The sequence below is a fragment of the Arachis stenosperma genome, chromosome 7 (genome assembly GCF_014773155.1).
Source record: "Arachis stenosperma cultivar V10309 chromosome 7, arast.V10309.gnm1.PFL2, whole genome shotgun sequence".
NCBI classification, from domain to species: Eukaryota; Viridiplantae; Streptophyta; class Magnoliopsida; order Fabales; family Fabaceae; genus Arachis; species Arachis stenosperma.
This window is the reverse complement of record NC_080383.1, coordinates 33,720,363-33,792,451: the sequence shown is the minus strand read 5'-3', so window position 1 is coordinate 33,792,451 and position 72,089 is coordinate 33,720,363. Positions and strand designations below refer to the sequence as shown.

General features: G+C 35.0%; 1 protein-coding gene and 2 non-coding genes across 3 annotated transcripts; 1 reads left to right on the top strand and 2 right to left on the bottom strand.

Annotated features, from left to right (window-relative positions):
- The first annotated feature begins 21,391 nt into the window (after nt 1-21,391).
- Nucleotides 21,392-21,499, top strand: LOC130942683 (small nucleolar RNA R71). The gene has a single exon (XR_009071246.1). It is a non-coding gene; the product is annotated as a small nucleolar RNA R71 (small nucleolar RNA).
- A 4,347-nt stretch (nt 21,500-25,846) lies between these two features.
- On the bottom strand, nt 25,847-54,445 carry LOC130939679 (protein FAR1-RELATED SEQUENCE 5-like). Its single transcript, XM_057867770.1, has 6 exons — nt 54,356-54,445; nt 53,841-53,985; nt 51,572-51,633; nt 51,227-51,248; nt 50,929-51,017; nt 25,847-26,836 (listed from the first exon to the last, which is right to left on the bottom strand). The coding sequence occupies exons 1-6, from the start codon at nt 54,443-54,445 to the stop codon at nt 25,847-25,849; spliced, it is 1,398 nt and encodes a 465-aa protein (XP_057723753.1).
- Nucleotides 36,944-37,051, bottom strand: LOC130942548 (small nucleolar RNA R71). The gene has a single exon (XR_009071116.1). It is a non-coding gene; the product is annotated as a small nucleolar RNA R71 (small nucleolar RNA).
- Nucleotides 54,446-72,089: the final 17,644 nt, after the last annotated feature.

Here is a 72,089-nt window from a genome sequence, read left to right as displayed (position 1 = left end):
TATGCACTGATGCAACTAGTTCACAATGTACAGAGCTTCAAGATGTACTTCAGGTCAACTTTGGGCATGGGGTTGTCAACGGGAAGAGACCAAACTTGCTGCATACATCTTCTCCCAGAAGGAAGAAGATCCTGCAGTGCACCTTGGGTAACAAATTTTTTGATTAGCATTGGCCTCATCGTGTTCAGAAACCATAAGAATGTTTTAATCCCAACTATCCTAATAGTGTCAACAGAGCATAAGAATATTTCTTTGGTGCTATCAAGCTAACATTAAGACAAACACACCGAATAGTGATAATATCATGTAAAATCTGTTAACAAAGTCAAAAGAATATGTCATTAAATTTTTAAAATGAGTTATTATTTTGACCCACAAAAAAAGCATCAGAAATACTGACTATGCTTATTTTTTGTGATTCAACTTGAAACTTTCTAATTCCTTGGTGTGTGATATGAAGTGCAGAGTTGAATTAAAATTCAAACACACTCTTGACACAAATAACTGTCCCTTTTTACAACATTCATTCCTGTTATAAATTAGTCAAGCATGGTTGTTGTACTCCTTTTCAATTCCAACTGTTTAGCATTGTAGGAAAGAGTACATAAGTCGATCAATTGAGTGTAACAATTTATGCTGCTGCAGGGAGGTGCTATACGAGTTGGCTGGTTTTGAGGTGGTACGTGAGATCTTCATCTCTCTGGCTACTCCATACACACCACACCCAGACGTGAGTAGCCGTAACATGGCACCATTAGTTGTTACCTTTATTTATTTATATCTGCATAGTGGTCATTCAAACCGCAACTAGCATGAAAAGCCTTGATGTTGCTTTCGCAGGTTATTAACACCACTGCTATGATTGCATCTTTAATATCTGGCAAAAGCATGGCTCCTGTGACTTGGTACTTTCCATCCGACTTTGCACGAGATGTACTTTGTGATGCGCCTATATCGAAACTAAAGAAAAGTTACGAGGGACGATGGATGCAAGAGACAAATGCACTTGAGCATGTAAAGTTTCCAAAAACTATTGTTATTGTCAACCATGGCTAAATGCTAATTATGTCCTTACAAATTCTTAAGTCACTAGCACCTTCACCCCTTCTGGTGCAGGTATTTGTGCCGATCTTGGAGGCAGCGGATTCATGGTACATAATGCTGCTAAACATCAAGAAAGCAAAAAAGCATGTGTTGGATGTGTCTAGGACCCCGGAGAGCATTGTCAGAAGAGAGGCAAATATGAACAAGATAGTGAGTATTCTACATTCTAACTATTGGTTAGCATTTGGCTTTAGTTGAAAACCATGCACAAAAACAATAAAGGCTGGTATTTTTTTACAGTGCGTTGTCCTCGGAAAGATGTTCGTCCACAATAGGAACATTATAAATTTCCTGTATGCCTCTCCAGACCCAAGCAATTGGGGTGATTATCTCTACCCCGAAGGACTTCCTAACAACCTGGATAGGTTTCTTTTTAATTTAGCCACTTATGTTGTCATGTTAGGATGTCCGGTATTAAAAAAGAAATAAATGCTGAAGTGGAACTGACGAGTTTTATGATGTGAAATAATTAACTGAATCTAAGCACATATATGAAGAACTAAATTTCAGAGTGCTGTTTACCTGTAAACCTGTTGTCATCGCTTTCTGATTTCAATTTAATTGACTATAAGGTTTTTGCATCCGTCTCTATTTTAACTGCAAAATAACTTATCTTTATAATTGAGGGGTTTCTTTTTATGCACCATCCTGTGTTGTCATGCTATAATGTATGGGTCTTTCAAAAATGCCTGTAAGTTAACATAGCTCTTTAGCCCTTGTCGCATGTTGTTAAGTCATTTTGTATGCTTGTGGCAGTCCAGAATCTGGAATCTGGTGCTTATCCTGGTTGCAGCACAAGGGAGGCTTCTCTCCAAATATCTTCAACCACATGGTAACTAAAACTTAGTGATTATCTTGCTTTTATTGGTGAAACCTTCAATCTGATTTAAGTACGTGAGAGACAACTTCTTTTGTCTACTTTTTCAGGAAAATTCTGATCATGTGCGCATGAAGACAGCATTGCATATTGTTCAGTCGGAAACTAACCAGCTTCGCGGTTATGTTAGCACCAAGGCTGACATGGTTTAGTGCGGAATCACAAGTACCAATGACTAGCAAGATGACACTATCTATTTCCTATATTAGATATATATGTTTCTTATATGTAGTGGTGTAGTAAACTGAATCATACTATGAAGTATTTTTTGAGGGTGGGTTATCCCTTTTGAGACTTAGGTCTTGATGTCAAATCCACCGTATGTAATTAAAAGTAAGGTGGAGTACTACTAGGTATGCATGTGCTTAAGCTGTATATGGATATATTCCTAGACTTGTGCCGTTAGATGGAAATATTCTTTTTGATTGTAACTAAAATAGGGCCACACATGCCTAGGCAGGGTGGCCTAATTTTAGTTGTCAGTATTATCGGGTTCTTGACATTCACATGACGGTGTCAAACTGTGATACCTTTTTTATATTATGAAGGCACACTTATGTGATATATAATGTTGTATATCAACTACATATTCTAAATTGCATGTCAATTGCATATGAAGGTACAAATACATGAATTTTTGTTTTTAAACATATTTCATATTAAAATAAATATTCTAAATTTAAGCATAAATATAAATTATTTATTCATAATAAATGAAATTTATATAAAAATATGGAATAACTTGTCATATATTTTTTAAAGTACATGCTGAATAATATAATTAAAAAAGTTTATGTATCTATTGTTGTACTCAATCTTCATTAAAACAAATAAAAAGAAACAAAATCACAAAGTTACCTTCTCTTCTTTGGTTTTTGCCTTGGATACATTCTCCACAAACTCAATAAAAAAGACAATCGTAAATAAAGTAAAAAGTAAAACCACAGCCATATTCTACTTTCCTATGTGCCTTTTACAGAATTTCAATTAATTTAAAGTTTTAACTCATTCTTCCCAGAAGAGAAAGAAAAGATAAGAAAAAAGAAAAAAAAGAGTACATGAAGTTTAAGAGTGACTCATGTATTGTTTCCCTACACATATGGACATGAGGAGAAAATGCAGAGCAGGTTGAGTTTTTTATAAAAGGAGCCCAGCGGTTCTTGCGTAAAAGTGAGTTTTATAATCTGAGTATTTGAGTTTCAATCTTTAATTTTCACTTAGTGTTTCAATCTTTATTTTCACTTTGTGAGGGTTACAGTCTCTAAATTTTGGAATTTTCTCAATTTTGGGTGCTTTCGTGCTTAACGGAACATGATTATGACGAAGGACTGTGTATCTGATATCATGGTACATATTTGGCTTCTATAGTTTGAATGGGAATTAGTAGTAGTGCAAGTGTGAAACACAGAAACAGGATAAGACAATCGCACAAACCATGGACAATAAAAGGAAGAACACACTACAGAAAGTAAATGTTCATAGTTTTTAAGTAGAAACATCGACAAAAGTATGTCACAAACCAGAACATCACACAGAATCATAACAAAATGAAATAAGCCCTACGAAAGCTTCCACATGAACTAAGCTATACATCACCATTTGAATCATCATAACACCATGATGAGCGGATAATTTATACGCTTTTTGGCATTGTTTTTAGGTAGTTTTTAGTAAGTTCAAGCTACTTTTAGGGATGTTTTCATTAGTTTTTATGTTAAATTCACATTTCTGGACTTTACTATGAGTTTGTGTATTTTTCTGTGATTTCAGGTAAATTCTGACTGAAATTGAGGGATTTGAGCAAAACTCTGAAAAAGGCTGACAAAAGGACTGCTGATGCTGTTGGAATCTGACCTCCCTGCACTCGAAATGGATTTTCTGGAGCTACAGAACTCCAATTGGCGCTCTCTCAACGGCGTTGGAAAGTAGACATCCAGGGCTTTCCAGCAATATATAATAGTTCATACTTTATTCGGCAATTGACGACGTAACTTGGCGTTGAACGCCAAGTTCATGCTGCTGTCTGGAGTTAAACGCCAGAAAAACGTCATGATCCGGAGTTGAACGCCCAAAACACGTCATAACTCGGAGTTCAACTCCAAGAGAAGCCTCAGCTCATGGATTGATCAAGCTCAGCCCAAGCATACACCAAGTGGGCCCCGGAAGTGGATTTATGCATCAATTACTTACTCATGTAAACCCTAGTAGCTAGTCTAGTATATATAGGACCTCTTACTATTGTATTAGAAATCTTTGGTCTCAGTTTTGTTTTATTCTTCATCCTAAGAGGCTATTGATCACGTTTTAGGGGGCTGGCCATTCAGCCATGCCTGAACCTTTTACTTATGTATTTTCAACGGTGGAGTTTCTGCACACCATAGATTAAGGGTGTGGAGCTCTGCTGTACCTCAAGTTTCAATACAATTACTATTACTTTCTATTCAATTCTCTTTTATTCTTATTCCAAGATATACGTTACACTTAACTTTGATGAATGTGATGATCCCGTGACACTCATCATCATTCTCACCTATGAACGCGCGTGATTGACAACCACTTCCGTTCTACTTTAGGCCGGGCGCATATCTCTTAGATTCCCCAACAGAATCTTCGTGGTATAAGTTAGATAGATGGCGGCATTCATGAGGATCCGGAAAGTCTAAACCTTGTCTATGGTATTCCGAGTAGGATTCTGGGATTGAATGACTGTGACGAGCTTCAAACTCCTGAAGGCTGGGCGTGATGACAAACGCAAAAGAATCAAGGGATTCTATTCCAACCTGATTGAGAACCGACAGATGATTAGCCGTGCCGTGACAGAGCATAGGTCCTTTTTCACTGAGAGGATGGGATGTAGCCATTGACAACGGTGATGCCCTACATACAGCTTGCCATGGAAAGGAGTAAGAAGGATTGGATGAATGCAATAAGAAAGTAAAGATCTAAGAGGAGTACAGCATCTCCATATGCCTATCTGAAATTCCCACTATTGATTTGCATAAGTATTTCTATCCCTTTTTATTTTATTTATCTTTATTTATCCAATCTAATCACATTTGACTTTATGAGTCCACTTAACTGGGATTTACAAGATGACCATAGCTTGCTTCATACCAACAATCTCCGTGGGATCGACCCTTACTCACGTAAGGTATTACTTGGACGACCCAGTGCACTTGCTGGTTAGTTGTGCGGAGTTGTGAATTGAATTTTAGACACCGTGATATTGAGCACCAAGTTTTTGGAGCCATTACCGGGGATTGTTTCGAGTTAGAAAAGAATGAATCACGATTTCGTGCACCAAGTTTTTGGCGCCGTTGTCGGGGATTGTTCGAGTATGGACAACTGACAGTTCATCTTGTTGCTCAGATTAGGTAATTTTCTTTTCAAAAATCTTTTTCAAAATTTTTCTTTTATTTTTCATTTTTCTAAACTTTATTTTCGAAAAAAATTAATAAAAATTCAAAAAAATTCATAAAATCATAAAAATAAAAAAATTATTTTGTGTTTCTTGTTTGAGTCTTGAGTCAATTTTTAAGTTTGGTGTCAATTGCATGCTTTAAAAATTTTTCTTGCATTTTTTTCGAAAATTCCATGCATTCATAGTGTTATTCATGATCTTCAAGTTGTTCTTGATAAGTCCTCTTGTTTGATCTTGATGTTTTCTTGTTTTGTGTTGTTTGTTGTTTTTCATATGCATTTTTCGTTTGTTAGAGTCCATGCATTAAAGATTTCTAAGTTTGGTGTCTTGCATGTTTTCTTTGCATCAAAAATTTTTTCAAAATTGTGTTCTTGATGTTCATCATGATCTTCAAAGTGTTCTTGGTGTTCATCTTGACATTCATAGTGTTCTTGCATGCATCTTGTATTTTGATCCAAAATTTTCATGTTTTGGGTCATTTTTGTGTTTTTCTCTCTCATCATTAAAAATTCAAAAATAAAAAAATATCTTTTCCTTGTTTCCCTCCAAATTTTCGAAATTCTGGGTTGACATGGTCAAATTTTTTTTTAAAAATTAGTTGTTTCTTACAAGTCAAGTCAAAATTTCAATTTTAAAAATCTTATATTTTTAAAATCTTTTTCAAAAATCATATCTTTTTCATTTTCTCTATTTTTCGAAAATTTCAAAAATATTTTTCAAATTATTTTCAAAATCTTTTTCTTATCTTTACATCTAATTTTTGAAATTACACTAACAATTAATGTGATTGATTCAAAAATTTGAAGTTTGTTACTTTCTTGTTAAGAAAGGTTCAATCTTTAAATTCTAGAATCTTATCTTGTAGTTTCTTGTTAGTTAAGTCATTTTAAAAAAAAAATTAAATCTTTTTCAAAATATCTTTTTCTTCAAATTTTTATCTTATCTTTCTCAAAATTTTATCTTTTTCAAAATTTGATTTCAAAATATCTTATCTAACTTCTTATCTTTTTAAATTTTGATTTCAAATCTTTTTCAATCAACTAACTAACTTTTTGTTTGTTTCTTATCTTTTTCAAAACCACCTAACTACTTCTCCCTCTTCTATTTTCGAAAATATCTCTCTCTTTTCAAAAATTCTTTTTAACTAATTAATTGTTTCAAATTTTAATTTCAATTACATTTATCTCTAATTTTCGAAAATCACTAACCCCTTTTTTAAATTTATTTTCGAAATTCTCCTTCTCTCTTCTTCTTCTATTTAATTATTCATTTACTAACACTTCTCTTCACCTCTCTTCATCCATAAATCCGAATATCCTTCTTCATTCTTCTACCCCTTCTTTTTCTACTAACATAAAGGAATCTCTATACTGTGACATAGAGGATTCCTCTTTCTTTTCTTGTTTTCTTCTCTTTCATATGAGCAGGAACAAGGATAAAGGCACTCCTGTTGAAATTGATCCAGAACCTGAAAGGACTCTGAAGAGAAAATTAAGAGAAGCTAAATTACAACAATCTAGAAACAACCTTTCAGAAATTTTCGAACAAGAAAAGGAGATGGCAGCCGAAAATAATAATAATGCAAGGAGAATGCTTGGTGACTTCACAAAGCCAACGTCCAAGTTTGATGGAAGAAGCATCTCCATTCCTGCCATTGGAGCCAATAACTTTGAGCTGAAACCTCATCTAGTTGCTTTAATGCAACAAAACTGCAAGTTCTATGGACTTCCATCTGAAGACCCTTATCAGTTTTTAACTGAGTTCTTGCAGATCTGTGAGACTGTAAAGACGAATGGAGTTGATCCAGAAGTCTACAGACTCATGCTTTTCCCTTTTGCTGTAAGAGACAGAGCTAGAATATGGTTGGATTCACAACCTAAGGATAGCCTGGACTCATGGGATAAGCTGGTCACTGCTTTCTTGGATAAATTCTTTCCTCCTCAAAAGCTGAGCAAGCTGAGAGTGGATGTTCAAACCTTCAAACAAAAAGATGGTGAATCCCTCTATGAAGCTTGGGAAAGATACAAGCAGCTGACCAAAAGATGTCCATCTGACATGTTTTCAGAATGGACCATATTAGATATATTCTATTATGGTCTCTCTGAATTTTCGAAAATATCATTGGACCATTCTGCAGGTGGATCTATTCACCTGAAGAAAACGCCTGAAGAGGCTCAAGAGCTCATTGACATGGTTGCAAATAACCAGTTCATGTACACTTCTGAGAGGAATTCCGTGAACAATGGGATACCTCAGAAGAAAGGAGTTCTTGAAATTGATACTCTGAATGCCATATTGGCTCAGAACAAAGTGTTGACTCAACAGGTCAACATGACCTCTCAAAATCTGAATGGATTGCAACATGCATCCAATAGTACTAGAGAGGCAGTTTCTGAAGAAGCTTATGATCCTGAGAACCCTGCCATGGCAGAGGTTAATTACATGGGTGAACCTTATGGAAACACCTATAACTCATCATGGAGAAATCATCCAAATTTCTCATGGAAGGATCAACAAAAGCCTCAACAAGGCTTTAACAATGGTGGACGTAATAGGCTGGGCAATAGCAAGCCATATCCATCATCTTCTCAGCAACAGACAGAGAATTCTGAACAAAACACTTCTAATTTAACCAATGTAGTCTCTGATCTGTCAAAGGCCACTTTCAGTTTCATGAGTGAAACAAGATCCTCCATTAGAAATCTGGAGGCACAAGTGGGCCAGCTGAGTAAGAAAGTCATTGAAACTCCTCCCAGTATTCTCCCAAGCAATACAGAAGAGAATCCAAAAGGAGAGTGCAAAGCCATTGACATAGTCAATATGGCCGAATGCACAAGGGAGGAGGAGGACGAAAATCCTAGTGAGGAAGACCTCCTGGGACGTCCCTCAAGCAAGAAAGAGTTTCCTATTAAGGATCCAAAGGAATCTGAGGCTCAAACAGAGACCATAGAGATTCCATTAAATCTCCTTCTGCCATTCATGAGCTCTGAAGACTATTCATCCTCTGAAGAGGATGAAGATGTAACTGGAGAGCAAGTTGCTCAATATTTAGGAGCTATCATGAAGCTGAATGCCAAATTGTTTGGTAATGAGACTTGGAAAAGTGAACCTCCCTTGCTCATTAATGAACTGGACACTTGGATTCAGAAAATTCTACCTCAAAAGAAACAAGATCCTGGCAAATTCTTAATACCTTGTACCATAGGCACCATGATCTTTGAAAAAGCTCTATGTGATCTGGGGTCAGGGATAAATCTAATGCCACTCTCTGTAATGGAGAAGCTGGGGATCATTGAGGTACAACCTGCCTTGTTCTCATTACAACTGGCAGACAAGTCATTGAGACAAGCCTATGGAATAGTAGAGGACGTGCTAGTAAAGGTTGAAGGCCTTTACATCCCTGCTGATTTCATAATCTTAGACACTAGGAAGGAAGAGGATGACTGCATCATCCTTGGAAGACCTTTCCTAGCCACAGCAGGAGCTGTGATAGATGTCAACAGAGGTGAGTTAGTCCTTCAATTGAATGGGGACTACCTTGTGTTTAAGGCACATGGCCATCCCTCAGTGACAGAAGAGAGTAAGCATGAAGAGCTTCTTTCAGTTCAGAGTCAAGAAGAGCCCACACTGTCAAACTCTAAGTTTGGTGTTGTGAGGCCACAACCAAACTCTAAGTTTGGTGTTAAGATCCCATATCCAAACTCTAAGTTTGGTGTGGACAACTATACAACATTGACCTGATCACCTTGTGGCTCCATGAGAGCCACTGTCAAGCTATTGACATTAAAGAAGCGCTTGTTGGGAGGCAACCCAATTTTATTTATCTAATTTTATTTTATTCTATTGTTATTTTGTGTTTTATTAGGTACATGATCATGAGGAGGCACGAAAAAATCATAAAAATTAAAAACAGAATCAAAAACAGCAGAAGAAAAAAATTCGCACCCTGGAGGACGCACAAGCTGGCGTTCAACGCCAGTAAGGTGCATCTGGCCGGCGTTCAACGCCAGAACAGAGCATCATTCTGGCGCTGAACGCCAGAAACAAGCAACATTCTGGCGCTGAACGCCAGGAATGTGCCCAGAGAGGAAAACTGGCGCTGAACGCCAGTAACAAGCATGAAACTGGCGTTCAACGCCAGAAACATGCTTTACATGGGCGTTGAATGCCCAGAATGTGCACCAATGGGCGTTTAAACGCCAGAATGATGCACGAAGGCATTTTACATGCCTAATTGGTGCAGGGATGGAATTCCTTGACACCTCAGGATCTGTGGACCCCACAGGATCTCCTCAGGATCTGTGGACCCCACAGGATCCCCACCTAACATATTCCCACCTTACCTTTTAATCCTAATCACACTCTCCTAATCCAAAATCACTCTTCCCCATGTCACACTTCCCAACACCTTTCACCAATCACCTCAATTCCTCTTCCCAATTACCCCATTCACCACTCACATCCACCCACTCTTCCCCATAAACCCCACCTACCTTCAAAAATTCAAACCAATTTCCCTCCCATTCCCACCCAAATGGCCGAACATACCTCCCCCCCTTTCCCTATAAATACCCTTCCATTCTACTTCATTTTCACACAACACAACCCCTCCTTCCTCACCTAAGCCGAACCTACCTCTCTCCCTCTCTACCATATTTTCTTCTTCTTCTTCTTCTCTTCTTTCTTTTATTGCTCGAGGGCGAGCAATATTTTAAGTTTGGTGTGGTAAAAGCATAAGCTTTTTTTTTGTTTTTCCATTACCAATGGCACCTAAGGCCGGAGTATCCTCTAGAAAAGGAAAAGGGAAGGCAAAAGCTTCCACCTCCGAGTCATGGGAGATAGAAAGATTCATCTCCAAGAGCCATCAAGACCACTTCTATGATGTTGTGGCAAAGAAGAAGGTGATCCCTGAGGTCCCTTTCAAGCTCAAGAAAAATGAGTATCCGGAGATCCGACATGAAGTCCGAAGAAGAGGTTGGGAAGTCTTAACCAACCCCATGCAACAAGTCGGAATCTTAATGGTTCAAGAGTTCTATGCCAATGCATGGATCACTAGGAACCATGATCAAGGTATGAACCCGAGTCCAAAGAATTATCTCACAATGGTTCGGGAGAAATACTTAGATTTCAGTCCGGAAAATGTAAGGTTGGCGTTTCACTTGCCCATGATGCAAGGAGATGAACGCCCCTACACTAGAAGGGTCAATTTGATCAAAGGTTGGACCAAGTTCTTATGGACATTTGTGTGGAAGGAGCTCAATGGAAGAGAGACTCCAAAGGCAAGCCAGTCCAACTAAGAAGACTGGACCTCAAGCCTATAGCTAGAGGATGGTTGGAGTTCATTCAACGCTCCATCATTCCTACTAGCAACCGATCTGAAGTTACTGTGGATCGGGCCATCATGATTCATGGCATCATGATTGGAGAGGAAGTAGAAGTTCATGAGGTCATCTCTAATGAAATCTACAAAATAGCCGACAAGCCCTCACCTATGGCACGGCTAGCTTTTCCTCACCTTATTTGCCATCTATGTTACTCAGCTGGAGTTATCATAGAAGGAGACATCTCCATTGAAGAGGATAAGCCCATCACAAAGAAGAGGATGGAGCAAGCAAGAGAAGCCTCTCACGGTCCTCAAGAGATGCATGAGGAAGCTCATCATCAAGAAATCCCTGAGATGCCTCAAGGGATGCACTTTCCTCCAAACAACTATTGGGAGCAACTCAACACTTCCTTAGAAGGTTTGAGCCACAATGTGGAACAATTAAGGGTGGAACATCATGAGCACTCCATCATTCTCCAAGAAATAAGAGAAGATCAAAGAGCAATGAGGGAGGAGCAACAAAGGCAAGGAAGGGACATAGAAGAGCTAAAGAACATCATTGGTCCTTCAAGAAGAAGACGCCACTAGAGGTGGATTCATTCCTTGTTCTTTATTTCTTTCTGTTTTTCAGTTTTTAATATTGTGTTTATTTATGTTTTGTGTCTTTATTTCATGATCATTAGTATGTAACCATGCCTTAAAGCTATGAATAAAATCCATTAATCCTTCACTTCTCTTAAATGAAAAATGTTTTAAATCAAAAGAACAAGAAGTACATAAATTTCGAAAATAGCTCTTGAATTTAGTTTAATTATATTGATGTGGTGACAATACTTTTTGTTTTCTGAATGAATGCTTGAACAGTGCATATGTCTTTTGATCTTGTTGTTTATGAATGTTAAAATTGTTGGCTCTTGAAAGAATGATGAACAAAGAGAAATGTTATTGATGATCTGAAAAATCATGAAATTGATTCTTGAAGCAAGAAAAAGCAGTGAATGGCGAAAAAAAAAAAGAAGGAGCAATAGAAAAAGCCAATAGCCCTTAAAGCCAAAAGGCAACGGTAAAAAGGATCCAAGGCTTTGAGCATCAATGGATAGGAGGGCCCAAGGAAATAAAATCCAGGCCTAAGCGGCTAAATCAAGCTGTCCCTAACCATGTGCTTGTGTCATGAAGGTCCAAGTGAAAAGCTTGAGACTAAGTGGTTAAAGTCGTAATCCAAAGCAAAAGAGTGTGCTTAAGAGCTCTGGACACCACTAACTGGGGACTCTAGCAAAGCTGAGTCACAATTTGAAAAGGTTCACCCAGTCATGTGTCTGTGGCATTTATGTATCCGGTGGTAATACTGGAAAACAAAGTGCTTAGGGCCACAGCCAAGACTCATAAGTAGCTGTGTTCAAGAATCAACATGCTTAACTAGGAAAGTCAATAACACTATCCGAGATTCTAAGTTCCTAGAGAAGCCAATCATTCTAAACTTCAAAGGAAAAAGTGAGATGCCAAAACTATTCAGAAGCAAAAAGCTACAAGTCCCGCTCATCTAATTATAATTAATATTCATTGATATTCTGGAATTTATAGTATATTCTCTTCTTTTATCCTATTTGATTTTCAGTTGCTTGAGGACAAGCAACAATTTAAGTTTGGTGTTGTGATGAGCGGATAATTTATACGCTTTTTGGCATTGTTTTTAGGTAGTTTTTAGTAAGTTCAAGCTACTTTTAGGGATGTTTTCATTAGTTTTCTGGACTTTACTATGAGTTTGTGTATTTTTCTGTGATTTCAGGTAAATTCTGACTGAAATTGAGGGATTTGAGCAAAACTCTGAAAAAGGCTGACAAAAGGACTGCTGATGCTGTTGGAATCTGACCTCCCTGCACTCGAAATGGATTTTCTGGAGCTACAGAATTCCAATTGGCGCACTCTCAACGGCGTTGGAAAGTAGACATCTAGGGCTTTCCAGCAATATATAATAGTCCATACTTTATTCGGAAATTGACGACGTAACTTGGCGTTGAACGCCAAGTTCATGCTGCTGTCTGGAGTTAAACGCCAGAAAAACGTCATGATCCGGAGTTGAACACCCAAAACACGTCATAACTCGGAGTTCAACTCCAAGAGAAGCCTCAGCTCATGGATTGATCAAGCTCAGCCCAAGCATACACCAAGTGAGCCCCGGAAGTGGATTTATGCATCAATTACTTACTCATGTAAACCCTAGTAGCTAGTCTAGTATATATAGGACCTCTTACTATTGTATTAGAAATCTTTGGTCTCAGTTTTGTTTTATTCTTCATCCTAAGAGGCTATTGATCACATTTTAGGGGGCTGGCCATTCAGCCATGCCTGAACCTTTTACTTATGTATTTTCAACGGTGGAGTTTCTGCACACCATAGATTAAGGGTGTGGAGCTCTGCTGTACCTCAAGTTTCAATACAATTACTATTACTTTCTATTCAATTCTCTTTTATTCTTATTCCAAGATATACGTTACACTTAACTTTGATGAATGTGATGATCCCGTGACACTCATCATCATTCTCACCTATGAACGCGCGTGATTGACAACCACTTCCGTTCTACTTTAGGCCGGGCGCATATCTCTTAGATTCCCCAACAGAATCTTCGTGGTATAAGTTAGATAGATGGCGGCATTCATGAGGATCCGGAAAGTCTAAACCTTGTCTATGGTATTCCGAGTAGGATTCTGGGATTGAATGACTGTGACGAGCTTCAAACTCCTGAAGGCTGGGCATGATGACAAACGCAAAAGAATCAAGGGATTCTATTCCAACCTGATTGAGAACCGACAGATGATTAGCCGTGCCGTGACAGAGCATAGGACCTTTTTCACTGAGAGGATGGGATGTAGCCATTGACAACGGTGATGCCCTACATACAGCTTGCCATGGAAAGGAGTAAGAAGGATTGGATGAATGCAATAAGAAAGTAAAGATCTAAGAGGAGTACAGCATCTCCATATGCCTATCTGAAATTCCCACTATTGATTTGCATAAGTATTTCTATCCCTTTTTATTTTATTTATCTTTATTTATCCAATCTAATCACATTTGACTTTATGAGTCCACTTAACTGGGATTTACAAGATGACCATAGCTTGCTTCATACCAACAATCTCCGTGGGATCGACCCTTACTCACGTAAGGTATTACTTGGACGACCCAGTGCACTTGCTGGTTAGTTGTGCGGAGTTGTGAATTGAATTTTAGACACCATGATATTGAGCACCAAGTTTTTGGAGCCATTACCGGGGATTGTTTCGAGTTAGAAAAGAATGAATCACAATTTCGTGCACCACACCACCACAAATTCCAATTTGGCCAGCATAGACTTGCAAAAAAAAAATCAGAACAAAATTTTAATACATCCTTAGCAACACACCACATGAGAAAGGAACCATTTAAACTTGGCAGCTGCTCATAGTATTTTGACCATCACGAGTCTTCCTCAACCTCTGACCATTCTTCCTATTCCCAGAACCCTGCAAATCCATTTTTTATTATGTACACAAATAAGACCCCTACATATCCATCTTTCATTATATACACAAATAAAATCCTATGGATATACACCAAAGTTCCTACTAGCTGAATTTGCATTTTGTAAACCACCGATGTAAATATTGTTTCATCGGAGTCAAGACCACTAATAAAAGATGCTCCCCTTTATGGGTAAAAGAAAAATGGTCACTCCATAAAGGAATGCACAATTTCAATCATAGAATATGACAATATTTTAAACATGAATACAAACAACAAACCAAACGAATATGACTCACCGTGGCTGTTGTTTGTGATAACATCTCTTGATTGGTATCCTGTGTAGCAACAGTCTCGGTGGGTAACCCAGACACCTGGTGCGTCGGTGCCCTAACTCGCCACATGTGCTGCATTTTCGTCTCTTTATTCCCCTGGAACCAAGTGGCTCGTGTCCACGACCAATGCCCTTTGTGCGCACACCAACCGGATCACGCACCACATCTTGCTCCAAATTATCGGTTCCCCCAACAACCAATCGTCCTACCCCATTCTTCAATTCCAACACAACTGTGTCCCTAACTACCTTCTCCAAATACACTTTAAAATCCTCGTCCCTCATAAATGCAGCTGCAGCAAACCTCTTACAATGATGCAGGAACACCCCTACTCGACTCTTATAAAGTGCTATTGCATCACCGCCCTCGTCCACAATGCTTGGCTCCATGACGTGAACCTTGGCGGTCTTCGACCACCGCTGAAGAACAAGACTCTTTGGAAGAGAGGCAACATCTAATCGCACCAACACTGCTAGTATGTGAACACAGGGTAGACCGAATGACTCCATCCTGAAACAAGTACAGTAAAAGGAATCGGTGCGGTGATCGTGTTCCACATTCCACTTCAACTCTGGCCTACTGGTGCACGAAATTGTGATCCATTCTTTTCACAACTAAAACAGTTCCCGGTAATGGCTCCAAAAACTTGGTGCTCAATACCATGGTCTAAACATAAATTCACAACTTCGCACAACTAACCAGCAAGTGCACTGGGTCGTCTAAGTAATAAACCTTACGCAAGTAAGGTTCGATCTCACGGAGATTGTTGGTATGAAGCAAGCTATGGTCATCTTGTAAATCTCAGTCAGGCATATTCAAATGGTTATGGATGATATATGAATAAAGCATAAAATAAAGATAGAGATACTTATGTAATTCATTGGTGAGAATTTCAGATAAGCGTATGGAGATGCTCAGTCCCTTCCGTCTCTCTGCTTTCCTACTGTCTTCATCCAATCCTTCTTACTCCTTTCCATGGCAAGCTGTATGTTGGGCATCACCGTTGTCAGTGGCTACAGTCCCGTCCTCTCAGTAAAAATGTTCAGCGCACCCTGTCACGGCACGGCTAATCATCTGTCGGTTCTCAATCAGGTTGGAATAGAATCCATTGATTCTTTTGCGTCTGTCACTAACGCCCAGCCTTCAGGAGTTTGAAGCTCGTCACAGTCATTCAATCATTGAATCCTACTCAGAATACCACAGACAAGGTTTAGACCTTCCGGATTCTCTTGAATGCCGCCATCAATTCTGATTAAGGAATCCAAGAGATAAACATTCAAGCCTTGTTTGCTTGTAGAACGGGAGTGGTTGTCAGGCATGCGTTCATAAGTGAGAATGATGATGAGTGTCACATAATCATCACATTCATCATGTTCTTGGGTACGAATGAATATCTTAGAATAAGAATAACCTGAATTGAATAGAAGAACAATAGTAATTGCATTAATACTCTAGGTACAACAGAGCTCCACACCTTAATCTATGGTGTGTAGAAACTCCACCGTTGAAAATACATAAGTGATAATAGTGATCATTGGCTTCGGCCCCAGAGAGGGAACCAGAAGAACCAAGATGATCTAAGAACTAGATGTCAAAAGATGAAAATACAATAGCAAAAAGTCCTATTTGTAGAGAACTAGTAGCCTAGGGTTTACAAAGATGAGTAAATGACATAAAAATCCACTTCCGGGCCCCCTTGGTGTGTGCTTGGGCTGAGCATTGAAGCTTTTTCGTGTAGAGACTTTTCTTGGAGTTAAACGCCAGCTTTTGTGCCAGTTTGGGCGTTTAACTCCCATTCTTGTGCCAGTTCCGGCGTTTAACGCCGGGTAGTTTTGAGCTGATTTGGAACGCCAGTTTGGGCCATCAAATCTCGGGCAAAGTATGGACTATTATATATTGCTGGAAAGCCCAGGATGTCTACTTTCCAACGCTGTTGAGAGCGCGCCAATTGGACTTCTGTAGCTCCAGAAAATATACTTCGATTGCAGGGAGGTCAGAATCCAACAGCATCTGCAGTCCTTTTCAGTCTCTGAATAAGATTTTTGCTCAGGTCCCTCAATTTCAGTCAGAAAATACCTGAAATCACAGAAAAACACACAAACTCATAGTAAAGTTCAGAAAAGTGAATTTTAACTAAAAACTAATAAAAATATAATAAAAACTAACTAAAACATACTAAAAACATACTAAAAACAATGCCAAAAAGCGTATAAATTATCCGCTCATCACAACACCAAACTTAAATTGTTGCTTGTCCCCAAACAACTGAAAACCAAATAAGATAAAAAGAAGAGAATATGCAATGAATTCCAAAAACATCTATGAAGATCAGTATTAATTAGATGAGCGGGGCTTTTAGCTTTTTGCCTCTGAACAATTTTGGCATCTCACTCTATCCTTTGAAATTCAGAATGATTGGCTTCTATAGGAACTCAGAATCCAGTTAGTGTTATTGATTCTCCTAGTTAAGTATGATGATTCTTGAACACAGCTACTTTATGAGTCTTGGCCGTGGCCCAAAGCACTCTGCCTTCCAGTATTACCACCGGATACATACATGCCAAGACACATAATTGGGTGAACCTTTTCAGATTGTGACTCAGCTTTGCTAGAGTCCCCAATTAGAGGTGTCCAGGGTTCTTAAGCACACTCTTTTTGCCTTGGATCACAACTTCATTATTATTGTTTTTTTTTTCGTTTTCTCTTTTCTTTTCTTTTTTTTTTTTTTTGAATATTCACTGCTTTTTCTGGCTTCAAGAATCATTTTTATGATTTTTCAGGTCCTCAGTAACATGTCTCCTTTTTCATCATTCTTTCAAGAGCCAACATTCATGAACAATAAATTCAAAAGACATATGCACTGTTTAAGCATACATTCAGAAAGCAAAAGTATTGCCACCACATCAAAATAATTAATCTGTTATAAAATTCAAAATTCATGCAATTCTTCTCTTTTTCAATTAAGAACATTTTTTTTATTTAAGAAAGGTGATGGATTCATAGGACATTCATAACTTTAAGGCATAGACACTAAGACACTAATGATCATAAGACACAAACATAGATAAACATAAGCATGAAAATTCAAAAAACAAGAAAATAAAGAACAAGGAGATTAAAGAACGGGTCCACCTTAGTGATGGCGGCTCTCGTTCTTCCTCTTGAAGATCTTATGGAGTGCTTGAGCTCCTCAATGTCTCTTCCTTGCCTTTGTTGCTCCTCTCTCATGATTCTTTGATCTTCTCTAATTTCATGGAGGAGGATGGAATGTTCTTGGTGCTCCACCCTTAGTTGTCCCATGTTGGAACTCAATTCTCCTAGGGAGGTGTTGATTTGCTTCCAATAGTTTTGTGGAGGAAAGTGCATCCCTTGAGGCATCTCAGGGATTTCATGATGAGTAGGATCTCTTGTTTGCTCCATCCTTTTCTTAGTGATGGGCTTGTCCTCATCAATGAGGATGTCTCCCTCTATGTCAATTCCAACTGAATAACAGAGGTGACAAATAAGATGAGGAAAGGCTAACCTTGCCAAGGTAGAGGACTTGTCCGCCACCTTATAAAGTTCTTGGGCTATAACCTCATGAACTTCTACTTCCTCTCCAATCATGATGCTATGAATCATGATAGCCCGGTCTATAGTAACTTTGGACCGGTTGCTAGTGGGAATGATTGACCGTTGGATAAACTCCAACCATCCCCTAGCCACGGGCTTGAGGTCATGTCTTCTCAGTTGAACCGGCTTCCCTCTTGAATCTCTCTTCCATTGAGCGCCCTCTTCACAGATGTCTATGAGGACTTGGTCCAACCTTTGATCAAAGTTGACCCTTCTAGTGTAAGGGTGTTCATCTCCTTGCATCATGGGCAAGTTAAATGGCAACCTTACATTTTCCGGACTAAAATCTAAGTATTTCCCCCGAACCATTGTAAGCTAATTCTTTGGGTTCGGATTCACACTTTGATCATGGTTATTGGTGATCCATGCACTGGCATAGAACTCTTGAACCATTAAGATTCCGACTTGTTGAATAGGGTTGGTAAGAACTTCCCAACCTCTTCTTCGGATCTCATGTCGGATCTCCGGGTATTCACTCTTTTTGAGTTTGAAAGGGACCTCGGGGATCACCTTCTTCAAGGCCACAACTTCATAGAAGTGGTCTTGATGCACCCTTGAGATGAATCTCTCCATCTCCCATGACTCGGAGGTGGAAGCTTTTGCCTTTCCTTTCCTCTTTCTAGAGGTTTCTCCGGCCTTGGATGCCATAAATGGTTATGAAAAAACAAAAAGCAATGCTTTTACCACACCAAACTTAAAAGATTTGCTCGTCCTCGAGCAAAAAAAGAAAGAAGAGAGTAGAAAAAGAAGAAATAGAAGAGATAGAGATGGCTTTGTGGTTCGGCCAAAGGGGGAGAAGTAATGTTTAGGTTGTGTGAAAATGAAGGAGTGAAGATGGGTTTATATAGGGGTGGAGAGAGGGGTAGGGTTCGGTTATGAATGGGTGGGTTTGGGAGGGAAAGTGGTTTGAATTTGAATGGTGAGGTAGGTGAGGTTTTATGAAGGATGGATATGAGTGGTGAAGAGAATAGTGGGATTTGATAGGTGAGGGGTTTTTGGGGAAGAGTGGTTGAGGTGATTGGTGAATGGGTGAAGAAGAAGAGAGAGGATGGTGGGGGTAGGTGGGGATCCTGTGGGGTCCACAGATCCTGAGGTGTCAAGGAAAACTCATCCCTACACCAAGTGGCGAGCAAATATGCTATTTATGCCAATTCTGGCGTTAAACGCCGGGCTGGTGCCCCTTTCTGGCGTTTAACGCCAGCTTCTTGCCCTTTCCTGGCGTTTAACGCCAGTCTGGTGCCCCCTTTCTGGTGTTAAACGCCCAGAGTGGTACCAGACTGGGCGTTAAACGCCCATTTGCTACCCTTACTAGCGTTTAAACGCCAGCAATATCTTCCTCCAGGGTGTGCTATTTTTCTTTCTGTTTTTCATTCTATTTTTGCTTTTTCAATTGATTTTGTGACTTCCCATGATCATCAACCTATAGAAAACATAAAATAACAAAAGAAAATAGATAAATATAACATTGGGTTGCCTCCCAACAAGCGCTTCTTTAATGTCAGTAGCTTGACAGTGGGTTCTCATGGAGCCTCACAGATACTCAGAGCAATGTTGGAACCTCCCAACACCAAACTTAGAGTTTGAATGTGGGGGTTCAACACCAAACTTAGAATTTGGTTGTGGCGTCCCAACACCAAACTTAGAGTTTGACTGTGGGGGCTCTGTTTGACTCTGTTTTAAGAGAAGCTCTTCATGCTTCCTCTCCATGGTGACAGAGGGATATCCTTGAGCCTTAAACACAAGGGATTCTTCATTCACTTGAATGATCAATTCTCCTCTGTCAACATCAATCACAGCCTTTGCTGTGGCTAGGAAGGGTCTGCCAAGGATGATGGATTCATCCATGCACTTCCCAGTCTCTAGGACTATAAAATCAGCAAGGATGTAATGGTCTTCAATCTTTACCAGAACATTCTCTACAAGTCCATAAGCTTGTTTTCTTGAATTGTCTGCCATCTCTAGTGAGATTCTTGCAGCTTGCTCCTCAAAGATCCCTAGCTTCTCCATTACAGAGAGAGGCATGAGGTTTATACTTGACCCTAGGTCACACAGAGCCTTCTTAAAGGTCATGGTGCCTATGGTACAAGGTATTGAAAACTTCCCAGGATCTTGTCTCTTTTGAGGTAATTTCTGCCTAGACAAGTCATCCAGTTCTTTGGTGAGCAAAGGGGGTTCATCCTCCCAAGTCTCATTACCAAATAACTTGTCATTTAGCTTCATGATTGCTCCAAGGTATTTAGCAACTTGCTCTTCAGTGACATACTCATCCTCTTCAAATGAAGAATACTCATCAGAGCTCATGAATGGCAGAAGTAAATCTAATGGAATCTCTATGGTCTCAGTGTGAGCCTCAGATTCCCATGGTTCCTCATTTGGGAACTCATTGGAGGCCAGTGGACATCCATTGAGGTCTTCCTCAGTGGCGTCACTGCCTCTTCCTCCTCTCCTAGTTCGGCCATGTTGATGACCTTGCACTCTCCTTTTGGATTCTCTTTTGTATTGCTTGGAAGAGTACTAGGAGGGAGTTCAGTAACTTTCTTACTCAGCTGACCCACTTGTGCCTCCAAATTCCTAATGGAGGACCTTGTTTCAGTCATGAAACTTTGAGTGGTTTTGATTAGATCAGAGACCATGGTTGCTAAGTCAGAGTGGTTCTGCTTAGAATTCTCTGTCTGTTGCTGAGAAGATGATGGAAAAGGCTTGCCATTGCTAAACCTGTTTCTTCCACCATTATTGTTGTTGAAACCTTGTTGAGGTCTCTGTTGATCCTTTCATGATAGATTTGGATGATTTCTTCATGAAGGATTATAGGTGTTTCCATAGGATTCTCCCATGTAATTCACCTCTTCCATTGAAGGGTTCTCAGGATCATAAGCTTCTTCTTCAGATGAAGCGTCCTTAGTACTGCCTGGTGTAGCTTGCATTCCAGACAGACTTTGAGAAATCAAATTGACTTGCTGAGTCAATATTTTGTTCTGAGCCAGTATGGCATTCAGAGTGTCAATCTCAAGAACTCCTTTCTTCTGATTTGTCCCATAGTTCACAAGATTCCTTTCAGAAGTGTACATGAATTGGTTATTTGCAACCATTTCAATTAGTTCTTGAGCTTCTGCAGGTGTCTTCTTCAGATGAAGAGATTCTCCAGTAGAGCTATCCAATGACATCTTGGACAGTTCAGACAAACCATCATAGAAGATACCTATGATGCTCCATTCAGAAAGCATGTCAGAAGGACACTTTCTGATTAATTGTTTGTATCTTTTCCAAGCTTCATAGAGGGATTCACCTTCCTTCTGTTTGAAGGTTTGGACTTCCACTCTAAGCTTACTCAATTTTTGAGGTGGAAAGAACTTTGCCAAGAAGGCATTGACTAGCTTTTCCCAAGAGTTCAGGCTTTCTTTAGGTTGTGAGTCCAACCATATCCTAGCTCTGTCTCTTACAGCAAAAGGGAATAGCATAAGTCTGTAGACCTCAAGGTCAACCCCATTAGTCTTGACAGTGTCACAGATTTGCAAGAATTCAGCTAAAAACTGATGAGGATCTTCCAATGGAAGTCCATGGAACTTGCAATTCTGTTGCATTAGAGAAACTAATTGAGGCTTAAGCTCAAAGTTGTTTGCTCCAATGGTAGGGATAGAGATGCTTCTCCCATAGAAGTCGGGAGTAGGTGCAGTAAAGTCACCCAACACCTTCCTTGCATTGTTGGCATTGTTATTGTTTTCGGCTGCCATGGGTTCTTCTTCTTTGAAGATTTCTATTAGGTCCTCTACAGAGAGTTGTGCCTTAGCTTCTCTTAGTTTTCGCTTCAAGGTCCTTTCAGGTTTAGGGTCAGCCTCAACAAGAATGCTTTTGTCTTTGCTCCTGCTCATATGAAAGAGAAGAGAACAAGAAAATATGGAATCCTCTATGTCACAGTATAGAGATTCCTTGAGGTGTCAGAGGAAAAGAAAAATAGAAGGAAGAGGTAGAAGAATTCGAACTTATCAAGAAAGATGGAGTTCGAATTGTGCATTGAGGAGGAGTGTTAGTCCATAAATAGAAGGATGTGAGAAGAGGGAAAGAAATTTTCGAAAATTCAGTAAAAAATTTTAAAATCATTTTGAAAAATACTAATTGATTTTCGAAAACTAAGAGTGGAAAAGAAATCAAATGATTTTTGAAAAAGATTTTAAAATTAGAAATTAAAAAGATATGATTGAGAACTATTTTGAAAAAGATGTGATTAAAAAGATATGATTTGAAAAACAATTTAAAAAAGATTTGATTTTGAAAATCAATGACTTGACTAACAAGAAAAGATATGATTCAGACATTAAACCTTTCTCAACAGAAAAGGAAACATATTCTGAGATGTTGAATCAAATCATTAATTGATAGCAAGTATTTTTAAAAATGGAAAGAAATTGATTTTGAAAACATATGATTGAAAAGATATGATTTGAAAAAGATTTGATTTTGAAAAGATTTTGAAAACTTGAAAAAAACTTTGAATTGAAAACAAAATCTTCCCTCTTGTGCCATCTTGGCGTTAAACGCCTAGAATGGTGCACATTCTGGCGTTTAACGCCCAAAACACTACCCTTTTAGGCGTTAAACGCGCAGCCAGGCACCCTGGCTGGCGTTTAAACGCCAGTTTTCCTTCTTCACTGGGCGTTTTGAACGCCCAGCTTTTTCTGTATAATTCCTCCGCTGTATGTTCTGAATCTTCAATTCTTTGTATTATTGACTTGAAAAGACACAAATCAAAAATATTTTTTAGATTTTTAATAATGAGGAATAATCAAAATGCAACTAAAATCAAATAACAATGCATGCAAGACACCAAACTTAGCAGTTTGTATACCATTGACACTAACAAAATGAGAATGCATATGAAAAATAACAAAACACTCAAGACAAGAGAATTTAAAGATCAGAACAAGGAAATCATCAAGAACAATGTGAAGATTAATGAAGACATATGAATGAATTCGAAAAATGCAAGAAGAACAGAAACATGCAATTGACACCAAACTTAAAATGAGACACTAGACTCAACAAGAAACATAAAATTATTTTTGGTTTTTATGATTTTGTAATTTTTTTGAATTTTTCAAAAATTAAGTGGAAAAGAAAATAAAGGTATCAAAATTCTTAATGAGAATTCCAGGAATCATGCAATGTTAGTCTAAAGCTTTAGTTTAAAGAAATTAGACATGGCTAGCCAAGCTTCAGCAGGACATTGCATTCAAGAGCTAAATTGATGAGGATCAATCAGCTTTGGTGATGATAAGAACATCACCTTGAAATACTAGAATTCATTCTTAAGAACTCTGAAAAATACCTAATCTAAGCAACAAGATGAACCGTCAGTTGTCCATACTCGAAACAATCCCCGGCAACAGCGCCAAAAACTTGGTGCACGAAATTGTGATCCATTCTTTTCACAACTAAAACAGTCCCCGGTAATGGCTCCAAAAACTTGGTGCTCAATACCATGGTCTAAACATAAATTCACAACTTCGCACAACTAACCAGCAAGTGCACTGGGTCGTCCAAGTAATAAACCTTACGCGAGTAAGGTTCGATCCCACGAAGATTGTTGGTATGAAGCAAGCTATGGTCATCTTCTAAATCTCAGTCAGGCAGATTCAAATGGTTATGGATGATATATGAATAAAGCATAAAATAAAGATAGAGATACTTATGTAATTCATTAGTGAGAATTTCAGATAAGCGTATGGAGATGCTCAGTCCCTTCCGTCTCTCTGCTTTCCTACTGTCTTCATCCAATCCTTCTTACTCCTTTCCATGGCAAGCTGTATGTTGGGCATCACTGTTGTCAGTGGCTACAGTCCCGTCCTCTCAGTGAAAATGTTCAACGCACCCTGTCACGGCACGGCTAATCATCTGTCGGTTCTCAATCAGGTTGGAATAGAATCCATTAATTCTTTTGCGTCTGTCACTAACGCCCTGCCTTCAGGAGTTTGAAGCTCGTCACAGTCATTCAATCATTGAATCCTACTCAGAATACCACAGACAAGGTTTAGACCTTCCGTATTCTCTTGAATGCCGCCATCAATTCTAGCTTATACCACGAAGATTCTGATTAAGGAATCCAAGAGATAAACATTCAAGCCTTGTTTGCTTGTAGAACGGGAGTGGTTGTCAGGCACGCGTTCATAAGTGAGAATGATGATGAGCGTCACATAATCATCACATTCATCATGTTCTTGGGTACGAATGAATATCTTAGAATAAGAATAAGCTGAATTGAATAGAAGAACAATAGTAATTGCATTAATACTCTAGGTACAACAGAGCTCCACACCTTAATCTATGGTGTGTAGAAACTCCACCGTTGAAAATACATAAGTGATAATAGTGATCATTGGCTTCGGCCCCAGAGAGGGAACCAGAAGAACCAAGATGATCTAAGAACTAGATGTCCAAAGATGAAAATACAATAGCAAAAGGTCCTATTTGTAGAGAACTAGTAGCCTAGGGCTTACAAAGATGAGTAAATGGCATAAAAATCCACTTCCGGGCCCACTTGGTGTGTGCTTGGGCTGAGCATTGAAGCATTTTCGTGTAGAGACTTTTCTTGGAGTTAAACGCCAGCTTTTGTGCCAGTTTGGGCGTTTAACTCCCATTCTTGTGCCAGTTCCGGCGTTTAACGCCGGGCAGTTTTGAGCTGATTTGGAACGCCAGTTTGGGCCATCAAATCTCGGGCAAAGTATGGACTATTATACATTGCTGGAAAGCCCAGGATGTCTACTTTCCAAAGCCATTGAGAGCGCACAAATTGGGCTTCTGTAGCTACAGAAAATATACTTCGAGTGCAGGGAGGTCAGAATCCAACAGCATCTGCAGTCCTTTTCAGTCTCTGAATCAGATTTTTGCTCAGGTCCCTCAATTTCAGCCAGAAAATACCTGAAATCACAGAAAAACACACAAACTCATAGTAAAGTCTAGAAAAGTGAATTTTAACTAAAAACTAATAAAAATATAATAAAAACTAACTAAAACATACTAAAAACATACTAAAAACAATGCCAAAAAGCGTATAAATTATCCGCTCATCACCTACGATACTTTTGTGTTACGTAAACAGATTTTTCCTCCATCTGCTTGCACTCCAAAATTGTCGTACGAACGCATCTCTTCAAGGACTCACGGTAACGAAAATATATTTCCCTCGTGTAATTAACTGCACCAGATTTTTCCAACTCTGGGAACTGAGTCTGAAGAACAGGGGTCCCTTACAATGATCGAAAATCAAGCTCCTCCTCGTTATCTCTTAGGAAATCCACACAGCACTAGAAGTTTGTTACAAACTCCAAGATCCCATACCGACTCTCCACAAACCGCCCTAACTTTGCATGCAATGACTCACAACGGGATGTTGTCCTTAGGCCGGCAAAAAAACACCCACGAATGTACGCGGTGGCCCATGATAACTTCTTCCTGTACAAATCCTTAACCCACTCGACTTCTCTGACCCCGCACTCTTCCACCATCGCCTCCCATTGCTTCTCGAACTCTTCAACTTCTATGTCAGCCAACATACAACTTCTCAAAAGTATTGTGAACCGCGGCTTGCACACATTCACGGTTGCATTCCTCAGTAGATGCCATGCACACAACCGATGATGAGCTTCAGGAAATACTTCTTGAATGGCTAAGGGCATGGATCAATCCCCATCAGTTATTACCGCCTTAGGAGCTTTACCACCCATGCATTCCAAAAACTTTCTCAACACCCAAACATACGACGCTTGAGATTCACACGAGACCATGGCTGTGGCAAACACGCATGTTTGGTTGTGATGGTTGACCCCAGAAAACACAACAACTGGTAGATTGTACTTGTTTCGACCATATGTCGCATTAAAGGCAAGAACATCACCAAAGATCTTGTAATCATCCTGGCTACGCCCGTCGCTCCAAAAAAGGTCACACATATGTTGGTCTGGCCCAACTTCAAACCTCCAGAACATCTTCTCATCCCCTCTTGCACATCTCTCAAAAAACCTTAGAGCCGCATTCACATCACCATTCCTTAAGGCACGTTGCCTCCTAACCTCATTGTACATATCTCTCTTTGTGAAAGGAACAAAGTTAAATCCGCCTGCCTGCGCAGCAATTGACTCATATATTTTTGGAATAGAAATTCCAACTTGCCTCAAGCTGTCCATATAGGCTAGATCAACATCAGAAATCTTCCGGTATGAAGGCAGGTATGGCACAAACTTTGCAGGTAGAAGATCATGGTTATGGTCATCTACGAAGCGTGAAACATACCAAATCCCGCTATCACCATTCGGCTTTATCCTCATCTCCGCCAAACACCCACATCGCGTGACAACCTTGTGCTCTCGCTTTCGATCCTGCATCTCTAGCCATTTTTTGTCTCTGAAACCTTCTCTGTTGCATAAATACGTGTACCGAACTATTTCCCCCTTTTTATTTTTCAGTTTCTTTCCCTGCCTCATGGCAAAACCCTTCGCCCGGTTATATTGTTCATAGAAACGGGACGCCTCATCAGGGTTGTTGAATTCCATTTTCAATATCTCTGCGGCATTGTACATGACTGGTTCAGAGATGCCATTATCTTCTTCATCGCAATCCTCCAACAGTTCTCCCTCCTCTTCCGTTTCCCTTCCAATATCCAGCGAGCTTTCCTGCAAAATGCAAGCACACTGTGAAATCCCTTACTCTATTTCAACCACACAATAAACTGAACTAAATACTAATTTAAAATTTTTGCAATAATTCTATCACTCCAATTCGATTATTTCTATCATACACAATGAAGAGAAAAGGATTATTTCCAGTCGCACAAAAAAAATAATTTTTTTCCCACACGCTCCTTATTAATTTATTACTAGTTACCAATCCTAATGATTGTATTTACATATATTAATAAAAAAATGTGGTACAATATTTTCAATATTATATATTTATGTTTAACGATTGTTCTTTGAATGTCATCGAATAATTATTCATCTATTGTATTTTAATGGTAATAAAAAAAATTCTACACACAAATGGTGGTTCCATTATATGGTGTTTCATAGGCAATTTATAACACAGAGATGGGCTACTAATGAGTACATGCAAATTAACACAAAAAATTATTCATACCAATGTGTCGCAATGCCATTCACCACTTCCACTAAGGCCACCTACTGGCTCAACACCTCCAGTCTAGAATTTCGACACTGTTCCACTACATGACCCCATCTTGAATATCACTATCCCACGGCCATCCACCAAGTTGTCTCACTAAGAACGGCATTTAACAATACTAAACAAATCAAGTCAAAAGAGTGAAAATCACAAGAAAATTGTGGTCCAAATTACTAAATTTAAAGAGTAAAAATATTTTTTTTTACTTAAGTAGGTTCACACTTTTAACTAATATCTTGGAGACTCACTTGCATAGAATAATGCATTTGAATCATGCAGATTTATTTCATTTATACATTAATTTGTTTTTATTGTCAATGTTGATCACACAAATAACTAACACTCTTGTAATATATTCCAGCTCATAATTTTGAAATTACAATAGTTTTTTATTTTACACACCAGACACCACCAAACAGTACATATGAATTTAGCTTGCAACAGGAATTTTCATAGTTATTCATAATTTATTTTAAATAATGATATTATATGCTAAAAAGTAGTAGACAAGAGGAATAAGATATAAGTTTTCATTCAACTGTAAACTGATATTGACTTGGTTAACGAACTAAAATCACCAATTTTTTAGAATTCTAAATCATATATCCAAAGAAGAATCTTAAACTATAGTTACAAGAGATAATTTACATGAATTCATGTAAACAAAACTGGACATGAGTGATTATGATATTCCTAAAACATATATCAACTGTAATTTAGTGGCATATGACTATTTCTAATTCCTCGTACAAAATTCATAAAATGAAAAATGAAAAAAATCATTACAGCTTCAAACTAAAGTACTCAACATCTATGTACGCAAACTTATCCACTTAATTGAACAATAGCAATATAGAGTTTTGGAACATTTATTTTCATGAGTATAAACAAATTTGCTATAACTTTTCAAAAAGACAATTTTCCAAAGAGACAATAACAGAGGAAATGAGAGAAAGGGAAGCAGGGGCATATATAGAATTGTAATTGGAATGTCACTATACCGCATTCTACAATAATCAACTTGTGTTCATCCCACTTTTATTTGTTTGTATCTTTTATATACAACTTAAGTATAACAATATTAGTCTTTTTATTTGCTTCTCTATACAAGCAAATGTATAATAAGGAATGGCCGAATATGACATTCATCCTGGACCACTTATATTGTGATGCTTACTACTAAGTACTCAGTACTCATAAACATATATATATATATATATATATATTTATACCAACAGTATTAGTAGCAAAAGCAAGCTTGCTACAGGCTAGGCTATGGAGTCAAAGTCACTCCAATTCATGGGATATAACCTACACTCCAATAACAAACAACGATAATTATTAATACTAAATTTTCTCACCTCTTGTGGAAGCAACAACAACATGCTGGCTTATTTCGACACTCACCTGGCACTTCTTTTCCCACCGATGATACACACCTCCGTCGTATTGCGGCAACCGGCAATTCCACTCCCAACTCTTTCTCAGATGCTTTTTCACAACACTGACACCACTTTTCCTGCCTACTGCCCTGCTTGATTACAACCCTTTTACCACCAACAATAACTCTGGGCTGACGCACACCTCCGTCGTGTTGAGGCAACGGCCCACGCCACCACCGCCAAGTCCTTCTTAGAGTCTTTGTCACACCACTGACAACAGTTTTCCTGCCCCTCTTCTGCCTAATACAACCCTTGGACCTCTAACAATAACTCTGGGCCACAACTAAATGGCTCAGGCCCACGCTCTCCATCATTCCTTGCAGAAACGACTTCAACAAAATAGGAATTCACCAACAGTCTAGAGCTGGTTATTCTCGTCAATTGATTAAGAGACATAGGGTTATTTTTGCCATTTCATCCTTTACTACATGACAAAACTCAACAGCCTACCTTTTCGTACACTGAATATCGTGTTCCGATACTTTTGTCCGGAACACCGGATAATTTTCCTATAAATTATATTATACTAAGGTGGAAACTCAGGTGCAATCGACTTCACGTGAAGTTGATAGCTGAAAGCCGTTAAAAAATTTGACTGATTTGACTAAATTTTTATCTAACAGCTCTTAACCATCAACTTCAGGTGAAGTTGACTACACTTGAATTTTCACCTTATACCAATGTATTTAAATTATTTTTCTAATAAAAAAAATAATTTCAATTACATTTCAAAATGTTAACATGTTATCTTTATTAACAATAATATTTTTTGAATTTATCCTTTTCTGTTGTCTTTTAATGTCATAAATAAAAATATATATCATTCTTTTTAAATATATACAAATAAATACTTTTTTAAAAGAATAATAAAAACTACCCATACTTTACATCATTAATCTCCTTAATCATATTTAAGAAAAAATTCCACTAAATTGTATTTACAAAATAAAATATTATCAAATGTGGCTAGTATTTTTTTCGTACTACGTGCGACAAAAAATCATATACAATTTTTATAAACATATATTATCATCAACTTGTTGCATCATATATAGCAAATAGTCCAACATCATCTCAAGTAATCATTAGTATGTATCATCAATTAATTCAATAATAAATTAGTTCAATCATGGAACACAGCATTGTATACAACCATAACCAATTTGCCATATTTTACATCATTAGGGGAATTTATTTTTACACCCAAAATCAGTTGCAGCATGAATTAAACCTAACATAAACCTCTCTCACACACGTAAAAATAATGAACCAACACAAAGAAAATAAAAAAATTGCGTTTCAAAAAAATAAAAACATGCTTGCATGACCGTATTCTACGACGATCGATCTAAACTAACTCAAATTAAAGAAGAATCCATAATTACAGAACCCAGAAAATGGATAAAAAAACCTCTACAACTTCAGTTGAAGATGCAAAGCATCGATTAGAAGGAAATCTGGGAGAAACGAAGAAAATGACAGAAAAACTCACCTTTGTCTTGAGTAGGAAGAGATATAGTTGCGATGGACCTGTGATGACGATGATGATGCCGCGGTGGCATTATGGATGACGACGATAAGACTTTGGTGGCGCTGGTCACAAAATGAAAAGAAGATAGGAGATAGGTTTTCAGATGTGGAAGAAAGTAAAATGGGAAATTTTAATTCTCTATTTACTAAGGGCAAATACGTAATTGTGACTTTATTTGTTCTTTTTTATCCGTTTTCATCACATAGGAAAAGAGAAAATATTATGTTGTACGACACTCCACTCTTTTCATTTTCTCTTCATTTTCTTTGGTAATCTAAATGGAGGAAATTTAATTTTCCACCCAATTTCTATTCCTATGTTTTCTTTCCTCCCATATTCTCTTGAACCAAATGCTGCGTAAAAGACTAATTTTTAATTAATCTAATTAAATCAACAAGTTCGATTTGGACTAAATTTCTATTGTGTCCCTAAAATTCACGATTTTTATTATTTTAGTCTCTCAAATTTAAATTTATTATACTGGTCTCTGAGATCCAGCTCCAAGTACCATATTAATCTCTGAACCATTTTTAACATTGAGTCAACGAACGAAACACTGAGTTAGCTCTCGCTAGACACATGACTAAACAGTATCTTTTCGTTTTAGCTCTTAAATAAGACAAAATCGAGGTTATTTCGGAGAAAAAGGGATATATAATGATTTACACATCATATAAACCCTTCTTTTTCTTTTTGTTTTTGCCTTGTTTAAGTGTTAAAATGAAATGACGTTGTTTAGCCATTTGTCCATTATGGCAAGTTTGAGCCAATTTAAAATTTAGTTTGCTAATTTAATACTAGAAAGGGTCCAAAAACTAATATAGTGCCCAAAATTGTATCTCGGAGACTAGTATAAATAATTTTGAATGTAAGAGACTAAAATGGTGAATACGATGAATCTAAAAGACCATTTTAGATATTTAGTCGTTCAATTTGCTTCTTAGAACCATGTGTTTTATAGCTTTTCTCTCCGAAGAGAGAAGACACACTCGTATTTAGATGTTATAAAATTATAGCATAAACCACTGAAATCATTCTATATTATTAAATATGCCAAGAAAAATAATCTCTAATTTTTTATAATAATAATAAAAATATTTCTAAAATATAAAATTTAATAAGAATAATTAAAAAAATCTTAATTTTTTTGAAAAATTAAAATTTTTATATTTGACATACTGCTTATATATTTATCTAAAATTTTATAAAAATATTTTAATAACTATTTAAAAAATACATAAAAAATTAGATAACAAATCGATCTCTAGAATTTATTATTTTTTTTAGTTATTAACAAAAATAAATTGCAAAAAAATTTACTTAGAATAAAATTACCAAATTTTTAAGATAACATGTCTCATTTTTTAATCATATTTATAAAAAAATACATCAAAATTTAATATTCAAAATATTTTTGAAAATATATATTTAATAATGGATATTTTTATCACATTTTAAATTATTTTAAAAGATAATTTTGTCATTAATAAATTGGTAAGATATTTTTGTCAGTGTGTTTAAAAATTAGGACAATTTTAATAGTTTATCCTTAATAAAAGAAAAGATATTTTTTAATAAAAATATTCTATAAAAAAATTAACTTGTAGTAATTTTTTAAAACAAAAATTATTTTTAATTGATCATAATAATTGTATATTAAAATTATTTACTAAAATTAATTACTAATATAAAACACACATTAAAATATAAAATACACATTAAAAATAAATTAAATTAAATATCTATTTATATATAAATATATTGTTATTAATTTTAGTATATAAATAACATTTTTTTATTTTTAATATACTGCAATCATGTGTATATGATAGAAATTAGAAATGTATCCATCAATTTGTGTATGACAATAACATGGAGCCAAAAATCGGTGCCTACGATTTCTTTAAATTTATAGTGGTGATGCGCAGAAATCGCACACACAAATTAAAAGTAAATTTCAGAAATCAGATTCTTCAATTTTGGCTTTTTGAAAATTAACAAATTTTAATTATTTTTAAATTGAAATCAAGTTCTTTAATTTTTTTTTAAAATTTAAAAGATTTTAAAATTGAAATCAGACTCTCTAATTTTTTTAAATTAAAAAAAAACTTTAAACTGGGCCTTTCGATTTTTATTGTGAAAAATAAAAAATTAAAATTAAAATTGGACCAGCTAATTTTGTTTCTTTAAAAAAATCCGATATTTAAAACAAAAATAAAATTATTAGAAAAATAAAATAAACATATTTTAAAATTACAATTTTTTAAAATATTTTTATATGATTATAACCAAATACAATTAATAAACAAAAGGGTATTTTATATAGATATCCAATTATCAAATTATTTTTACCGTTTCAAAATATATTTTTGAAAAATAAAAAATTGTTATAATGCAAACAAAAAATTAATCACCTTGTATTTATGTGTAAATACATACGATGTTTAACTCATTTTTAATGTATATTTTATACGAATGATTGATTTTTTTATAAACACCTAACATAGTCGTAAAAAATTATTTAAAACATTTTTTTCCTAAAACGCATGCAAATATGATAAGAAAAAATAGACAAAAATACCCTATTGAACACGTATATAAACATTTTCTAAACAAAGAAACTCTTGTGAATAGATGATGAGCGGATAATTTGTATACTTTTTGGCATTGTTTTTAGTATGTTTTTGTTATGATTTAGTTAGTTTTTATTATATTTTTATTAGTTTTTAATTAAAATTCACTTTTCTGGACTTTACTATGAGTTTGTGTGTTTTTCTGTGATTTCAGGTATTTTCTGGCTGAAATTGAGGGACATGAGCAAAAATCTGATCCAGAGACTCAAAAGGACTGCAGATGCTGTTGGATTCTGACCTCCCTGCACTCGAAGTGGATTTTCTGGAGCTACAGAAGCCCAATTGGCGCGCTCTCAACGGCGTTGGAAAGTAGACATCCTGGGCTTTCCAGCAATATATAATAGTCCATGCTTTGCCCAAGATTTGATGGCCCAAACCGGCGTTCAAAGTCACCTCAAGAAATTCCAGCGTTAAACGCCGGAACTGGCACCTAATTGGGAGTTAGACGCCCAAACTGGCACTAAAGCTGGCGTTTAACTCCAAGGAGAGTCTCTACACGAAAAAGCTTCATTGCTCAGCCCAAGCACACACCAAGTGGGCCCGGAAGTGGATTTTTATGTCATTTACTCATCTATGTACTAGTTTTCTATAAGTAGGACCTTTTACTATTGTATTAGAGGGACTTTTGGTAGAGACTTTGGTAGCTATCTTTGTTTTATGCTATCTTAGACCTTTGGGAGGCTGGCCATTCGGCCATGCCTAGACCTTGTTCTTATGTATTTTCAACGGTGGAGTTTCTACACACCATAGATTAAGGTGTGGAGCTCTGCTGTACCTCGAGTATTAATGCAATTACTATTGTTCTTCCATTCAATTCCGCTTGTTCTTTATCCAAGATATCACTTGTTCTTCAACATGATGAAGGTGATGATTGACGCCCATCACCATTCTCACTCATGAACAAGGTGACTGACAACCATTCTTGTTCTACAAGCATCTGAGGCTTAGTGAATATCTCTTGGATTCCTGATTGCACGATGCATGGTTGATCGCCTGACAACCGAGTGCTCGCCTGACAAACGAGCCAACCATTCCGTGAGATCAGAGTCTTCGTGGTATAGGCAAGAACTGATGGCAGCATTCAAGAGAATCCGGAAGGTCTAACCTTGTCTGTGGTATTCTGAGTAGGATTCAATGACTGAATGACTGTGACGTGCTTCAAACTCCTAGCAGGCTAGGGCGTTAGTGACAGACGCAAAAATATCAATGGATATTATTCCGACCTGACCGAGAACCGACAGCTGAATTCCGCTATGCCGTGACAGGACATATGCAATCGCTTTCACTGAGAGGATGGGAGGTAGCTGCTGACAACAGTGAAACCCTACACAAGCTTGCCATGGAAAGGAGTAAGAAGGATTGGATGAAGGCAGTAGGAAAGCAGAGAGACGGAAGGGAAGGCATCTTCATACACTTGTCTGAAGCTCTTACACCAATGATATGCATAAGTATCTCTATCTTTATCTTTATATTATTTTCATTCATCATCATATACATTTGAGTTTGCCTGACTAAGATTTACAAGATGACCATAGCTTGCTTCAATGCTAACAATCTCCGTGGGATCGACCCTTACTCACGTAAGGTATTACTTGGACGACCCAGTGCACTTGCTGGTTAGTTGTGCGAAGTTGTGTAATGCCATGGAATTGAACCACCAAGTTTTTGGAGTTCATGACCAGGGATTATGAGAGTTGTGAAAAGTATTGTTCACAATTTCGCGCACCAAGTTTTTGGCGCCGTTGCCGGGGATTGTTCAAGTTTTGAGCAAGCTTTTGGTAACAATGCCTGGGATTGTTCTAGTTTGGACAACTGACGGTTCATCTTGTTGCTTAGATTAGGTATTTATTTTTTTTGAAATTCTTGAAGATGAATTCTAGAGTTTCATGATGATTTGTTGAAATCTGGCTGGCTGAGAAGCCATGTCTAATCTGATTGGACCGAGGTTTCAACTTATCACCACAAGAGCTTGTTGATTTTCATCAATTTTGCTTTTGGAGCAGTGATCTGCTAAGGCTTGGCTGACCTTTGGTCATGTCTAGTGTTTTGGACCGAAGCTTTCTTTGAAAGCTTGGCTGGCTGTGAAGCCATGTCTAATGCCTGGACCGGAGTCTTAGACTAACATTGCACTGATTCCTGGAATTCTCATTAAGAATTTTGATACCTTTTTCCACTTAATTTTCGAAAAATACAAAAAAATTTACAAAATCATAAAAAACCAAAAATATTTGATGCTTCATGCTTAAGTCTAGTGTCTCATCTTAAGTTTGGTGTCAATTGCATGCATTCATTCATGTGTCTTAAGGATCCTCAAGTAATTCTTGATGATTTTTGTGTTCTAATCTTTGAACTCTATTGACTTGAAGTATTTTGTGTGTCTCATATGCATTCTCATATTGTTAGTGTCAGTAGTATACAAACTGCTAAGTTTGGTGTCTTGCATGCATTGTTATTTGATTCTTGTTGCATTTTGATTATTAAAAATCCAAAAATATTTTTAATTTGTGTCTTTTCAAGTCAATGATACAAAGAATTGAAGATTCAGAACATGCTGCAGAGGAATTATACAGAAAAAGCTGAGCATTCAAAAATGCCCAGTGAAGAAGGCAGACTGGCGTTTAAACGCCAGCTAGGGTACCTGGTTGGGCGTTTAACGCCCAAAAAGGTAGCATTTTGGGCGTTAAACGCCAGAATGTATACCATTCTGGGCGTTTAACGCCAGGATGGTGCTAGGGGGAAGATTTTGTTTTCAAATCAATTTTTTTTCAAGTTTTCAAAGTTTTTCAAAACCAAATCTTTTTCAAATCATATCTTTTCAATCAAATGTTTTCAAAATCAATTTCTTTCCTTTTTCAAAGATACTTACTATCAATCAATGATTTGATTCAACATTTCAAGTATGTTGCCTTTTCTGTTGAGGAAGGTTTTATGTTTGAATCATATCTTTTCTTGTTAGGCAAGTCATCAATTTCTTTTTAAATCATATCTTTTCAAATTGTTTTCAAAACAAATCTTTTTAAAATGTTTTTCAAATCATATCTTCTCAATTATATCTTTTTAAAACCATAACTTTTCAATCAAATCTTTTTAATCACATTTTTTTTTTCAAAATAGTTTTCAATCAAATCTTTTTAATTTCTAATTTCAAAATCTTTTTCAAAAATCACTTGATTTCTTTTTCACTTTTAATTTTCGAAAATTATCAATCAAATTTTCAAAATGTTTTCAAAATCTTTTAATTGAATTTTCGAAAATTCTCTTCCCTCCTTCCCACATCCTTCTATTTATGGAGTACTACTCCTTCTTAATGCACAATTCGAACCTTATCTAATTAAAGTTCGAATTCTTCTTCTCCTTCTTCTTTCTATTTCTCTTTTCCTCTGACACCTCAAGAAATCTCTATACTGTGACATAGAGGATTCCACATTTTCTTGTTCTCTCCTCTTTCATATGAGCAGGAGCAGAGACAAAGGCATTCTTGTTGAAGCTGATCCTGAACCTGAAAGGACCTTGAAGAGAAAGCTAAGAGAAGCTAAAGCACAACTCTCTTTAGAGGACCTGACCGAATTCTTCAAGGAAGAAAAACACATGGCAGCCGAAAACAACAACAATGCCAACAATGCAAGGAAGGTGCTGGGTGACTTCACTGCACCTACTCCTGATTTTTATGGGAGAAGCATCTCTATCCCTGCCATTGGAGCAAACAACTTTGAGCTTAAGCCTCAATTAGTTTCTCTAATGCAACAGAATTGCAAGTTCCATGGACTTCCAATGGAAGATCCTCATCAGTTCTTAGCTGAATTCTTGCAAATCTGTGACACAGTCAAGACTAATGGGGTTAACCCTGAGGTCTACAGACTGATGCTATTCCCTTTTGCTGTAAGAGACAGAGCTAGAATATGGTTGGATTCTCAACCTAAAGAAAGCCTGGACTCTTGGGAAAAGCTAGTCAATGCCTTCTTGGCAAAGTTCTTTCCACCACAAAGATGGAGTAAGCTTAGAGTGGAAGTCCAAACCTTCAGACAGAAGGATGGAGAATCCCTCTATGAAGCTTGGGAAAGATACAAACAATTAATCAGAAGATGTCCCTCAGACATGCTTTCTAAATGGAGCATCATAGGTATTTTCTATGATGGTCTCTCTGAACTATCCAAGATGTCTTTGGATAGCTCTGCTGGAGGATCTCTTCATCTGAAGAAGACGCCTGCAGAAGCTCAAGAATTGATTGAAATGGTTGCAAATAACCAATTCATGTACACTTCTGAAAGGAATCCTGTGAACAATGGGACTAGTCAGAAGAAAGGAGTTCTTGAGATTGACACTCTGAATGCCATATTGGCTCAGAACAAGATATTGACTCAACAAGTCAATTTGATTTCTCAAAGTCTGTCTGGAATGCAAAATGCACCAAACAGTACTAAGGATGCTTCATCTGAGGAAGAAGCTTATGATCCTGAGAACCCTTCCATGGAAGAGGTGAATTACCTAGGAGAACCCTATGGAAACACCTATAATTCTTCATGGAGAAATCACCCAAATCTCTCATGGAAGAATCAAGAGAGACCTCAACAAGGTTTCAATAACAATAATGGTGGAAGAAACAGGTTTAGCAATAGCAAGCCTTTTCCATCATCTTCTCAGCAACAGACAGAGAGTTCTAAGCAGAATACTTCTGACTTAGCAACAACGGTCTCTGATCTAATAAAGACCACTCAAAGTTTCATGAATGAAACAAGGTCCTCCATCAGAAATTTGGAAGGACAAGTGGGTCAGCTGAGCAAGAAAGTTACTGAACTCCCTCCTAGTACTCTCCCAAGTAATACAGAAGAAAATCCAAAAGGAGAGTGCAAAGCCATAACCATGGCCGAATGTGGAGAGGAAAGAGAGGAGGAGGACGCCACTGAGGAAGACCTCAGTGGGCGTGTACCAATCCCCTCTGAGTTCCAATGGGAATCTGAGGCTCAAAATGAGACCATAGAGATTCCATTGGACTTACTTCTGCCATTCATGAGCTCTGATGAGTATTCTTCCTCTGAAGAGGATGAGTATGTCACTGAAGAGCAAGTTGCTAAATACCTTGGAGCAATCATGAAGCTAAATGACAAGTTATTTGGAAATGAGACTTGGGAGGATGAACCTCCCTTGCTCACCAAAGAACTGGATGACTTGTCTAGGCAGAAACTGCCTCAAAAGAGGCAAGATCCTGGGAAGTTTTCTATACCTTGTACCATAGGCACCATGACCTTCAAGAAGGCCTTGTGTGACTTAGGGTCAAGTGTAAACCTCATGCCCCTCTCTGTAATGGAGAATTTAGGGATCTTTGAGGTGCAAGCTGCAAGAATCTCATTAGAGATGGCAGACAATTCAAGAAAACAAGCTCATGGACTTGTAGAGAATGTTTTGGTGAAGATTGAAGACCATTACATCCCTACTGATTTCATAGTCCTAGAGACTGGGAAGTGCATGGATGAATCCATCATCCTTGGCAGACCCTTCCTAGCCACAGCAAAGGCTGTGATTGATGTTGATAGAGGAGAGTTGATCATTCAAGTGAATGAAGAATCCTTGGTGTTTAAGGCCCAAGGACATCCCTCTATCATCATGGAGAGGAAGCATGAAGAGCTTCTCTCAAAACAGAGCCAAACAGAGCCCCCACAGTCAAACTCTAAGTTTGGTGTTGGGAGGCCACAACCAAACTCTAAGTTTGGTGTTGAACCCCCACATTCAAACTCTAAGTTTGGTGTTGGGAGGTTCCAACACGGTTCTGAGTATTTCTGAGGCTCCATGAGAGTCCTCTGTCAAGCTAATGACATTAAAGAAGCGCTTGTTGGGAGGCAACCCAATGTTTTATAGTTAACTATTTTCTTTTGTTATTTTATTTTTTTTGTAGGTTGATGATCATAAGAAGTCACAAAAACAATGAAAAAAGCAAAAACAATGAAAAACAGGAAGAAAAACAGCACACCCTGGAGGAGAAGAAGCTGGCGTTCAAACGCCAGTAATACTAGCTGTTGGGCGTTTAACGCCCAGTCTGGCACCATTCTGGGCGTTTAACGCCAGAAAGGGGCACCAGACTGGCGTTAAACGCCAGTAAAGGGCAACAACCTGGCGTTAAACGCCAGGAATGGGCACCAGCCCGGCGTTTAACGCCAGAAATAGCTCAAAACGTGATTTTGAGCAACATTTGGTGCAGGGATGACTTTTCCTTGACACCACAGGATCTGTGGACCCCACAGGACCCCACCATCACTTTCTCTCTTCTTCCCCCATTCACCAATCACCTCAATACCTCTTCCCCAAAAACCCTTCACCTATCAAATCCCATCTTTCTCTTCACCACTCACATCCATCCTTCATAAATCCCCACCAACCTCACCCTTCAAATTCAAACCACTTTCCCTCCCAAACCCACCCATCATGGCCGAACCATTACCCCCTTCTCTCCTATATATAACCTTCTTCAACCCTTCATTTTGACACAACCTAAACACCCCTTCTTTCCCTTCTTGGCCGAACACACCACCTTCCCCCTCTTCCTCATTTCTTCTTCTTCTACTCTCTTCTTTCTTCTTTTGCTCGAGGACGAGCAAACATTTTAAGTTTGGTGTGGTAAAAGCGTTGCTTTTTCATTTTTCCATAACCGTTTATGGCATCCAAGGCCGGAGAAACCTCTAGAAAGAGGAAAGGGAAGGCAAAAGCTTCCACCTCCGAGTCATGGGAGATGGATAGATTCCTCTCAAGGGTGCATCAAGACCACTTCTATGAAGTTGTGGCCTTGAAGAAGGTGATCCCCGAGGTCCCCTTTTCACTCAAAAAGGGTGAATATCCGGAGATCCGCCATGAGATCCGAAGAAGAGGTTGGGAAGTACTTACCAACCCCATTCAACAAGTCGGAATCTTGATGGTTCAAGAGTTCTATGCCAATGCATGGATCACCAAGAACCATGACCAAAGTGTGAACCCGAATCCAAAGGATTATCTCACTATGGTTCGGGGGAAATACTTGGATTTTAGTCCGGAGAGTGTGAGGGTGGCGTTCAACTTGCCTATGATGCAAGGAGATGAGCATCCTTACACTAGAAGGGTCAACTTTGATCAAAGGTTGGACCAAGTCCTCACAACCATATGTGAAGAGGGCGCACAATGGAAGCAAGATTCAAGAGGCAAGCCGGTCCAATTAAGAAGGCATGACCTCAAGCCCGTGGCTAGAGGATGGTTAGAGTTCATACAACGCTCAATCATTCCCACTAGCAACCGGTCCGAAGTTACCATAGACCGGGCCATCATGATCCATGGCATCATGATTGGAGAAGAAATAGAAGTTCATGAGGTTATAGCCCAAGAACTCTACAAGGTGGCGGACAAGACCTCCACTTTGGCAAGGTTAGCCTTTCCTCATCTCATCTGTCACCTCTGTTATTCAGTTGGAGTTGACATAGAGGGAGATACCCCCATTGATGAGGACAAGCCCATCACCAAGAAAAGGATGGAGTACACAAGAGACCCCTCTCACCAAGAGATCCCTGAGATTCCTCAAGGGATGCACTTTCCTCCACAAAACTATTGGGAGCAACTAAACACCTCCCTAGGAGAATTGAGTTCCAACATGGGACAACTAAGGGTGGAGCATCAAGAACACTCCATTCTCCTCCATGAAATTAGAGAAGACCAAAGAATCATGAGGGAGGAGCAACAAAGACAAGGAAGAGACATTGAGGAGCTCAAGCACTCCATAGGATCTTCAAGAGCAAGAAAGAGCCGCCATCACTAAGGTGGACCCGTTCCTTGATTTCCTTGTTCTTTATTCTTCTGTTTTTCGATTTTTATGCTTTATGTTATCCATGTTTGTGTCTTGTGATCATTAGTGTCTTAGTGTCTATGCCTTAAAGTTATGAATGTCCTATGAATCCATCACCTTTCTTGAATAAAAATTGTTCTTAATTGAAAAGGAGAAGAATTGCATGAATTCTGAATTTTATAATAGTTTAATTATTTTGATGTGGTGGCAACCCTTTTGTTCTCTGAATGTATGCTTGAACAGTGCATATGTCTTTTGAACTTGTGGTTCATGAATGTTGGCTCTTGAAAGAATGATGAAAAAGGAGACATGTTACTGAGGATCTGAAAAATCATTAAAAATGATTCTTGAAGCAAGAAAAAGCAGTGAATACAAAAAAAAAAAGAGAAAAAGCAAACGAAAAAAAAAATCGAAAAAAATAAAAAAAGAAAGAAAAAGAAAGAAATAAAGTTGTGATCCAAGGCAATAAGAGTGTGCTTAAGAACCCTGGACACCTCTAATTGGGGACTTTAGCAAAGCTGAGTCACAATCTGAAAAGGTTCACCCAATTATGTGTCTGTGGCATGTATGTATCCGGTGGTAATACTGGAAGACAGAGTGCTTTGGGCCACAGCCAAGACTCAATAAATAGCTATGTTCAAGAATCATCATACTTTACTAGGAGAATCATTAACACTATCTGGATTCTAAGTTCCTAAGGAAGCCAATCATTCTGAATTACAAGGGATAGAGTGAGATGCCAAAACTATTCAGAAGCAAAAAGATAAAAGCCCCGCTCATCTAATTAATACTGATCTTCATAGATGTTTTTGGAGTTCATTGCATATTCTCTTCTTTTTATCTTATTTGATCTTCAGTTGCTTGGGGACAAGCAACAATTTAAGTTTGGTGTTGTGATGAGCGGATAATTTGTATACTTTTTGGCATTGTTTTAGTATGTTTTTGTTATGATTTAGTTAGTTTTTATTATATTTTATTAGTTTTTAATTAAAATTCACTTTTCTGGACTTTACTATGAGTTTGTGTGTTTTTCTGTGATTTCAGGTATTTTCTGGCTGAAATTGAGGGACCTGAGCAAAAATCTGATCCAAAGACTCAAAAGGACTGCAGATGCTGTTGGATTCTGACCTCCCTACACTCGAAGTGGATTTTCTGGAGCTACAGAAGCCCAATTGGCGCGCTCTCAACGGCGTTGGAAAGTAGACATCCTGGGCTTTCCAGCAATATATAATAGTCCATGCTTTGCCCAAGATTTGATGGCCCAAACCGGCGTTCAAAGTCACCTCAAGAAATTCCAGCGTTAAACGCCGGAACTGGCACCTAATTGGGAGTTAAACGCCCAAACTGGCACTAAAGCTGGCGTTTAACTCCAAGGAGAGTCTCTACACGAAAAAGCTTCATTGCTCAGCCCAAGCACACACCAAGTGGGCCCGGAAGTGGATTTTTATGTCATTTACTCATCTATGTACTAGTTTTCTATAAGTAGGACCTTTTACTATTGTATTAGAGGGACTTTTGGTAGAGACTTTGGTAGCTATCTTTGTTTTATGCTATCTTAGACCTTTGGGAGGCTGGCCATTCGGCCATGCCTAGACCTTGTTCTTATGTATTTTCAACGGTGGAGTTTCTACACACCATAGATTAAGGTGTGGAGCTCTGCTGTACCTCGAGTATTAATGCAATTACTATTGTTCTTCCATTCAATTCCGCTTGTTCTTTATCCAAGATATCACTTGTTCTTCAACATGATGAAGGTGATGATTGACGCCCATCACCATTCTCACTCATGAACAAGGTGACTGACAACCATTCTTGTTCTACAAGCATCTGAGGCTTAGTGAATATCTCTTGGATTCCTGATTGCACGATGCATGGTTGATCGCCTGACAACCGAGTGCTCGCCTGACAAACGAGCCAACCATTCCGTGAGATCAGAGTCTTCGTGGTATAGGCAAGAACTGATGGCAGCATTCAAGAGAATCCGGAAGGTCTAACCTTGTCTGTGGTATTCTGAGTAGGATTCAATGACTGAATGACTGTGACGTGCTTCAAACTCCTAGCAGGCTAGGGCGTTAGTGACAGACGCAAAAGTATCAATGGATATTATTCCGGCCTGACCGAGAACCGACAGCTGAATTCCGCTATGCCGTGACAGGACATATGCAATCGCTTTCACTGAGAGGATGGGAGGTAGCTGCTGACAACAGTGAAACCCTACACAAGCTTGCCATGGAAAGGAGTAAGAAGGATTGGATGAAGGCAGTAGGAAAGCAGAGAGACGGAAGGGAAGGCATCTTCATACACTTGTCTGAAGCTCTTACACCAATGATATGCATAAGTATCTCTATCTTTATCTTTATATTATTTTCATTCATCATCATATACATTTGAGTTTGCCTGACTAAGATTTACAAGATGACCATAGCTTGCTTCAATGCTAACAATCTCCGTGGGATCGACCCTTACTCACGTAAGGTATTACTTGGACGACCCAGTGCACTTGCTGGTTAGTTGTGCGAAGTTGTGTAATGCCATGGAATTGAACCACCAAGTTTTTGGAGTTCATGACCAGGGATTATGAGAGTTGTGAAAAGTATTGTTCACAATTTCGCGCACCAATAGACAATAGAACTATTTAGTTGAATAATTGACATTATGTTTAGTTTTGGAAGAAAACCGAACTGAACCTAAGAATTACAAAATTTTGTGGTGGTGTTGAAGGAGGGTGGGGGTAGTGTGCTTTGGGGAGGGGGCTGCGATAGAGAGGAAAAAGAAGGGGGAGTGTGCGTTGGGGGAGCTGCGATGGGGAGGGAGAAGGAAGGGGGAGTGTGTGTTGGGGAGAGGGACTTACGGGGTGGTTTGCTATGTCACCAAAATATAGTGGCCACGTCAGCATCGTACTTGCCGGAGATTTGCTCCAGCGAACTCGGAAACACGCTTGTCAAATTTTAAAATATTTTAGGGACTATTTTGTCAATAACAAAAGTTAGGTACCATTTTGTCAGCGCTAGAATCTTTTGAATACCGATTTGGTATTTACCTCTTAATCTAATGCAAGATGGTGGTTGGAGGCTTAGTTGAGTGGCATATCATATGCTTCCTTAACAACCACACCCAGGTTCAAGTTGTAAAATCCGATTAATTAATGACTAATTAATCCATAAATTAAAATATATTCTAAAGAATAAGAAATGAGATTTTTATAGTTTAATATGATAGAGAAAATTAAAACGAGAATTTTGACACTAATTTTAAAGAAATTGGCCCAAGATTGGGTCGAACGAGCCAAACCGAACTAACCAGACCTGTATTGGGCCCTTGGCCCAACCCAACTCAGCCCAGTTAAACAAAACAGCTCTCTTCTCCCCTCTTGGCACTCATTTCACGCTGAAACACAGCCATGGGAGAAGGAAGGAGAAACGAACCCTTAGTTTGATTCAAAGTGACATAATTATTTGCTCCGAACTCCGATTGACGCACCGTTTGCGGCCACACGACCGAGGCGTTGAGCTTTACAAAACCCATAAGGTTGTGCAAGAGGTAAGCCATTTTTTCATCTCTGTTCTTTCAGCCCTTAATTTCGAATTTCTTGGACAAAAATATTGAAATTATGGGCTATTTTGTGTTATAGGATCCAATTAATTTGAAGAAAAAGCTTCTTCTTGCCTCTTTTGACCCTTGGGCTTGGTAAGTATCTCAACTCTAAGTCAAATGCTTGAGTTGTGGTGATTAGATCTTGAGTTTGTATGGATGGATGAATATTATGTGTGTTAGGCAAGGTATATATGTGAAGAGATTGAAGTTTGACAGAGATTTTGAGGGTTTGAGGTGATATACGAGCCGGAAATCTGATGTTGGAAGCTTTGAAACCTTGAAAGTTTAATTTGGAAGTGTTCCGGGTTGAGCGGGAAATTGGCCAAGGTATGATTTTGGTTTTCTGTATCTAAACTATAATGTGGTTGTGAAAACTTAGGCTAGAGACCTTAAGATAAGATTTGAACTATTGATGTTGTTGAGTGGTTGAGATGAATTGTGTTGTTATATATGTATTTAGTGGATTGTAAAATGTTGATGTGGTTGTTGGATGATTTGGATTAAGTTGAAAATATGTGAATAATGATTGATTGGTTGTGAATGTTGCTAATTATTAATGAGCATGTAAGGTTATGAGTAGTATGGATTGATATGCTCAAATCTTGGAAAGATTGAGGCTCTTTTTGGTGAGCATGAATTGGTGTGTGATATTGATATGTGTATATATGCAGTGATTGATGAACTTGAATATTTGTTTGGAAAATTGAGATATGAAATGTTGATTATGAATGGAATTATTGAATTGAGATTTGGTTAAATGTGAAAGAATTGGTGGGTTGATGATTGAATGAGAAGTTGGAAAGTGCTTGATGTTGAATGGTTGAGTTTTGGGTTGGTTTTGAATGAATTTAGAAGTGTATGTTTAGGAAATTGGAATTTTATAAACTTTGGTAAAAATGAAATTTTGATGAACTTCAACGGATCATATCTCAAGCTATTGTTTTTGTAATTTGATGCTTTTTATACCAAATGAAAGATAATTTGATAAGCTTTAAAACGGTTTAAATTTTGTGAAAATCTGAATTTTGTGAAAGGAGATATGATCGTTGAAAGTTAGGGTCTGAAATCTGAATTCTGTGAATTCTGCAGAATTTGAGATTTTTTGTTTGTGTGCGCACGCACAGCCCTATGCGCCCGCACAACCCGTGGTTTTTTGAAGCTGTTCGTACGCACAATCTTGTGTTGTGTGCACGGTTGTGTGCACGTACACACGGGGACAGGGCTACTGCTGAGAGCGCTAGCATGCTCTGTGCGCACACATAACCAACGAAGTCTTGCAAGTTGTGCGTACGCACAGCCTTGTGCGCACACGCACGTTGGGAGGAGCATTCTGTTGATGGCGTTTGCGCGTCCTGTGTGTGCCCTCAACAAATGAAATTTTGCTTTCTGTGCGTGCGCACAGAGTTGTGCGCACGCACACTTTTTGAAAATTCTTTGGGGCGTGCGCACGCACAGACTTGTGCATATGCACGCGACCCTATTTTTTATAAAACCCTTGTTTTTAAGTATTTCACCTTCCCAACAATCTTGTGGCCTTCCGAAACATTGTTTCAAGCTTATAAACCCCCATTTTCATCCTTTAAATCTTAAATCAATATGAAATGCATAGTGATTGAGACGAAGCTAGAGAAAATGGTAGCTTGGGGATGAAGAAAGGGGATATAATGAGGAGTTATGACTAATGATGATGATATAAGTTGTTGAGGAGGATGGTGGAGTGCTGTGTATGATATGAGTCGAATGGCTGAGTACGATATGAGACGAATGGCTGAGTATGATATGAGTCGAATGGATGTGTGTCATGATGGTTTATGACTGATAATGAATTATAATTTTTAGGCCGGATGGCTGAGATGAATGTTAATGTATGGCTAAGAATGAATGCATATATGCTGAATTATTGATATTATGATTGTTGCACTCCACCTATCTGAGATACGAGTTTCCCTGGGTGAAAGCAGTAGCTAGCCACCACGTGCTCCAGGTGGAGACCCGACACTCTGCTGACTCTATGTCGTAAGTGTGGCCGGACATTGTGAAAGTTCCGGATGAGCTCGCCCCCGTGAATATACACCAGTGAGGGTGTTGGATGTGAATTATGATTATGTTGTGGATAACTCGAGTTGGGGATGCACGACAGAGGGACAGTCCAATGGTTAGCTAGTAGGACTTGTCGGGTTGGCTTTATAACCGACAGATGAGACTCATTAGTCACTAGGACAGGCATATATCATTTACATTATATGTTATTTGTTTGGCATACCTAATTGATTGCATCATTACTTGCTAATTGCCTAACTGTCATATCTGCTTCCTACTTGTGCATTTTCTTGTGTGAAATAATTGTATTTGCATATCAAGTTACTGTTGGCAGTTGGGAGGTTCGAAGGATTTGGAAAGGGGATATTTAGTTAGACTGAAGATTCTTAAGTTAGTCGCCTACTTTCATTTCTCATGGTTTAGTATATCTATATGCTTTGATTATGAATTGGGAGTTCTAGGATTGCCTTCGATTTTTCCAGGACATTACAGGTTATTTATTTGGGCACTGTTACCATGCTGAAAACCTCTGGTTCTCACTCATGCAGATTTTGTGATTTTCAGATGCAGGACATGAGGCTCCTCGCTAAGACATGTTGGAGACTTCTATTTTGGCAAAGACCCCTATCTCTCGGGACTTTATTTTGATCTTATATACTTGCTTAGATACTCATATTCTCCACTATACATACATATATATATATATATATATATATATATATATATATATATATATATAGTGTATTAACTCCTCTTAGAGGTTATTTTGGAGAAACGGGTTTTGTAGCTTGTGTATTGGGTTCTTTTGGGATTTCCTACTTTATATATATGTATATATACTTTTATGCACGGACTGGTTACCTTCGCAAACCGAGTCTCAAGCATTGATATCTGTATTTTTGACACTTTCTTGTATATGTTCTCACGTTAGCTTATTCTTTATATGTTTCGTTTTCACTATTGATCGGAGCGTTGTGCTTTCGATTTAACGGTTTTGATTTGCCCCTTTTTCTTCAAAGACTCCTAGTTATAAACATCTTTTGCACTACTATATATACTAAATTTTATTTTTAGAGGTCATAATACCTCGCCACCTCTGTTTTATGACTTAAGCATAAGACTCTGTGTGGTAGGGTGTTACACAAGTCCCACCGGAGAATAAATGAACCTAAAAATGAACCCATGTAGTGTGTGTAAGTGTGTTGTGTAGGTGTGTGATGCATAAGTAATGCCTAAGATTAGGGGTTGTCTAATCCACCTGACCGAAAAAAACTTCTAATACAAGATGGGATTATGCTTGAAAAACAGAAAGAAAAGAAAAATGATAACATTTACTCGAAACCATATTAAAAAGATCCTCTTGTTTTGTCTCCTTTTACTTCTATCACATACTTCTATTTTCTCTTTAACGAGTGCTAAAGACCGAAGTAGAAATTCATAAATTTAAAAGCTCAATTTTATTGTAGATATGATTTTAAACTAAAATTCAACGCTATCAAAATTTATTAAAAATTATCACAAAGTTTTAAATCAATAACCAAAAGTTTAATATCGGATCGTTCTCCATTAAAATCACAATCAAGTGTATGATCATTGGTTATACGAGAATTGGAGATTGTTCTCAATTGACGAAAATTTAAATAATAAAAAATTAAAGGAGCAAATAAAGATTAAATGGCAAAGCCGTAAGACTAACAACCTATTTAAAAACTTTTAATAGTATAGAATTGAATTAAATTCCATCGAGAATTGAATTTTAGTAAGAATTTAATTGAATTTTAGTGTTTAGAATGAATTAATAAAATTATAGGATTGAATTGAATTCTAGTATTTAAATTGTTTATCAAATGAATTAAAGTTTTATAATAGACAACTTTATCATTTATTAATATAACATCATATTTAAATAATAAATATATTTATTTATTAACTTATATGAAATGATTAAAAAAATTATATTTTTTAACTAAAATTTTCTTCAACTAAAATTTGTTCATCTCTTTTTAAAAAAAAAAAAATTAGATTAATCTAAAAATATTAAATTTAAAAAAATATTATTATTAATTAAGAAAATAAATGATTTTTCATGGTCGATTCTAACGATAAACCAACAACAAAAAACAAACATAAACTATTAAAAATTAATTTATTAGCAAACTCTTGGCGTCGTTGATTTAAGTTAAACACAGAAAATCTATACGTGTGGATATTTTTTAGATCTATATAATAGACCTTCCAAAAAAATAGGTATATATTATATTAAATGAATCGAAGGAAAAGGAAGGAAAGTGAATGCCAGTGGTGAGAGAAGAGAAAGTGCGTGTTAAAAGGTGGAAGATATTGAGAGAAAATAAGTAAAAAAAAAATTAAGAAGTAATTAGATTATAAGGACATTTTAAGCATTTTAAGTTTAAAATAAAATTTTAATGAAATGGAATTTCAAATATGACTTATTTGGGATGGAATTGATTTTAAGAGAAAACAATAGAATTAAATTGAATTCCATCTAAACAAATTTAATTATTTTTGTTTCAGTGGAATTCAATTCAATTTATGTGGAAAATTGAATTCCAACGGTATCAAACACCCTATAAGAGTAAATAAGGCAATTAATTAGAAAATAGAAGGAAATTCAAGAAATAATTGATTAAGGATTACTATCTTTATCACTAATTACAACATAATAATTACAATGAGCAAACCCAATTCGTCAATCTCTACAAATTAAAGAAAGTCACTTAGGTTTAATTAACATTGATCCACAAGTCCTAACCAACTTACTAATTGAATTAATAAAAGGTTAGCGTTAGTAGAAACAATATTAATTAATATCTCTAAATTATCAACCAACTTAGACATTAGAGACTCAAGGTCATCCAATTTCTCAACCCAAGCCCAGAATGCAAAATCTAATATATAACTAAGTCAATCATTTTATCAAACACTTAGAATGCATAAATATAAAATTTCATAAATTGTAAGAATTAATAAAATCTACAACTACCAAATTCAAGAAAATAATAACAACATATCCAATAAGCGATAATAAAACATAAAACATCAAATTCATTAAAGAAAATTGAAAATTCGACAAGAGTTCATAAACTAAAATGATATAAACAAGAAACTAACAAGAAAGTGTTAACTAAGATAGAAAAACAAGAAAATATAAATAAAATTTAACTAAAACTAGAGACAATTAAAGTAAAAACCCTAATAATTTTAGAGAGAAGTTCGAACACCTCTCTCTAGAATTCACTAAAACATCCTAAAACTAAAACTAAAGACTCCTTGTCATCCTTTCTTGTATTTTCACTTGAAATGTTTCAAAAATCTTATGCTTGGGGATCTTTTTGGGACCAAATCGCGAACTCGCACGCTCGTTAACCCAGGCACGTGACAGTACTGTCGCCTGGGCGACAAATCTCGCTTGGGCGAGATTTTTGCCTAGGCGACACTTCCTTCCTTGGGCGAGATTTCGCTTGGTCGAAATTTTGCCTTGGCGATATTTCTTCACTTGGGCAAGGCCAATTATCTTGACCTTCTTTTTATGTGATTCTTTCCTTTTTTAACCATATTCCATGTTTCACTTGAATCTAAATTAACTTGAAACACTAATAACCATATCAACGTATCAAGTAGATGATTAAAGATTCAAATATATTCAATTTGTGGCAAAAAAGTATACTAATTTGCATCAATCGCAATTAGAATCAAGAATCACAAATCTAGTCAATTAAGCACAAAAAGTAGAGAAAAATTACACGAAATTTCTAAAAAAAGTACAATAATTCACATGAAATTGAACTTCATCAACTCTCCCATACTTAAATTTTTGCATATTATCATGCAGTAATGTTGATGTTAGGATTATCGCCGGTCTAGATTTTATCATCAAAGATCATGACATAGTATAATCCTAAACTGACAAATAACTCTATCAATTAAATTTTGATATGGTTGTCACAAATTCAACCCCAATAAAAAATAACCGAGAGTATTGGTCTCAGGTCGTCCTCAAGAGAATGGGCAAGCATATGCATCAATATTGGTTAAAATTTCGAGATTGAGAGTCATAAACAAGAATTTAAACTACTAAAGCTTAGCATGCAAGAATTTAAAGTGCAAGAAACTAAATCAAAGCAATTAAAATGATGTATAAGTAAGTGCAATATAACAAGGTAACATATAAATCTACTTCTATTCTAGAACTAAGTAAACAACTAAACTAACTATAACAAGAATCAAGCAATTAGGATTTTTGGGTTTCAAATATGAATTATAAAAAGGACTCTTGGCTAAGGCATAGGAATTGGGATCACCATCCTTGTCTAATAACCATATATTGACAATTATAAGAAACCAAGCCGGCCATGATTTGACTGCATAACATTTTTCAAAATGTCAATTGGTAATTTAAAATCTATCTACAGCCAGCAACAAAAGAAAGAATGTATATTGAAATAACAAAAAGAAAGGTCTAAAATTAACTTTCATTGTTGACTAAAAGAAATATAAAAAACAAAATGATGCCATAAAAATTAGCCTGAAGAAGTGTCACTTTATCTAACTTTGGTGGCAGAATTCCAACGGTAACATCAACATCTCTAGCAGTGTCTTCTACATAGTTTAAATCTGTTCATATTCGTACAAGTTTCAATAATTACAAAGCTACAAAGCTACATCAAAAGTTGAGCAGTTTAAAAGAAAACACAAACTTAAATTTAGCCAATTGAAAAGTCAAGTAAAATAGATGCATACCAAGCAAAAAGGTGCTATTAAGGTATCCGTGAAGTTATAAGATCATACATGGGGATCCCAACACCGGCAAGAGCCAAAGTTACAACATTGATACAGATCTAGTTCCTACACAAAGAATATTAGAAAAAAGAGTTATTAAGCATACTTTCGAAAGAGTTGCTCAAATTCATCATTTCTGGTCATGCCTCAAACAACGCACTCATCTCCACTAACAACAAGACAAGAAGAGAAAACTTAAATCGACCAGGAGACTCGTATTACATTGTTTTAGAGAGGTAAGATTCAGAGCACTGCCTCCAAAGAGAGTGACGGTGAGGGAGGTGCAATGGAATAACTTAGAGTTCCTTTAAGTTTTCTTCGCGATTTGGGTTTGCCGGTAGAATCAGATTCTGCCAATTTTGTTTACTTCTTCGGCGACTGAAACTTACTGTACTTGAACTGCAAATCGTATCCTCTGCCACAAAACGTTCGGTGTGATCGTACCCAGAACCTAAATAGAAACAGATTGAACGAAACGGATTTGCTTTGAAGGTTAGCTAGCTTGATCTAAGTGCAGGAGCTAAGAAATTACTATTTGGAGAAATGGAAGAGAACGTTATTAGCGAAAGTGATTAGTTACATGTTATCAAAATTTTAGGAGCTAATAAATAGGAAATTTGGGAAATAGTGAGAGGAAGTTATTCTTAGGTGAATGGGCTACTAAATAAAAGTTGTTCTTAATATTGCCGCTGAAAATTTCATTCATCTTATTATAGATGTTAATTTGAATTTTGTTTAGTGAAGTAACTATAACTTTTTAATTTAGAGTAAAATTTAATTTTAATAAAAAATATCAAATTGCAAAATTTATAACTTTAAACTATATTTCAAAAATTTCATATACTAATTAGAATTTACTATTTTGACTCGTTGAATTAAAAAATGACATCAATAAAAATTAAAATAGATAAACTTAAAACTTAAGAATGTTTTGGATTGAAAAAAATAAAAATTGTGTACATAGTTAGAAAATAAACTTCCATAAAATTAATTTTAATTTTTTTTATTAAATTAATAAAATATAGGCATAAAACTAATATTCTAAATGTTAAAAGTTAGGATTCTATTCATTAATGTTGTCATAAATTAATAGTGAATAATTAAATTAGTTATTATTCCAATCAATCATAGTTAGTATTTTTTACTTTCAAAAATTAGTTAGAGCTATTTTATCAAAGATAAACATGTACTCTTTTGTACTCTTTTGATACTCTTTCTATAATTTTAACGACTAAATTCTCATTTTGGTCCCTGACATTCACGCGATTACTCATTTTGGTCATTAAAATTCAAGTTTGGGCACCAATATGGTCCCTCAATTCTTTTCGTCCTGAGATTGCACCCTCCCTGCCATGTTGGATGATGAGTAAACGACATCGTTTACCTTTGGCGTCCAAACAAGTTAGAAACAAAGAATAGTAGAGGTAAAGAAGAAAACGAATACTTTATTTTGGGTCTCCATCGTTTCTTCTCTCTTTATATACAAAACGACGACATTTTTGACTTGTTTGGGTGCCAAGGATAAACGACGTTTACCCATCATCCAACGTGGCATGAAGGGTGTAATCTGAGCACTCTGTTTGCCTAGTCATCACTGGGAAGAATCGTGGGACCACATTGGTGCCTAAACTTGATTCTGAATGACCAATATAGGTAATTTTGAATTTCGGGACCAAAATAGATAATCGCATGAATCTCAGGGACCAAAATGGGTATTTAGTCAATTTTAACATTGATTTTCAATTGAATCATTTTATTCCATCAACAAAGTCTCTAAATTAATACATATGGTAAAATTGGGCACCAAAATTGCATTTGGCTAAGAAGAACACGGACAAAAAATGTAACAACTAAAAAAATATAAATAGTAAAATTGTAGGTATATAATTTAATCTCTTTGGTTACATTATAATCTTATTTTTATACAAATAATGAATAACATAACCACGTTAAAAAAATTACTGTTAAATCAAAAAAGATAAATTAACCAAATCAGCACCTAACTAGTACTAAGTAAAAAAAATACATAATTGAGAGATATGACACAGTTTAAGAATCATATGAAGTAAGAAAATTGTATATCATCAACAACATCTAAAATCAAACCATTAGCATACTTTTTTTCAGTGACAGCACTCAAAAGGAGGGAGAAGAAACCAACCATTGAGAAATTGAAAAAATCTGCACCCTGATAAATCGAATTTACCTTAGATTAGGGTTTAAATTTGGAAAAAAATATAAACTGCATAAAAATATTTTGAGAATGATGGAGGAAAACACTAAATTAAGCACGAAATTTAGAAGTGAAAATTGTTCGATTTTGCCACGGTAATCATTGGGTCTGTGTAATTGAGAGAACTCATCTCAAGTTAGCCACAAACAAACAAAACCATCGGAAAGCTCCACAAAATTTGGCCACAAAAATACACGACGTTGCAAGTGGTTACCACAATCATATAGATTTGTCACTATTTTTCGTTCGTATATTTTCTAGTTGGTAACGGCCGTGTTTTTAGTAGTGAAATAACACAACATTCCTTAACAATTTAAACAAAGCATCAACTTACTTTAGAAAAATAGTTCATTTAGGGCAATAAATCAAGAAATTAACTAAAGTGCGTCTACAGCAATCAATCCATCCATTGGCCATGATAGTACATCCAATTTGTTTCCAAATTTTAGGATAATCTTCAATCATTTTCTTCACATCTTCAACCAATTTGCTCAACAAATACCCACGAACTCTTCCATAATTTGGCATTTTATACGCTATACCCATGTTTGTAATAGCATCAATCATTGACTGATAATAAGTTAATTAACCATATTAAATGGCACAAAGGCATCTATCATCTATCTCGCCATAGTAATGTCACACTTCTCCACAATTTCTTTGCTTTGAAGAACACTTTTGATAGTTAGTTGAGCTCCAGGTGCTGTTGTTGATGGAAAAAAAGATTGTAATTCCTCGAGTTGTTTTCCTTTTCTAGAGCTACGTGCTGGAAGCCTTGATTTTATTGTTGTCGCATCTTATTACGTTCGATCTCATCAAATTCATCACAAGCATTACAACTTTCTGCATATTTTTCTTAAATTTTCCTTTTCTTGCTTCGAAGATCTTCGATGTTTTGATTGAATTAGTGTCTCATTAGTGCTAGCACCTTTTGACATACCTTAATATCTCCTCCTTTTTCAGTCAAATGATGCTTAAGCTGGTTAATTCCTCCACCCTTAATAAGCTTCTCGCAATATATACCTAACATAACAGTTTTTCTAGATTTCACAACTTGTTTATAATGGTCTCATGCAGGATCTATATTTTCTCTATTATTATTTTTTTTTGTTCTAGTTGTTGCGTCAGGAGTTGATTCTTATTCTTGGGAGGATGGTTTTTCTGATAGTGTATTCTATGATGCCATCCTAAAATAATATACAACAGCAATAATATAGAACAATAATATATTATACTATAGAACAAAAAATACAATAATGTGCCAAAAATCAACAAATTATAATCAACCAAATATTATCAACAACAATCAAGAATCAATAGATTTAGTTAAGCAACATCATTAATCAATTACTCAGTTAATCAAATTATAACCCACTAGCTAAAAAAACATTAAAAAGTTAAAAAATATACCTGATGCTTTGCACTTTGCAGAATGGGAGCAGAGAAGAGGAAGACCAAGCACGGTGAAACAGAGACTAGCAGTGGCGAGAGAGAGGCAACAAAGACGACGAGCCACGCCAGACGAGGACAAGACAACGATGACAAGAAGAGACGCACAAAAGGTGACGAGCCAATGAAGGATATGCATAGGGAATGACGAGACGAGGCAGAGTAACTGGTGGCGTCGCAACAATCGTGCGGTGGCGATGGCCAGTGATTTTTTGTGAGCCTCCCTGAGTGAGATTGAGAGAGGGTCAAGTCTCAGGTGGGGAATAGGGGCTTCGAGCAAGGTTTAGTAATTTTAGAGTTTCTCTTTTTTTTAATAGAAAAACAACATTGTTTTAGGGGAGGAAAAAAAAGGCTCAAAACCGGTTCAGATTTTTCAAAACTTACCAGTTCACTAACTTTTATCAAAACCGACTAGACCAAACCGAGTCTTGCTGATTCTTTTCCTTCTATGATTAGATACCTTACCCAAACCGACCTTGTGACCGATTCACCAATTTTCTAATTTAACCAGATAGGTTGGTCCGGTTCTGACAACTATGCAGTTGCCTGAATGTTTACTCTAATAAATATAAGGTGCGGTTTATGGTGACTCTAATAAATGTGCTATGACTATAATGGCTATATCCTTTCCACCAATTAATATGCAACATGTAGATAGGAGAAAGTTTTTTGTCATGTTAGTAATGATAGTAAAATACTTAATCAAACACGGTAAATATACGTTAATGTGATTAGATCTAAAATCATGAAAATTTTCTTAAAACATAAAAAAAAATAGAAATCTAAATAAATAATTGATGAGAAAAAATCTATTTAGGGTTTCGGGATGGTCTTGGACAGCCTATTGAATCGGGGGTGGCTACAATCAGTCGTCCAACCTACGACGGTCACCAGTGTCGGCACCAGACTCTTCATTCTCGCTCCATCACAGTAGCTGTGGTTTGAATGACATTTAGAGGAGTGACATAGATGCTCTTCAATTTGTAGCAATTGGACGAGGCAAAGTAGAAGTGACGAGCACCGAAGTCGAGGTAGAGATAGAAAGCAATCTATCCTAACCGAGCTGATTGCTAGCCCTGGCAACAAAAATGTGGCCAGAATTAGGAGCACAAGGAGCTACAATAATGAAATGCAGAAGAAGGAGCGAAATGAGTGCAGAATCTCCAGCGAGGTCCCGTGAAGACAAGGGTGAAGAGAAGCAGCGACATTGGCTCAAGAAAGAATGGGTGGTAGGTTTTATTAGATCTGGGTTGGGTGGAATCTCGGGTTCTCTTCTGAGTTGGGCTGGTTTGTTCAACCTTAACCCATGACCAAGAAAAAAAAATACTCTTCTTCCACCTCTTCCTACTACATTCTCAAACTTCCATCCATGGCGACCTAGAACACTTAGCTCCTTTTGCTTCACATTCGTTTTGTACTAAATCCAAGCCCACAAACCATGATTCTAACTAGCAGTAAGTCCAAACTCAATTTGAAAAGACTTCGAATTATACTCAATTTGAAGAAAAATAATATTTAAAAAATCGTATATTCTCAAACTTCCATTCATGGCCACCTACAACACTTAGCTCATTTTGCTTCACATTTTTTTGTACTAAATCCAAGCCTACAAACTAAGTTCCTGACTAGCAGTAAGTTCAAACTAAGTTACAATTATTATAATCAAAGTTAGCATCTAACAATACTTCTTAATGATCTGATAGTATAAAATAATATATTTTTACTAAGAACTCAAGAAGAAAAAAGTATAATTTCTTCAATCTTTTTAGCTCTTGGTTATCCCTTAAAATATGGTTTAATTGTCAAATTTTAACTTGTTACCATTATTATAATAAACTGTGAATGATTAAAAAATTCATTTCTTCATTCATTCAATCTCCTTGGCCAAGATTTTATTCATCTCAGTCATTATAATCATAGAGCTCAAATTCTTCATCGAGAGTTGACGGATTTTTTATTGATTATTCATTAATTCTACAAATATTTAAATCATACCCAATATCTATTTAACTAGCACCCTAAGATATTAGGTGTCCAAAATCAAAATATAATAAATACATTGTTAATTACTATAAGAGTCGCATGTCAAAGAAAACTGTATTACCATGTTCATCTTAAAAATATCTTATTGACAAATATGCGATAATTATAACAATTAAAATTTTTTTAAAGTGAGTTAGCTCAATAATCATATCTATATATACACTATCTATATATATAATTTAATAAATAAGATCTATTAATCTTCTTAATAAATTGGTCTAATAATTTATTGACACAATAAAAATTAATTAAAAAATACATAAAAGAAACAAAAATTAATTATTATTAATTACAAAAATAACTTATTCAACTGAAATTTCTCTTTTACTCACTATAAAATTAATTAAGCATCATACCTAAATTGTAAATCAATTAACTAATCTCTCTTTATTGTCTCTCTTTTATGCATGAAACGTCACTTTCTGTATAGAAGAGTTTTTTTGTCTTCGATCTATACCGTGGTATTAACTTAAAAGGCTTGGTTAATAAACTAATGTCTTCTCTTAATTTTTTGAAACCTTTAAACGGAATAAATATGGTTCAGATTTATCATTCTGTAAAGAAATAAAGAAAAAAAAACCCTCTTTTTTATTATATTTTTTAAATTACATTCTTGTAATATTTAGTTTACATTGGGGAAAAAAATTGTTACCTCCCCAAAGAACAGTAAATTGTTATTCTCGGTCTATATTATAATTAATCAACAACTAACACCCAACATGAGTTGAAATATCCTTTTCCTATGTATTTATCTCATACAGGATTACCTGAGTTTACAACAAGTACAAATGTAGGAACATTTCTGTTGTTTTGTTATAAAACTTCAAGAGCTTCCATATCTCCTTTCACATAGCCTCGGTTTCTTACTCTCCAAGTCAAAATGAAGGGTGCAACAAATTCGTCGTGTCTAATTTCCATTTGCAATTTGCTATTTCGGATTAAATAAATTCTCTTCTAATTTTAATCTATGATACATGGACACTGATACGAACACAAAACACGACATGATACAGGACATGTAAACACACAAATTTTAAAATTTTATAAGGCACGGAAACACGACATATATATATATATATATATATAATATTTCTTAGATAAATTACAATAAATTTTTAATATTTTATAAGTTTTAAAATATAAAATAATTTTTTAATTATTTTTAATATCTTCTTTTAACTATATAAAAGTATTTAAAATATTTTTTGATTTAATTAATAATAATATATATTATTTCTAAACTCATTTCAAAAATACATGTTAAGAATAAAATTAGACACATGGACACGTACGTGATAGTATTTAGGTGTATTCAAGTGTGTCCGAAAATTTTTTTTATTTTTTTATTAAGACGCAGTTGGACACGACAGACACACGCGCATGTTAAACGAGTATCGATGAGTATTGTGTCTAAAATATATTCGACACGTGAATACAATAACTCAACAAAATGTCTGTGTTTCATAGATTTTAATCCTTCCCCATCCTCTGGTTTTTCGAGTAAGACTATTGACTAGCCCTAAAGATTGTTAATGTAATGTGATTATTAATTTCCTTAATTAATATATCATATACCGTTTATACATGAAAAAATCTCCCTCCAAAAGAACCATTTTATAAACGGGCGCGCTATACATTCATGTAACCATGTAACTAAGTTGGTCTAAGTTTAAATAGAGTCACGCATATTAATAACGAGTGAAAACACGCGCTTAAAAACCCTTTGTTATTTCGTGTTCATTATGAAAAAATGTTACTTCTTCCTCAATATAAAACTGTTCATTCTCTTCGAATCTCTCTCAAAATCACTCAAACTTCAGTCACATTCTCTGTGAAAACCACTACTGGAGAAGAATCGCAAGAAGATTTAGCAAGAAACAACCAGAAACGAACGAAAACAGCAACAGAGATTCGCCTTCCTCCTCCTCCTCCTCATTCTCCTCCTTCTTTTTTGCGTTCCTTCTTCTTCACGTGTTTTCTCCTTATCTTCATTCTTTTGTTATTATTGCTGCTGTATTTTTTTTTTTTTGTCTTTTCCTCTTTCTCTCCCTTGTGAAGAAGTAGTAGAAGGTGAGGAGGAAGAGTTTTAAATTGTGCAGAACAGAAATGAATCGAAATGGCCAACTCCACTGAACCGAACATCATTCATGTGCTGAATAAAACGTCATAAGAATTTAATCATAAAAAAAATATACTATGATAATAAATTCACCGCCCTCTCCAGCCCTTATTGTAAATTTACATTTGGGGATTTAGATAATAAATAGCATATACTATGATTGGCTGTTTGTAATTAACAATATTTTGTTTAACTTATTTAAAAAATAAACAATGCTTACGTCAAATGTATATATGTGAATATTAATCTAAATTTTAAGTTAATATTTATATTTGATTCAAGATGGATTACTCATCTGAGATGCTAATTTATATATCTGTTGGAACTATCTGACTGCTGTTTTATTCCAGGTTCTTAGTGATTGCAATCACTGTATTTACCAATACATTACGAACTCCAAAAGAACACAGTGAACCGAAATTAATATACTGGTCGAACCAAAAGTTGGAAACACAATGAACCCCTAAACCCTGAACCCTAAACCCTAAACACTAAAACCAGAACCCGGAACATTGAATTCTAAACCCATAAACCCTAAACTCCTAAAATTCTAAAACCCTAAACCCTAAACCCTAAAACCCTGAACCCTAACCCCTAAAACCCTAAACCCTGAACCCTGAACCCTGAACCCTGAACCCTTAAACCTTAAACCCCTAACCTTAAATCCTAAACCCTCAACCCTGAACCCTGAACACGGTGAACTGAAATTAATACACTGGACGAACCAAAAGTTAGAAACACACTGAACCTCTAAACCATGAACCCTAAATGATAAACTCTAAACCCTGAATCTGAACCACTGAACCCTAAACCCTAAACACTAAACCTAGAACCCTGAACACTGAACCTTGAAACCAGAAATCCTAAATCCCTAAAACCCTAAAACCCTAACCATAAACACTAAACCCTAAACCATGAACCCCTAAACCCTAAACCCTAAACCCTGAACCCTGAACGCTGAACCCTAAACTCTAAACACTATATTCGTCTAATTATTTTTAGACTCCGTTTTGCATACCGAACCGAACACATGCACATGGTGAATCAACTCTTTAGTAATTACCGAACCGAAAAGTTACTCACAGTTACATATTATCAATTCAATTCAATTCAGATATAGATCACCTCAGTCCATTCAATTCACTTCAAATAAAATTAGCAATTTTATTCTATTAAATTCGATTCAAAATTTAATAATCCAAACCTCATCAAATTAATGTGTTTCGGAAGAATTATCCAAATCGCACTCATTCAACTGATTTAAAGTTGATTCATTCATTGTTTCAATTCAGAAGTACAAATCGAAGAAGAAAACGAAGAAGAAGATGAACGACGAAGCTAATTACGTTGAAGTCATTCCAGATCCATAATGCAGAGAAGAAAAATGCGAATAGAGGAGAACAACAAATTTAATTACATTGAAGAAGAAGAAGAAGAAGAAGAAGAAGAAGAAGAAGAAGAAGAAGAAGAAGAAGAAGAAGAACGCAAAAATGGTTTACATTATATGAAAAGGTTTATGTTGAGAAAAGTTGATCACGCAAAATAAGAATTACGTTTATACGTTATATGAGGCGCGTGTAAAACAAATGAGTGTGTGGGTGAGGAAAAACACGTGGAGTGAAAAGTACTTGGATACCATCCATGTAATTTTTACATGGATGTAGAGCTTTTCTATTTTATAAAATAATTTTCTTGTGAAATATAATAATTGATCATTCTTAATTTTTATAGGCATTAATGCAAATCTTTTCTTAGAAAGATAGATTCTATTTTTATATACTTTAAATTTAATATTTTTTTGTGAGAGTAAAAAGCATTTATTATTGTGCTTCATTCTCAATGAGAGTAGATTGTTTTAATTTTTTTAATTATTTAATAAAATATAATATTTTATTATTTAATATTTTTTTCATATATTTTTTTTAATTTCACTTAAAAAATACAAAATAAATAATATTACATTTTACCATACAATAAAAAAAAATTAAGAAGTTCCATTCTCGCCCCATTCGCAACTGTTAAAACATTCGCATTCCATTAATGAATATTTTATATATTTTAATATAATAACAAGTTATATATAATTAAAAATAAATTACAACTACTATTTATTTTATTATAAAATAAAATTAAGCCTAATATAAATTTATAAAAGGTTATTTGAGTATGAAATTAAATCTATCGTATATATAAATTTTGAAATGAGAAATTAAAAAATCAAATATTTTTAAGAATAAATAGTTATTTTTAACCACAAAAAATTTGAATACTAATAAAACTAACCACAAAAAATTAAACTAATTTTATACCTATAAAAGATATATTTTATTTGACAAAACTATTCAATTGTTAAATTTTTGTTCATCCGATTAAAAAAAATATTAAATTTTTAAATTATCTAATTATATAAAATTATTGGCATGTTCTTTCCTTCTAGTAATAATTTCTAGTTCCTACTGCATGCTTCGGTGAACAAGTAGAAGAAGAATGTTTGAAAGCCAAGCGCAAATTGTTGTTCAAGCAACAACATTGGCCAAGCTTCTAGTGCTGTTCATCCTCTTTGTTTACAACTCAAATTCCTCACCACATCAATGACCATCATGACTCACAAGCTGCCCATTGTTCAACCACAATTCCCACCATCAATGCCACTGCTTTTGACCTAAGGATGATAATAGGTACGGTAAGATTTTGATTTAACTATAATCTTATAATCTTATCCGTGAATTGAAATTTTTATATAAATTCAATCATATTTGCGGATTGACAATATTCTAACTCTAATTTTATTCGATTTTAACTCGTGGGTACCTGACCCTATTCGTGGTTACAAAAAAAGATGCAATATTATATAATTTGATGATAATTTAAAATAAAATTGACTTTTATGTACAAAAATATATTAAATTATCAATTAATGATTTTATCTTAGTGGTTAAAATTTTTTTACATTTAATGAGAGGTCTTTAGTTCAATATCCACTTAAAAACACACACACACGCACGCACACGCATGCACACACGCGCACGCACGCACGCACCGACGCACGCACACACACAGATGCAACATTATTATATAATTTGATGATAATTTAAAATAGAATTGACTTTTATGTACAAAAATATATAAAATTATCAATTAATGATTTTATCTTAGTGGTTAAAATTTTTTTACATTTAATGAGAGGTCTTTGGTTCAACATCCACTTAAAAACACACACACGCACGCACACACACGCGCGCACACACACACATACACAAAGATGCAACATTATTATATAATTTGATGATAATTTAAAATAGAATTGACTTTTATGTACAAAAATATATTAAATTATCAATTAATGATTTTATCTTAGTGGTTAAAATTTTTTTACATTTAATGAGAGCTCTTTGGTTCAATATCCACACACACACACACACATACACAGGGTGCGGGTTATCCGCGTTGCTGATTGGGTTGGCAATCTTATCCAACCGGATTGAGTCGGATTGGGTATCCACGGGTAGGTATCTCATCCACCAATGACGCCTACTGACGACTGCTTGATGCACCAAAGGTCATGCCAACCAGGAGGAGGTGGTACGTCCCAAACATCTCGAACTGCATATGAGCCTGACCCTGACCCCGATCCCGAAGGCTGATGTTGTGGTGGTGGTGGAGGTGGTGTTGGTGTTGGTGGGAGAGGTGACGGGGGTGGGGAGTCACCCTAATCATCTGGGATATCATCGTGCTCCTCCTGTCGATGACTCGGCCTCTTTCTCAGACTCAACATCTCTCTGGTACCCGTGTCTCTCCCAGCAGGTCTCCAAGAACATTCCTCGGCTGGCTAGCAGAAGGTTGCACGTCTCCCGATAAGTCCAACAGCCGGGGGTTATCAAGCACATCCTGCCTCGATAAGTGTCTGACACGGCAATGCAGCCTATACCAATCCCAATACTCCCGAGTCAGACGGTAGTCAATACAGGGTTGAATAGATATCTGGTGTCCCTCCTCAAACCAAGTCCTCCATCGGTCGTACCACTTCTGATGCTTGGTAGGCCACCAGACGTCTTCACCTCTGTCTGTGGTAGTTAGAAACTTGTCAATGTTGATCGGGTCCCTTGGCATTGGCTGCTCACCATTGAATTGGCGCTTCACCCAGTCGGCCTGATAGAACTCAACTATGTTAAAGCAGACAAAGGGGACAATAGACATCCAGGTCCTCCACTCTGCCTCCTCCATTAGCCATAATGGACAAATATCCTATAATACAAGATCGTCATACAGGGTCCACACAAACTACAAATGAAGGAAGTGAAATAGTTATTAGTACCCATCTACATTTATTTAAGTTGAGTAATCTACAAAAATAACAAAATAAAGATTTAACTCGCTTACCTCATTCCACAGTAACTTATCCAAATCTCGATGCCATCACAGGACTCTCTGCTGGTGGTGGTCCCTGCTTTGCTACTCCATGCCGATCAACTTGTGGACACATGCAAGTGAAACCAGACTTAACTTAGTTGCCAATGTAACTGAATTGCAAAAACGAATAATAATGGTAAAACAGATAAGATGATAGTTACCTCGCAGCCATCGAGTACATGTAAATCTGTTGCTCAGATGGACACCACTTAAAAAATCTCTGGTAGATCCAAGACACCAGCAGAAGAGTGCATCCTACAATGTCTATAGTGGAGCGGTGTGCTGCACTGCATAAGGAATGGTACATCTATGCCAACACCACAGAATTCCAGGACAAAGAACGACACCTCCCGAAGTCATCTAGTAGCGGAAGCCACCAGAGATGGACCGTATTGTTGGACTTATTGGTCAGTAGGTAACCCCCGATCATCAACATGATATAATACATCGTATACTGTCAAATGGTATCTGGATCATCAGTATCAAGTGACATCTATCGGACACACTCCCGAAGCCATGTAAGCTTCAACGAGAAAGCCTCTCTCCTCTGCGCTCCATGTTGCTGTACTGTAGGAGGTCTGGCACCAAGTAAACATTCAACCAATTCCCAAGCCCCGGTCTGGTACCAAGTATGGAAGTCATGAAAGCACCTACTAACGGGCTCTCCGTTAGCGCTAGCCCGAAGTGGTAGGCAATGTCCTGGAGGGTGATCGTGTACTCACTCCATGGCATGGGAAAAGTGTGGATCTTTAGACGCCAACGCTGCACAAATGCTGTGATCATGGAGTTTTCGAAGACGAAGTCCGTCAGTGCCACGGCGTCGCCAAATCCAGCCTCCCTCAGGTAGGGGAGAATGGCGTCTGGTGGTGGGAGTCTGTGACTAACTCTCCTGGGCAGAAGTAGGCAACCCCTCTAGTAAACAATAAAAAACCCAAATTAGGAGTGTGTCAATCTATAAAGCTATAAAAATTTTAGTTTACATAATCCTACCAACAGACGCTTAGGCTGCGTTTGTTTCTGAGAACAGGACAAGACAAGACACTGAGAACAGGACAGGATAAGACACTGAAAGACAAAGACACCAAATTTTGTGTTCTTGTATTTTGTTTGATGATAAACTAGAACAAATTATGAAAATTTAATTTTTTCTCATTTTTTTCATTCAAAAAATTTGAGATGAAAAATACAATAATAAAAAATTATAATTATAAAAAATTAACAAGACTAATGAAAGAAAAAATGAAAAATAAGTTGTGTCCCTTGTTAGTGTCTCTGTGTCTTTCCTGTCAGGATGGACACAAAATACACTAATCCAGTAGCTCAGGACACATTATCTCTGTCCATATCTCATCTGTCAAACATGATTTTGTGTTTTTATATCCCTATCTCAGTGTCCTGTCTCTATAAACAAACGCAGGCTTACATAATAACCTAAATTGAATTATAAAATTAAGTTAACAAATAACTAGACATACATCTACATTATAAAATCATTTAAATAAAACTAGTTACTTAAGAAATGAATAACTGAATTAATAAACATCTATATAATTAAATTTAAATAAAAATATCTAAATAAAAAGTTTGTAACTAAATTAGCAAACTTCTATATAATTTAAAGTAAATAAATATAATCACTTAAACAAATAATAGCAACTTTTATTTTCCATCTAATACATAAGGTAGATTACGTAAAAACATTTACTAAAATAAGGAACAATGACTATACCATCAACTTAGTAACTTATTTTAAGTTATAACAACTTCAAATTAAAATTTTTTTATATTGACTAAATACAAACTTTTAGGTATTCGGACGTAATTAAGTTTATCAATAATTTTTAATAACCTTTTTTTATAACTAAAGTCGTTAAAAAAAATTTAATAACTTACATCAAAAGAAAACAAACCAAAATAAATATTTAACTACCAAATCTATGTCAAAATATGCTCAACATCACACTGGCTTGTTCAAACCATTCTGAACAACATATTCCTACGCTTAATATCTACTGAACGCTACTTTTATAAAAGTACTCATATTATGGCAACACATTTCATGTTTAACATAAATATTAAATGAAGAATAAGACCAATCTCAAAGTCAACTGCTGTGGCAACATACCACGTCGTGTTCAGTTTATTGATGTCCGCATTGTGCTAATCGCGTGCACCATAATCTTGAAGTAAGTCGTAAATTTGATTAGAGAAGAGTAAAGAAGAAAAAAGTTCAGAAAATTACGGTTTAAGATTCTTCCCTACGTTGTGAACAAAACTCCTATATATAGGCACATCTGGTCTTATTTCTTTTATATTGTAAACAAAATAAGCTCGTTATACAATACGTGTGTAAACGTCATACAGTCACCACGTTTTCAGTCGTATTTCGTTTACAGTATAAACAAAATACGTAGAGTATTATTTCGTTTATACTATAAATGAAATTAAATAGAAGGTATATTTTCATAAAAAAAAAACTAAAAAATATTTATTTCGATAAATAAAATATTTATTTAATTTATTTAAAAAATTCCTTAATTTTGCCTTCCCATATCTCTTGATTTTGCCTTACCTGTAAATAGATTCACATGTATTTTATTCTCTTAAAATATGTGAATAAATAAGTTACAAAACTTTACAACTAATTAGTGCTCCAAAATAAATTTATTTTTTAAGATTTGGTACATTGAATTGGTTTTGTAGTGATCATTGATCAATCATTGCAACAAATTATTTAAAATAAAAATAACAGCTGATTATAGTTTTGGATTTTGGTAGGCTAAAATTTATTGTATAATTTTAGAAGTTAAATTTAATATATTCTCTTTTTTTATGTCATAAAGTTTATGTTATATATGGATTAATTATAATTATGCTTGCTTATATATTATTATAATTATTATTTTTTTTATATAATTATGTAGGATAATTTTGAGGATATTAATGAAAATTAAGGTATCTATCATGATGGTTTATTGGTAAAGATAGAATAATATTGAGAATTGATCGATATATGGTTGATTAATGAGTTTTATTAGAAGATACTTATGTAGGATATAATATTTTAGTTTTTCGTAGTTTATTAGTAGTAAACTCAAAGTAATCTCATACATATTTTTATATGGGTATGCTTAATTTAGTGTGAGACTAGTATTTTTATCCGTAATAACATTACAAAAATATATTTTTTTTAAGTTACGGTCCATTTTGTTCTGACAGTATAGATTATGCATGGCACAAAAGGTTTATAAAATCAAACTACTTTTACAAAAAAAATTGTAGGTTGACAAAAGTCTCTTACTAAGAAGACTAAGGTATCTATAGATAAAAACTTAAACAATAAGATTTTTAGCTATTATTTTTATATAAAAAAGAGAGAGTGAGAGAAAAATATAGAAAGAGAGATAAAGATAGAAAAAAAAAAGAGAATGAGAGAAAAGAAAGAGAAAGATAAAGATGAAGAATGAGAGTGAGAGTTTGTTAATTTTGAAAGAAAAAAATTTATTTTAATTGTAAAAAAATATCAGCCGGCATATTTTGATTTGTCAAATTACTAATATAAAATATAAATTATATATGAGTAAAAATAGTAGAGAGAAATAGAAAAATGGAGAGAGGTAGATGAGAGAATTTAGGAAGGGAGTTTATTAATTTTGAAAAAAAAATTTCTCTCAATTTTAATAAGAGAATGTCATGTGACACATTTGATTATTAAATTAGATAGTAATATATGATACATAATATAGGTATATTTCAATTTTAATATTTTAACTTTAATTTTAATGTAATTAAAGAATGTCATGTTGCACATTTTGATTATCAAATTAGTAATTAGTCGGTGATATTGATAATGATATATAAAATAGATAGAGTGGTTGAAGGAATGAGAGAAATAGAGAAAGAAAGAGGGAGGATGAGAGAACTTTTTTATTTTGGAGGGAAATATTTGATTTCAATTGCAATGAGGGAGTAATATGTACACATTTTAGTTGTAAAATTAGTAAGGAGGAGGGAAGAATTCTTTAATTTTGGAGGAAAAAATTTAATTTCAATTATAATAAGAGAGTGACATGTGGCATATTTTAGTTGCAAAATTAGTAAGGAGGACAGGAGAATTCTTTAATTTGGGAAGAAAAGATTTTATTCCAATTATAATGAGAAAGTGATATGTGACACATTTTGATTGTAAAATAATAGATATAATAGAAATAGATGTATGAATATTTAAAATTATGTTCATTCCGATACTTTTGGTTCATTATAAATATATAGTTTAAAAATGATTTTTATTATTTAAAAAAATTATTTAGTATTATTATATATTTATATTATAATATTTAACTAATTTAATTAAAAATGTAGAATTATATATGTAATCATATTACTCAATATTAAGCTGTAAAAAAAATATTAGAATGTTATATCTATATATATAGAAAATAAAAAATTTGAAGGACATAAGGCTACACTTATATAAAATATTTATGGTATACAATGTAGATATGCTTTAAAGGTGATACAGTAGCAAAAGATAAGTGCAGCCTATTGCCCTATTCTAATAAGTATGGAAGTTGAAAAGCCTAGTCTTTAATCCTGAACAATATCATTTGAAAAGCGCACCATATTTCTAAACATCAAAAATGTATTTTTTGATACAAAAAAATATAGCCTTTGGGAATTAATAAATAACGGCTGAATAGGTATTCTCACTAAAGCGTCTTCGTAGCAAAAAAAAGCATAACTTTTATCTAAGACATCATTTTTTTTAATTACACTTTTTAAGTGTGACTAAATAAATATTTTTTTTAAGTATATTTTTTATATTTTTTATACCTTTCTTTTTATTTATTTATTATTTTTTGGTCTAAAGATAAAAAAACTGCTTAATTCCATAGTAATAGTAAAATTTATAAATAAAAGCAATTTAATCAAAATGTCCTAAATGCATTTATTATAATGTCATCAAATTATTTATATATAATATTTAAATTATTAGATAAAGATATATAAATAATTATATACATTTAAAAATTGGTCAAAGAATATTCCATAGTATATCATAAAATCATTTGTATTAAAAATTTAAAATATTAAGTAGCGATATATAAATAATTATATATATTTAATATAATTAAAAAATTTAACTCTTTAAATATATTATCTTTATAGTAATACAAATGGGGAGCTTATATGCTGACGTGGCGCTTATACGTCGAGTCTGAGAGTTTATTTGCTTACGTGTTGTCACTAGAAATTTTTATATTTATATTTATAAATTATAAATTATTATTTGTTTAGGTTGTTATTTTCAAATTTTAAATTATTTGTTTGGGTTGTTATATTTAGGTTGTTATTTTTTAAATTTTAAATTATTTTATTTAAGTTATTATTTTTTAAATCTTAGATTGAGTGTACTTAGGTTGTTTTTTTATTTTAAATTATTTTACTTAAGTTGTTATTTTTTAAATTTTAAATTTTTTTACTTAGGTGGTTATTTTTTAATTTTAACACTATTTTTAAAAATTTGTTGATTCTTTTTAGCACTACTTTTTTAATTTTTTTAGATTTTTTCAAAAATTGCAGCTACATACGTAAATTTAAATATATTTCCATTAATTTAGAATTTTAAAAATTGTTAATATATTTATTTACTTTATCTACAAATTTAATTCAAATTTAAATTAAAGTCAATCAAATTTAAAAAAGTTTAGCTATGAGTCAACTATAAAAGTGTAAGTTATGTGATATGTGTAGCAACACAATTCAAAGTACATCAAATTCTTTCTTTAAATACATCCAAAATCTAAAATTTTTCTACTTATTCCAATAGTTGGTATTCACAAAATCGCAGAAATCAATCTTACAATTGACAATTTATGTGTACGTATACGAGTGATACGGTTATAGACACTACCAAGTTACGGAAATTCTTCATTGCCATACTCATCAATTGAGATGGTTTGCCTCGATGAAGATGAGGAGGCAAAACAAGTTTTGAAAAAGAGTTGTGTAGAGATACTTGATCCACTCTTACCAGTAAGTTCTAACCAATATTTATTTCTAAAAACATTAGTGAAAATATTTTTAATGGTAATTTTTATATTATTTATTATTAATATATTATGTAATATCCTGCATAAAGGAGATCTATTGGATATATCAATACTTTTACTCAACCTAATTTATAAGACATTCCTCTTCATCGTTGAAGTTTAAATATATGATAATCCACAATTTTCACCTTCTTATAAAGTTAAGAAGATGACTGATAATGTGGACCTCATAACTAAATTCAAAAAGGCTCACCCTATTCAAATTGTAAGTACAGTTATAAGTGTACTTTCTATTAAAAATTAGTTTATTTTTCTCTTTCTTGATCATTAGTAGTATCTAATTTATAAATAATAATTAATAACTAATTATAATTTTAGGATGTTGACTACACCGATGGTTTGCTTCCAATTTCAAAAGCATCATCAATCATTGAAGGGGAGAAAGTAGAAGGTGCTAAGGTATTTGTTCAAAAAATGAATTTTTTTTGTTTGTTTTCTTAAAGTTAGATCTTTATTTTATTCAAAAAAATATTATTGAGATAAAATCAGAGGTGAGAATGAAGTCTTTAATTTAACGTAGTATTTTGTACAGAATTTGTTGCTTAAATTTTCCAATGAAATTGCAGACAATGATAAATCCGAAGCGTTGAAAAATGCTATTACACCAGCCAAGCGATTATCCTTAGAGTTAGAAGATTCGAATGTGCAAGGAGATACCTCAACTTGCAAGAAGATCAAGATTGAGAATGAAACTTGAGAATTTGGACGCAGTATTTTGAAATCCTTTTAGAGTCTGTCTAATAGAATAATGCCGAGCATATGTTTGTTTTGGTGGAAACATTGTCTGCTCTTGAGTTGTTATTTTTATTTTGGTTCTTTTCAATTTTTATGTTTGAAATTTAGAATTTTCTTAAATATAAATTGAAGTTATTTAGTTATTGCTTGTGGTTTTATTTTTAATTCTATTCACACCTTTGATATTCTATTAATTTCAAATTTTGTATTTAATGTCATAAAGTTATAAATTTCTCATATGAATTATTGTTCATACAATTAAGTTAGTTATTGATTTTTAATGTGTACTTATTTAAAAACATCTAATTATAATATTTAATTAAAGTATTCTGTTTAAAATTTTAAATTTAAATTCAAATAATTTTTTTTTGAATTTTAAGTAAGCAATTGAGTTTGAGAATACTTTTTAAAACTTTATATAATTTATAAGCTACTATACTAATTACAAAAGATTATATTAAAGTAAATAGAATTACCAGTCTTATTAAAATGTGAGGTTATTTATACTATTTAAAAGAAAATTTTAATTTGATATTATTCTATACGTGATTCTGTTTCTAATGTTGTTCCGACAAAATTGAATTAATTTAGGAAATTTTTTTTAAAAATTTAAAATTTGTACTAGCTAATTAGGAAACTCTATTTAAAAATTTTAAATTATTTGTTTATATTGTTTTACTTAGATTGTTATTTTTTAAATTTTAAGTTGTTTTGCTTAGGTAGTTATTTTTTTAATTTTAAGTTATTTGTTTAGATTGTTATTTTTTAAATTTTAAGTTATATACATGTTACTCTTTTAAATCATAAATTACTATTTACTTAAGTTGTTACTTTTTAATTTTAAATTATTTGCTCATAAATTAAAATTTTTGAAAAAATTAATTTAAATTTATTAAACTAAATAAAGATATTATTTAATTATTTAAATAATGCCAATATAAATTTTATTTATAAATTAAGTAACAACTTTTGTCGCATAAGATCTCTACCATGTTTAATATGCCTCGGTTATAGTTAAGAAAACACCTTTTTAAAAATCTGTTGATTCTTTTTATTTGAACGCTATGTTTAAAATTTTGAATATTTATTTTTCTTAAGATTTATATTTTAAATATATTTATATATTTATTTTATCTGCAAATTTAATTCAAATTTAAATTAAAGCCAATCAAATGTAGAGAATCTTTATCTTCATAGTAATATAAATGAAAATCTCATATGGTGACATGGCACTCATATAAAAATTGTATCATTGGACTTAATGTGGGTAATATCATGACTACACATCATGAGTATGCAGTTAATTTAAACTAACATACTGATGTGCGGATACTTCCAGAATTGTCAAGTATCCCATGAGATGGATTTAATTTTGTGAGTTTTACACTCTCAATACTCCTAGGTTTAATTACAGGTATTTGGTTGGTAAGTTTATTGTTTTAAAAAAAGTATAATTCATGGATAAAATTATTTATTTTATTGATAATTTCGATTGTATTTTTTACTTAACAAACTTATTGACAATAATTTTTTATTTTATTTTAATTCATTCTAGATATTATTGGATATTATATCAACCAAAATTTTTAAAAATTAAATAATGCGTTATTCATAATTTATTATATTTATTGAGAATTTTAATTAAAGAATTTTTTTAAAAAAAGTAATTAAAATTAAATTTTATGATACTTTAATTTAAAATTTATTAAGATTTTTAAACTATTTTCATTATAATGAGATATTTAAAAAAAATAAAAAATCAATATTATTAATTAATTAATTAATTAATAAGTTTGATAAGGAAA

Excerpts from the sequence above, each read along its gene's own strand:
- LOC130939679 (XM_057867770.1), bottom strand. The coding sequence starts at position 54,445 with ATGTTAGGTATATATTGCGAGAAGCTTATTAAGGGTGGAGGAATTAAC. Across the intron at positions 53,986-54,355 it reads AAAAAGGAGGAGATATTAAG|TCAATGATTGATGCTATTAC; the intron begins GTATGTCAAAAG and ends ACTTATTATCAG. Across the intron at positions 51,018-51,226 it reads ACTAGATCTGTATCAATGTT|ATTTAAACTATGTAGAAGAC; the intron begins GTAACTTTGGCT and ends GAATATGAACAG.